Raw genomic sequence first — 72,089 nt, 5'->3', positions numbered from 1 at the left:
TAACAAATCACCCCAAAACTCAATGGCTTAAAATCAAGGATCAGCAACTACATCCTGTGAGCCAGATGACTGTTTTTGGAAACAGAGCTTTATTTGGACACAGCCATGTTCATTTATTTACCTACTATTTTTGGCACTACAACAGCGATAGGGGAGTTAGGACAGCTTCATGAACCTATAATATTTACTATCATGCCTTTTAGAAAGAGAGAATTGCCAGATTCTGTTTAAAACAATGAGTATATATTATTGATCTTGAGTTGGTGGGTCAGTTTTTCTGGTCTCTCCTGCCTCAGTCATGTTCAGTTTGCGTTCTGATGGAATGGGCTAGGTTCTCTCATATGTTGAGCTAGTCATCTTTTCATTGCTGTGACCAAAATGCCTGACAAGAGCAACTTAGAGAAGGAAATTTTTATTTTAGCTCATGGTTTTAGAGGATTCAGTCCATGGTCGACTGGTGTCATGGCTTTGGGCTTGAAGTGAAGCAAACGTCAAGGCAGACATTTGTGGAAGAAGAAAGCTGTTCAGATCATGGCATCTGAGAAGAAAGAAAGGAGAGAAAGGAGAAATGGAGAAAAGATAAACACTCCAGCCAGGTCTGCAGTGATCTACTTCCAACAACTAGGTTCCACCTCCCAGGAAGTAGTCCATTCAACTATCAATGGATTAACCCACTGATGAGGTCAGAGCCCTTATGATCTAGTCATTTCCTAAAAGCCTTTGAACACACGAGACTTTGGGGGACATTCCAGATCCAAACCATAACATATGTGGTAGTCAACTGGCTGTCAGCATCTACGATGGCTTTCTCTGGGGTAACTGGTATCTATTCTCCTTGTGTCTTTTTGTCCTTTATCAGTCTAGCCTAGTTCTAGAGTCTGAATGTTTACCTCCCAAATTCCTATATTAAACCTTAAGTCATCAATGAGATAGTATTAAGGGCCTTTAGGAGATGATTAAGGCTTGAGGATAAAGACCTGATGAATAGAATGATCTTATACAAGAGATGTGAGGGAGCTATTTGCTCTTTTTTTATGTTTCTATGTCTTTTGCCATGGGAGGATATAGATGCATCCCTTCTGGAGTAAGAAGTATTCAAGGCACCATGTTGGAAGAAGAGATCAAGCCCTCTGCTGGATCTTGGAATTCCCAGCATCCAGAACTATGACACATAAATTTTTATTACTCAGAAATTACCCAGTCTCAGATATTTTATTACAATATTAGGAATGGTCAAAGATACAACCAGGCTTGTCCATAAAATGCTAGTAAGTTTCCAATAAAGCAAGCAGATGCATACAAAGTCTCTTGAGACCTAGCTCAGAAGTGACGCCATCACTTCTGCCACTTCTGTTGGCTGAAGCAAATCACAAGATCAACCAGATTCTAGAGGTGGGGAATAATGTTACTCAAGATTAAAGCCATATTGTAAAGCCATATTGAAAAGGATGTAGATACAGGGAGACAAAAAATATTATAGCCACCTTTGCAGTTAATCTATCTCACAGAATATAGAAATCACACCAGCCTGAGATTCCAGAAGACTAAGACTGGATTCTGACCTAGCTGCAATCATACTGTGAACTTGGACCTTTGGGCCACAGACTCCTTAGCACTAAATTCTATATTAAAAAAAAAAATGACATACTCTGTTCTTGTTTGCATTCAACAAGTGTTTATTTTCTTGGAATATTTTTTAAACAAGACTTGAAAATACTCTCTGTTTTCTAATGTGGTATTACTTGGGGCCAGCATAAGGGAAAACATCTGCTTTTATTTCATTCCTTTGACAGGGATTCTAAACATTTGTAATTTACATGAAAAGATTACAACAGTCATACTGGATTTCTTTAAAATATGAAGAAGGAAAGGTCTTGCAAATAAGAAGGACAGAAGCCACCTTTCTAGTAAGAAGACAATCTATAGATGGTATTTACTCAGAATGATTCAAGAAAAAAAAAATCCCCAAGTCCTTACCTTCACCCAGAAGTACTGGTAAAGAGGTAATGTAAGAGAGATTTAGGTTACCGAACCCTCTAGAGAGTACTGTAGGAAGGGTCATGAAGACCAGGATTTCTGTATACTTGTTAAACCCTTTCCAAATGGAACTAGGAGGATGTTCCTGGACTGGCTCCTGGGGCAATCCTCAAGCAGCATCCTCTGTACCCAGTTTGCAAGAGAGCTCTCCAGGCATCCGCCTTCAACAAGGTTGAGGCTCAAAACAGCTGGGGCTGGCTTTCATGATGATTTTCGTTCTTGTAATCTGCTTCTCCATTCTTCTCCAGGATACCTCTGTAAATAGGGAGCCAAAGTAGCTCCAATCATGAAATACCCTATTCATCAGCTCTCCTGTTTCCAAATCACTTCAATCTGGTCCCTTCCTCCATTTCCTAGCTATTGCTTACTGTTCATCCTTGTTCTGATGTTCCCTTTCCCTTCTTTCTCACTTATTCAGAATCTAATCAGTCTTCAGAGCCAGGCTAAATTCTGACTTTCCCTGGAAGCTTCACTAATTCTAGGTCTCTCTGACGTCTCCCATACAGTCATAGTTTACTCAATAGGCAGCTTGAGTATATGCTTAGGGCACTTACAATTCAAGTGTCTTATCCCACACTCCTCTGCTCCTGTCACAACCTTACCAAGTCTATGTGCATGTACATGTACACACACACACACACACACACACACTATTAGCTTTAATAAATGGAAAAATTCAGAAATAATTAATTTTAACTTTAGTGCATGTAACTTTTATGACAGTTCAACAACACGTTTTCATTACATGAGGAAGAAGGTTATGTTATCACTGTTTTTCAATTCATAATCTTCAGATTCTTAGTTTTGTACTTCTGTTAGTTAACTTTCCATCACTATAACAAAATACCTAAAATAATTAATTTATAAAGAGAAAAAGGTTTATTTTGGCTCACAGTTTTGGAGGTTCCAGTTCATGATCCCTCAGCCCCATTGTTTTGGGCCTGTGGCAAAGCAGCACATCATAGCCGGTCTGTGTGGTAGAGAAAAACTGCTCATCTCATGACCAGGAAGCTAAAAAAAGGAAGAGGAGATGACCAGAGTACTATAGTCCCTTTTCGGGGAATACCCCCCAATTACCTAAAGACCTTACACTGGGCCTTGTAAGAATCTACCACCTTCCAACAGTGCCACCCTGGGAACCACGTCTTAAACACATAGGCCTTTGGGGGACTTTCAAGATCTTAGCTATAGAAGTACTGGTCTTCCCTCTGAAATTATATTGCACTTAATGAACTTTGCATAGGCACAGGAATTTAATTGTAAATTGTCATATATATATATATATATATATATATATATATATAGAGAGAGAGAGAGAGAGAGAGAGAGAGAGAGAGAGTCTATGGTTGAGTACATGAATTCTGAAGTTAGAGTGGTGTTGTTAGAATCTTAACTTTGACACTGACCAGCAAAGTATTTGTGATACAGTCTCCAATTAGGCCTGACATCAACTCTTTTGCTTCCTGTACACTCATGCTATTCCTCTGCTGGAAGGTGGCACTTCTTTCCCCTTCTCTTAAATCTTGGTGAGCCTGTGACTGCTTTGACCACTAGACTGGCAGAAGTGATGTTCTGAGACTTCTGAGTCAGGCCTTAAAAGAACAGGAAGATCCAATTTCTTTCTTCTTGGAATGCTCCTTCTTGGAACTGTGCTGTTATCCTGCCAAGGGAATATGGAGGAACATGGATGCACTCTTCAGTTAACCCCAGCTGTGTCCCATCGATAGCTAGCACCAGTTGCCAGGCATGTGATTGAACTATTTTGGATACTCCAGTCCAGATGAGCCTCCAGATAAATGCAGCCCCAGACAGCATCATGTGGACCAGAAGAACTGCCCCACAGAGCCTAGTCAACTTATAGAACTGTGAGATATAACAAAAAGCTGGTTGTTTCAATTCATTAAATTTTGGGATGATTTGTTATGCAACAATAGATGACAGAAACAGTATTTAACCTCACAGATTTGGATTTTTCCTCTGTAAAATGGGGTCAATAATAGTATATATCTCATAGGACTCTTTTGAGAATTATGCTATTTCTCTCATTACTTTTATTATATATGTTTTTATATATGCATATATGTATATATATTATATATATGCATATTGTATATATATATTTGAAGTACAGAAAATTGAACCAAGGGGGTGCTATACCACCAAGCTACATCCTCAGTATCCTCCCCCCTTTTTTGGATACAGGGTCTTGCTAAGTTGTTGAGGGGCTGACCTCAGACTTGTGATCATCCTGCCTCTCTCCCTAGTAGCTGGGTCATTCTTATTTTTAATCATGCAAGGAAAGGCTCTGTTACCAGTGAAAAGAATTTCAGAATTAGAGAGCAGATATGAGTGCAGAAGTTGTAGGAACAGGAGAGGAAATAAGTGCAGCTAACATTTATTGGATACCTACTGTGTGTCAAGACTTGGTCTAGGTTTTCACATATCTTACTTGTTTCTCACGGAGACCTTATTAGGCACATACTTTTATTCTGGTCACTGGATTGAGGTTCAGAGAGGCTAAGTAGTTTACTCAAGGTCTTACATTCAGGAAATAGTGTAAGTAAACTTTAAACCCCAGCCAGTCTGACTAAAAAGCCCATTTTTATTTATTTTTTCCTCACCTTCCTACATACTTTGGATAGAGGAGCTTCCTGAAATCTTCCAACATATAATTACTTTTTTTTTGCAGTGAGAAATGACATAATTGATCAGATTCTGTTCAACTCAACCAACATTCTGCCTCTGACAGAAATACTGAGGACAACTTAAGAACAAACCCTAAAGCATGTCACTTCCACTAAGAACAGTATTACAAATCTAGCACCATGGAATCTAGATAAATCTTTCATGGAACTAGTTATTTTTAGCCTATGTCACTTCTCTGGGAAACAATTTCCAGGCATGTAAAGCTGTACTGCCTTTTATTTTCTCTAAAATATACCCTTAGCCCTCCGGGAAGAGCTATCCCTCATGCCTGCATACACTGTTGCTTAATTTATAAATGGGAAGTTAACTTATTTTTCTCACAGAGTTAGTTTTCTGGGTAAGGTCAGTATAAATCTGATAAGAAAACTTTAACTAGGTCTCTCAAACCAGGCCTCCAAGATCCTGGCTGAAAGCTCAACACAGATCTGCGTCCAATAATAAAATCCTCCTCAAATCTGGGAGCACTCAGCTCATTCCTGCCTTCTCAATCTTTTAAGTGCCTCCTTCCCATGCTCCTTCTTTTCCTTTCCCCAGTCTCTTGCAAAATCTTGTTCCAAAATGTCAGTCAACCATCAGCTAATGGGATCAGAAGTTGCCTCACAATCACAAAAACCTCCTGGTCCTGGCCAAGGGCCCCCCATTACTCCAGTGTCCCAAGATGACCTCCCAGCCTCTGTGACGTAAGAAGGCATTTCAGAGCAGCTTTATAAATGGAGAAAACTCATTTGTTATTTTTTCAAAGAATCAAGAAAAGAAAACATTATGAACAAGGAAATTTTTGGTGGGTCATTGGCTGGGACGCTGAAATTTGAACATTGAACAATTAATTTGAGGATAATATAAACAGATTTCATTATACAGATTTTAGGAATATGATATGAATAGTTTGTTGTTTTTAATTCTAGAATGTTCTTCCCCCTCCCACATGCCACACCACTCTCCACCCACCCTCTTACCATGAGTTGGCATTGTTGCTCCTAGATTCTCTACTCTCTGTTGGTTGTTTTCTCCATCTATGTCTGCTGTTAGAGTACAAATGAATGCACTCTCTGATTGGCTTCATGTGGTTGCCTTGCCTACATTTACTCTGCTTTCCTATTGTGTTGCTGACACACATTTTTAAGAGTTCCATTGTATGACTTTTTTTTTTCCTCCCTACTCTCTTCAGAAAATTTTCAAAGAAATATTTTTTAAATTTTTTGTAATATAAATAAGGTTCTTTCTAGTTCTTTGTCCTCTTTTACAAATACAGCCATGTAATCCATAAGGAATCCTTTAATGTGTAGAGGCTTTGAAGCTGCTAGATTTGTGTGTGTGTGTTTGTGTGTGTGTGTGTTTGTACGTGCATATGTGTGTGGGGGTGTGTGTTTGTGTGCACGCGCGTGCTGGTTATTTTCTTTTTTCTCTCAGAATCTTCTCACTGCCAGCCGCTGATTTAGGAATGTTTAGGGGTATATGCCAACTCAATAATCAAAATCATTTTGGTACTGGGAACCCAAACCCAGTCTCTGTAGACCAGTGGAATTTATTGCTTGCTCCAATTTATTAAGTAATAGTACCAACAACATTTTGAATAAAGAGGAGTCTGATAAGATGTGATAGAATGTCAGTGTCATTCATTTTGATCATAAAACAATGCTTGTTTTGAATCTGAAATAGTAAAAGCACAAATAGCCTGATGGTCATGGTCTCCCTCCCTCGACCTGAAACAGGAATGTGATTCATAGCTCAGTTCATAAAATAGACTCAGTGCAAACTGCTGGTTTTCTACTACATGCACATCTCTGCTTTCATTCCACAAGAACGTATGTAGGACCTACTGTGGAGTCAAGTACTATGCTAGGCATTTTTACCACAGTGGTGAAGAAGATAAACACAATTCCTGCCACATGGCATTCACTGAAGGAAGATATCTCAGCAGTATAAATTACTTCTTGTTGAGACATTTAAGGCAGATGCTGTAAATGAAAGTAATGCTGAGGCTTGTGGACTCTAGATTCTGACTTAATTGTGTTCTGTGCCAGGTTGTACCACTCCAAACTATTTTATCTTGAATAATTTACATGGCCTTGCTAAGCTGCAGATTCCTAAATTGCAGTAGTACTTACTTCATAGTTATTTCAAAGACTAAATGAAAAAAAAAAATCTTTGCACAGCTTTGGGCAAAGTGCCTAGTTAATAGCCAATAATAGTCATAGTAGTAGATGAGCCATGGTTGATCTTCATCAGAAAAGACTGTTTCTTTATCCTTGGTATTCCAAAGTTCATGAGCAAACCATCACCAGGAGGTGGCAGATCCATCCCATCCTAAGAGTCTCTGCAATTTGAAGAAGAGGAAAAATAAATAACTAAACAAATAGCCTTTCCTAATGCTCAGAAACGCACCCTCTGCCTTCCAAAACTGTGGTGCCTCCTACTGTTCATAGAAGGTAGTACAGCTTCTTACTCCTCAGCAGCCCAACAGCCTTCGATGAAGATCCCTCTTACTACCTGAGCCCCAAAAGATGCAATGCCCTTCACTACTCCTGAGGCTTCTCACCATTTGCTAGAGGTGTGGAAGCCTGCCACCCTGATGTAGACTCTTTCTGCTCACTCTGTCTCTTGGGTATCAGCAAGTACTCCATCCTTTTCCATCTTGATCCCAGGAGCAGCAGCAGGTCTGGGACTTGCAGTGATGCTGGGGCCTCCAGAGATCACAAGAAACCCACCCTGGTAATAGATCCTGGACTGCTAGTCCACTGGGGATGGCGCTTTTTTCAAACACTTATCTCTAAAAGAGCATTCAATAGTTACTATGGCTGCCACATGACATTGTGTGAGGGCTGAGAAAACACAATTGCCATATTTAACCAGACTCCTCCCAAAATGGTTATGAGGGTTTCCTTGACCCATGGGGCTACTCTTCCTAAATTGTGATGAGGGTAGAAAGCTGTGCCCAGTTGATTTGTTCCATAGCTATACCTCTACAGGGCTGCCTCTGACCTAGCAAGAGAGAAAAGTTGGATTGGTTTCCAGTCTAGGGATCCAGGCACAAAAGGAAGCAATAGTAGCAATCCACTCCCTTCCTATAAAGAGTTCAGACACAGAAAATTCCATTTGAAGTTCCACAAAAAGTTCCACTCCAGTTGGCCCTTTGAAATCAGATGCAAATCTAGAAAAACTCAGGACTGGGCTGTCTTATACAAGACTGAAGGGTTGAAGGGAAGAAGGGTGCTGAAATTTGGACTACACTTCTCTCTTAGCCTGGTTATGTGAGTAAAGCTCCCAGTGGAAGGGCTGCCATACATTCAGTTCCCACAGACACTATCCACCCACACAGCCAGAGAGGCTACCTTTTCTACTTAGCCTGCCCAGAAGCTCTCCTCTTTATAACTGTCATAATGTATATGTTCAAGTGGGTGTCCGGCTTCCCTCAAAGCCTTCCAGAATTTGATGCTACAGGGTACCTAACTACTTATAATCTGAAGCATCCATCCCACATTTGAAAATAGCCACTTTGTACAGGCCTTATGCTAACTTTGGACTCTGGTTTTCTACCAAGGGGTAGAATGAGGGACTCTGTTCATTTAGGATTTATATATATATTTATATACATTTAAATATATATGTAAAATTTAAAAATTATTTAGAGATAATTCTAGATTTGCACATAGGTGTGAAAAATATATAGAGGGATCCTATACACTCTTTACCCAGTATTTATTTTAATAATCAGTATTTGTTGACACTGTTTTTATGCGAGATATCAGGAAAACAAAGACATATCAGATGAGACCCCTGTCTCTCAGAATCTTCTAGTCTCAAGACGAAGAGAGACACAAATGGGGCTTTTGATGAATCCTTTGTGCAAAATGCCAAGACAGAAGTAAACATTTTAGAGAAAGAGTCCTGGGCAGAATCTTAGGGGATGAGTAGAAGTTTTCCAAGGACAACTCTGTCAGAGAAAAGAGCATGGGCAAAGGTTCAGAAGGAGGAAGTAATCTGGTGTGTGCTGGGAGCCATTCAAGAAATTCAGCATAGATGGGAGCAAAAAAATTCAAGGAAGGGATTTCAGAAGCATCTTGGGAATGACAATGGAATGTTGTGTGATCTGGCCTCCTGCATTCTATGCTGGGAAAATAAAAAACACATGGGGAATATGCTCCCAAACATGGCACAAAGTTGACTCTCAGAGGGGGAAGAGAGAATCTCCTTCAGGTCTGAGGAGCCCACAAAGGCTTCACTTCCAACCGTTGGAATATGGCCCATTTCCTTCCGTGTCCTGTACCCAAGGCCAAGGGCAGGAAGTCTAGCTGACATTATTTTAGTGGAACAGAACCTTCTTCTCCTGTATAAGGGTAGCAATTGGAATGAAAAATGGTGCCCTAGCTGCCAGTCTAGGCTGCTGCACTGGGCATAGTTACTACTGACCATCTTTGGCTCCCAAGTGGCATGCAGGGCATCTAGAAATCATTGAGGGCCCAGAGAAGGCACAGAAGGTAGCTGATGGTGCTCCTGGCAAACTCTGCATACTAAAGTGGGGGCTCACAGGGCAGACCACCTGGGCTGGGAATATATTTTAGTCAGCTTTGACCAAAAGACCTAATAAGAACAGAGGACATAGTTTCAGAGATCTCAGTTTATAGTTGGCTGACTCCATAGCTCTGAGTCCAATATGAAGCAAAACATCATGGTGGAAGGGCATGCTGAAGGAAGACAGCTCAGGCCATGATCACCAGGAAAGAGAGAGGGCTTTGCTCACCAGGGACAAAATCTAAACCCCAACAGCACACCCCCAGTGACCTATTTCTTCCAGTTAATCTAGATCAGTGGATTAATGCACTAATGTGGCTACACCTCTCCTAACCCAACCATTTCAACTTTAAACTTTCTCATATTGTCTCACACAGGAGCTTTTTGGGGAACACCTAATATTTAAACCATAAAAGGATCAAATAGGAATACCATGTTCACTTTAAAGAAATATACAGTCTAGAAAGCTGAGATGAGACAAGTTAACCAGAAGGCCTCCAGACCCGGACTGAACTTAAAGACAGAAAACCTAGCATATTCTAGCCACTGGTGTCCACAGGAGGTGCTAGCGAGTGAGGAGTGACCAGATAGGCAGGGAAAGATGGGGAGGATCCAGGGAGCAGCATGAGATCAGCACACAGATGTGAGTTCCACCTCCCACCATAGAAACATAGTAAGCAGATCCATATGCTAAGAAGCCAGTGAGGTAGAAGAGAGGGAGCAGACACTGAGATTTCAAAATGTAAAAGTCCTCCTTACCAAGATGGAGCACATAGTAATTCATAAAAAAAATATCAAAACAACATTTTCTTTGTCTAAATGAGCATTTTTGTGTGTGAATGATCAGTCCTCTGTATGCGGTTTAAGAATACCCTTGGCTGAATTTTGGTGAAAACAACTTTGTTGTTATTGCTGTTTTGTTTTTAATTCAGATTAAGGATCCTATGCTAGTTAGTAACTTCTAAATCATGCCATAATCCCTGCCAATGCTAAAATTTTTCTCTAGAATATTAAGTAGAGGAAGAGATGAGCTCCCTTTAAAAAGCCAGTCCTCAGGTCCAAAGAAGTGATAAACACTAGTACATCTTCAGAAAATGGAGATGCGGCCTGCTACTCTCTAAGAGAACTTGAATAGCCCTTGGATCTGTGAACTGGTTTACTTCAGGATGAGATTGGGGTGGGGGGGGCAGGGAGAGAAAGGAGGTGGGTGGGAGATTGAGATTTGTGTGGGATAAAGAAACCATCAAATTTAGAATTTGATGGCTCATGGGTCACTGAGGGACATTTTTTTTTTTTGGTGTGTTTTTTAATGTTAAGAAAGGGATTTTCTTAGAAAATTCTTATTTTCATAAAGCTTTCTTATTTCATTCTCAGTTTTCTCAAAGTTACATAATCTTCTGATGAACTCCATCTTGTTAACAAGGATATTTCCACTGAGGGAACTCTGTCTCCTCCCTGTCTTCTGCTCTAGCTGGACGCTCAGCACATGTGTTTGCTTATTAACTACTGAGGTACTAGAAGGTGGAACTCAAGTTTGCTGTGTTTTAACAAGGCTCCCAATAATCTCAGTGCCTTCTAACTGTGGTTTATTTCACTATCATACATGGAGGTGAAGGTGAGATGGGGTTTCGCATCAGGTCATTCCAGATTCCAGGCTGAGGAAGCCCCTATGTAGGACTTGCCTGGAAAAGGGACAAGTGAACTGGCCAAAATGTCGTAACTCATTAAGTCCCAAGTGTTGGGTTCTGTGAATATTTCAATGACACAAGTGATTAAAATAGGTCAATACTTGTTGTCAATTTAAGTTTTTATAGATATTCACATCTTGGATGATGGTACAAAGTTAAGATTTATTCCTTCTGTTCCAACATGGTGAATATCCATAGTTATTCACATTTCATTGGTCAAACACGCCATATGACTCAGCCCAAGTCCAGTAAGGTGAAAACATAACCCTGACCCCCGCAGGTGACATAATAAATCACATGACCATGGGCAAGAATAAACAGTACTCATAGAGAGGAGCTTGAGAGTAATTGAAAAAAACATATAATCTGCTATGATAATAAAAACTTATAGAAAAATTGAAAAGTATAGAGAAGAAGGAAAACAAAAATTACCTGTAACCCGCTGTTAGCATTCTGATATATTCCCTTTCAGTATATGCATATACACATATTTGCTTGTTTAACAAATTTATTATTCTATAACATATACATATGCCTTAAAATCTGCTTATTTATATAGAATTATATATTGAACTCTTTCTCACATAAGTCATAATTTTTTAAAATATCATTTTAGAGACTGCATAGTTTTTGTATTAGTTCTATTAGTTTTTATAGCAATATCAAAAAACTGTTAGCTTGGTTGTGTGACTTCATAGAGCAAGAGTTTGTTCCTTGTACAGGTTACATGTCCAGCCCAGAATGGCTTAGACACCCTGTTCATCTTGCTCACTCCAGAACAGAACAGAGCCGCTGCCATCTCAAATGTATCTGGTTGTTGTGAAGGCAGGAGAGAGACTAAGGAAAGCATGTGTTGGCTCTTAGATCTTCTGTCCCAAGAGTTTTCATGTTCTGTTAACCAAAGTAAGTCATATGGTGTCACTGATTTTAATAACCACAATATTTTATAGATCTTCTAGTCAAGAGATTGAATCTATTTTCCAACCTTTGTCCCTTAGCTTGGCCATGTGACTTACTTTGGCTAATGGGACATTAGCAAATGTAATACTGAGGTTTGACACGTGCTATGTATTGGAACTTCGCGCTCAATGCTATTAGAACAGCCTGAAATTGAGCTAGAGGATGAAAGGCCACATAGAGAGGTTGGGCTGTCCCAGATGAGTATGTGAGGACATCCTCAATTATTCTGCTCCAGCTGAGCCAGTCCAGACCAAAAGAACCATCCAACCAATCCGCAGATTTTGAGAATGTTTTAAGGTATGAAAACTGGAGGGTTGTTATGCAGTAAGAGCTGGCTATGTATGTGATCATCTCTAATGTAATCTGGGGAGGGAGCCATGATGTTTTTGAAGAGTCTTTCTATCTATATCAATATTAAATCTTATAGATGTGCTATAATTTGTTTAACCATGTTCTTATTGTTAGAATCACACTGTGACCAAATGTGTGACACAACATTTATTACAACTAGAAATAACACTCCCATAAACGTCTGTGTGTATACATTTTTACCCAAGTTTCTGGTTATTTCATAATAATAGAAACTTCCATTATAAAAATAGATTGTGTGTATACATCTGTGTGTATGCATTTTTATCCAAGTTTCTGGTTATTTCATAATAATAGAAACTTCCATTATAAAAATAGATTGTCTGAATAAGAATTACAAGGTCAAGATTTAAGCCTCTTAGTATTTATCAAATTATGTGCCAAAAGGATTGTACCAATTTATATATATCATGAAAAAGTCTAAGTATAACCATGTTACTGCAGCCTTATTCACTATTATTGAGTGTAAACTTTTTAAAAGTATTTTTTTAGTTGTAGATGGACACAACACCTTTATTTATTTATTTGTTTGTTTATTTATTTTTATGTTCTGAGGATCAAACCCAGTGCCTCACATGTGCTGGGAAAGCGCACTACCACTGAGCTACAACCAGCCCCTTGAGTGTGAACTTTTAAAAACATCTTTGGCTGGGCATGGTGGTATATACTTGTAGTCCCAGTTACTCACAGGGCTGAGGTGGGAGGATTATTTGAGCCCAAGATTTCGAGACCAGTCTGGGAAATATAGCTAGATCGTATCTCAAAAAACAACACCAAAATAAAAAATAAAAAAAAGCAAAGGAAAGAAAAAAAAAACTTTGCTAAGCTAATGGGGAATTGTTTTTCATTTAAAAGTTAATTTCTTTGAAAATTGAGGTTGAAGTTTTTGCACTTTTTTGAATTTTATACAACATCCAAAGTTTATGTTATATTTCTTTACTTTTCTATATTAAATCAAATTCAACTTGAGTGCCCCACAGAACAAAATTGGCAGGAAGCCCAATACCCAGTTTCCTTTCCCTCCCTTAGTTGATGGGGACCTGGATTCCTGCAGAGGTGGTGTGGAAGTGGGGGGCTCTTGCCACACCCCATCTCTCTCCAAGCTAGGCTCTAGGAAAATTTCACCTTTTCCCATCCTTGAGGTAGTGTTCAGTTCTCACACTTGGACTCGCTTTATTGAGGTCTGTTTACCTCAGAGACACTAGAGTGGGTACAGGTCCCCTTTCTGCTCAAATCTGTCACCATTTGTCACCCATTATCACCCTCCACCAACACTTTAGGAAGATGGGGTGCAGATCTCTAGTTCCCTGTACTTGACAGGGTTAGTTATGGTTTGGGAAAACTGAAGTGTGGCATTGAGGAGATGGGGAGAGGAAGGGAGGAGGCTGGGATAATGGGTGCTTATGTGTATTCCAAAATGCTTTTACCAAAGGAATGAGCAGATATTGCAGAAGAAAGCCATTTTAAGTGGGAAGTCTGTTACAAAAAAAAAAAAATTGAGCTGGGGGTGTAGCTCAGTTGGTAGAGTGCTTGCCAAGTGTGCCCAAGGCCCTGTGTTCAGTCCTTAGCACTCAAGAAAAATTTCACAATATAATCATTGAGATCAAAATATAAAGTCAGACTATGAACACACTTCCTGAACATAACACCAAGACCCTCTGTATTCCCACCTGCTACTTCCACTATTTTTTTTTTTCATACACTTCTCTTTGAAAAAGCTTCACTTCCAATGTCAGAGGGTCCAGCTTTTGTCAGTCAATCATCCAACAGCTGCTCTCAGCCCTTGGGGTGATGGGAAGATGCAAATACCCAGTCATAGTTGCATGTCCCCATTTTTTCTTCCACTCTTCTTTCAGGAAAAGTTACTGAGAGATGCAGAAAAGTGCTTGTGGTGGCCCTCCTTCGTGCTACCTGCCCCTGTGTCAGAGTGGGCTGATGGTGCAGTCGCCAGGTTGCCCGCATCTCAGACGAATGAAGAACTGGTAGAACTGGTGAGAAACCACAGGAAGCCTGCTAATGCCAAACTCATGTTGAGGCCACATGTGCCCCTGCAATCTGTGTGTGCATTCTGTCTTCTATGAAGGACTGTCAACAAAGGAAGGGAACGGAAACTCTTCCCAGTGTGGGGCCACCTCCCTTCCCCACACACGCTCAAGCTGGGGCAGTGGATTTAAAAGTGGGCAGAGGAACAGGGCCTCTGAGACAGAAGTTCGAGTAAGGGCTCAGCTCTCTTGTTTTGAATTTGTCCCTGGAGAAGAGAGGGGTTTTTAGAGCTGTCTTACTCTTCCAGGCCCACTGGGATGGGGGGAAGTCTTTGATGTAGTTACTCCACCACGAAATCTCATCTTAAGGTTCAGCTTGAGCCACGCAGAAGGAATACGTCTTTTGAAAGAGCAGAAGAGCCCAGAAGCCTCTGGGTGCAGCAGGACACTGTCTAAGCTGACGACCTGCCGGGCAGCCTGATGGATGATGAAACTTCACAGACTGGGAGAGAATTCCCCATCCAGATTGTCTGCTCCCCAGAGCTCGCTGATTGCCCTCATCCCTGTTAACAAAAGCAGATGTGTGCTCATGAGCAAAGTAAACATTCAAGGTCAATATATGTTCCTCTCCGCCAATCTAGCTTGGCACTTCAATATGAGCAAATCGTCTATGAAGCAGAGTGGAACTTTTCTATAACACTGGTGTCGAGTGACAGGACTCACATCTGTGTCTTAGGTTAACTGCTATATTCAATGTCTACACAATAGACTTTTTCTGTTTCCCTGTTTTTCCAGGGAAACAGAAACTCTGTTTGAGCTACAGTAAATCTACTGACGTGGAATAGTTATTCCTTATTAGAGAAACAAGAGAGTAGAATACTTAAGAGCCAAAGTGTGAATCTTGGTCCTAATGCTTGTTATTGGTGGAACTTGGGCAAATAATTTAACCTCAATGTCTACTGCTATAAAATGGAACGTTTAAATTTTTATTTGTTTTGCTGCTTGAGATTCAGAGGTGATCACTCGTCTATTCTGAACGCTGCATGTGTTGGGAAATAGAGAAGGAGCCTGGAGCCCTGAGCACTGTGTGGAGTGGAGCCTCTGCTCTTCAATTATGGGCCTCTGCATTTTTGTATAAAAAAGAAAAACCATCAAGTTTAAGCTACTGTTATTTTTGTGTTCTATTACTTAAAGACAAAATGAATCTAACAGTGTTCAGAAGCCTGGATTCTGGAATTAAAATGCCTGGGTTCAAACACTTACTAGCTCACAGCTTTAGTTAATTTGTTTTACTTCTTTCCCTCAACTGTAAGGTGAGGATGCTAAAGACAGCATCTACCTTCTAAGATTCTTAGGAATGAGCTAAGATAAAATATATAAAGTTTAAAATATATAAAGCCTGGAGCATGGTAAACAATAAATATGAACTATTATTAAAATCAGCTATGAAATATATAAAGAATCAAGATGTTCCCAAATGGAACAAATCAAAGGGTATTCTTCTCTCAAATCAAAGGTAGGCTTTTTAGTGCTAAGGAATATAAATGGTGCTGATATTAATATCTTTAAAATTAGGGTGTAGCTCAGTGATAGAACACATGCTTAATATTTAAAAGGCCTTGGGTTCGATCCCCTGACCCAATAAATAAGTAGAACATACACGTGGCACTTTGTAAGAATCTTTCCATCACTCTGATGAGTTAATTATTATTATTTGCAATTCATGGAGAAGATAATCAAAGGTCAGAAAGGTTAAGCAACTTGCCAAAGATCACACAGCTGCTAAGGAGCTGTGGTGGTATTCAAATATAGGTCTTTTGCCCTTTCATTTTCTACAAATCTTCACTTTCTTTTAAATGCAATTTTTTTGTACTGCTATGCACTGCATATATTTATCATTTTTTTTAATATAAAAACCTTTTTGTAAAGGGCTGGATTTTTCTCATAGTAAAGAATCATAGTCCATATCCCCATGTAAGAAATTTTGTTTCTTCATCCCTGACAGAGCTCAGATACACACACACACACACACACACGCCCTTTATTTGATTCAGTAAAATGTTAACCCTAGAATATGCTTGAGAAAAGGAGATCCAACTAGGGCTCTGCTCAGGAATTGGGGTGGAAGAAAAGTCTGGGTCCATTTTGATTGCAATCTAGATAGTGGGGCTTGATTGTGACCCTCAGGCTCACCCTGCAAGGGACCCAAAGAAGAGTGGAGCATCTGGGGTGGGGCCGGGCTTGCGGACAGTGCATGTGTTTTGAATTGGCAATTCTTTTAACAGAAGCAGTTTGGAACTAAGACTGGGAAGCTGCTGCTCACTGGGAATGTTGCTGCCATTTTCCATGTTTCCTGAGGGCAGGGCCAGCAGCGGCTACCAGAGCATCTGGGGGATTTGAGTTAGATGCTAGGATGAACTTGCCCTCTCTGGTAGTTGTGAAGGGCAGACACATAGGGGGCTGTAGACTGTTACTATCCACGAAAACGTGAAGAAATAATCAGGGAGGCAGATGTTTTCACCCTTTGTGTACTTTAGAAAGTGCTTTTGAGTTTCCCATCATGCATAGAGGGTACTGCAGGTAGAGACTATGAATTTAGGAAACAGGAATGAGAACAAAAAGAAAGGACATAGTAATTCTCAGCAGTAGTTTCTTCATTCAACATAGTCCTGCGTTCAAATCTCAGCTTACTAATGCAACGATTTGGGCCAATATCCTTATCCACTCTGCTCAGTTTCCTCTTCTATAAAAAGGAAATCACAGTGTATCTACCACTTAGAGAGACTGAGGTTGAAGTAAAATATCTCTAATATGCATTTCATAATCTTCTTATGAAGCTTTTCCTTTTCTGTGACTCTATGATTCAGCACTTCCTGGAATTCAAAAGTACTAGAAACCTTCCAAGAGTTTGAACTTTCATTTCTAGCTTCTAAGCTCTTCCCAGCATTACTCTGAGAAGAGTGGTAGAGACATCAGAAATCAGGCACAGCAACTGGGCTTTGTCTGCTGGTTCAATAATGCCCCATCCCATTCCATCTTCTCCACTGTCCTCAAGGTCAGAAACAAGATGCTCCAGGAGGGTAGACTCAAGGTGGGATGTGGCTATTGCTTATGCCCCCTCACTGCCTGTATAGATGAGCTATACTGAAACCTCCTAGGGGCTTGGGACAGAGTCCATAATGGGGCAATCTTCAAAGGCACAACTTTGGGGACAACTGGGCAGAAAAAATCAGGCACCAGAGGGGTGCTACCCCTGCTCACTTGGGGACCCTGATTCTCACATGTATTCAGTGAGAGGATAAAATCAGGTAAATGCCACAGATCCTCCAGAGCCAAAGCATCTCTGAGCCAGTGAGGTACAGAGCTCCTCCGGGCGTAAACTCCACTATCTTCTGTTGGTTTCCGTGAGCCACACTCCTGAGTCTTGTTTACACTTCCTTTTGAGGAAATGATTTTAAAAGTCTGTGTAAAGTTCCTAAGTGGGGCTCTGGGCAGGGGCAGGATTGGCAGGCAGAGGCAGAGGCAGTCATGACAAGGGAGGATGCAGGGGAAATGTAACCTGCCCGAGCTTTAGCTGCTGACAGTATCACCTCAGAACAAGCCACCCCATAAATCCTCATGCTTCTCCTGACTGCCGTGTTCTACTCCACGGGAAACTGACAAGGATGTGGGAAAGTTAGGTATGTAAGTTCTGTCCCCAAGCCTCTCATATCCTCCCACATCACTAAAAAGAGTCTAAGTCTAGAAAAAACATTCAAATTAAAAAAAAAAAAAACCTTGGATCCTAAAGAAGTTTGTTGTTTTCCTCATCTGTATTTTTAAAGTGAGAACTGACAAAGGAAAGAATTCCCTTTTTAACTAATAGGCTCCATAGGACTTCCCCTGTTGAATGTAGCTGCCCCAAAGTGAGGACAAACAGCTGAGAACAGTTGTTTTATGTGATTTTGTGTCTCCAAAGGTAAAGGGCAAAAAGATGTTCCCTAATCTGATTCTATCCCTTTTTTGTTTCCTTTTTTTTTTTTTTTTTGGTCAAAGGAGATAGAAACAAACCCAAAAAGAAAAGGAGTTTGTTCTCAGTAGCTTTCCATTCAGCTGGAAAAGAATTGCTCAAGTCTCTCTGGCTGCTACAACTTGTGTTTGCCTTTTCTTGCCATTTTGTGGAGGGAACGGCCATAAATGCGGTTCGCTAGCGCCCCCTATCGTCCATTTCAGGAAACTAACCATGCTCCATAAACTGCTATACTTGATTCCATCTTAAACTCTTTAATAAATCTCAACAATTCAAAATTGTGATTCTGCATTTTATTCCCTGACAGGCAATTCATGGTAAAGTTACATTGCTATTTCCTATACTTATAGAATGTTAGGAAGGGTCCTTTGAAAATATTTAGCCAATTTATTTTATTTTTTACCAAGTGTGGCATTAGTTATGGCTATAACCCCCAAAAAAGGGTCAGGAAATGCCAGCATTAAATAGGCATTGATAAACATTAAATGTTTATTAATGGAGAGTCTTTTCTTCCAGCCTTCTCAGAGCATTTAATTTGGACTGGGTAGCTTCCAAGAGGAAATGCGATTTCTCAATCACACTTGACAACAGAACCACTTTTTATATGCATTTCTCTTAGGGCCAATATTCAAAAGGACACACTTGGGATGTGCTGAGTCTAAATGAATCGTTATACAAATTTGGAAACTGAGTCCCAGTGACTCGGGGACAGTAAGGTCCCTGCAGGCAACTCCCAGCAACTTCTTTGTGAGGATGCCCCTGTTAAAGTTGACCTTTTGTACTTCTGTACCCACAAAGTATGTTTACGTATTGAATGGGGCAGGGCATTGCATGCAGCCAAGGACATTGGGAAAGTCAAGAAGACCCCTTTTAAAGAGTACATTCCAACTATGAGGAGAATTTGTTTCTGATATTTTCAGTTCCATTTCTCTCTGACTCTTCTAAAAACTTCATTAATTTATAAAAAGTCTCTATTGAACAAATACTTATTTAGCACCTGTTGTGCACACATACTAAGGAAGGTGAAGTGGTGATGGTACCACATCAGATTACAGTAAAGATCTATGGGATCAAGTGCTGGGTCTGCCAGATTCTGGTTGTGTATATTTGGACAAATTGCTTATAATTCTATCTATAGAATGGAGATAATAATGCATCCATCATAGGATTGGGTTTAGGATTGAAATAGACAATACACAATAATACACATAAAATGGTCAGCACTGTGCCGACACGTAGAAGTACTCAATAAATATTGGCCTCAGCTATTACTGTTGTTGTTGTGATTATTGAAGCTTGTTTCCTGCTCCCAAGAACTTAATAATTCAGTTGGAGTAAAAAGACAGCACACTCAGAAACTTCAAATAACAATGAAAGGGAATGGACGAGAAGCATCCAGGTTTCACATCTACTTGCAGACTCCAGCCAGCCTTCAGTAGCTGCCTCAAGTGTCACTTAAATTCTTTTTTTTTTTTAATTTTTTATTGTTGGCTGTTCAAAACATTACAGTTCTTGATATATCATATTTCACAATTTGATTCAAGTGGGTTATGAGCTCCCATTTTTACCCCATATACAGATTGCAGAATCACATCAGTTACACATCCATTGATTTACATATTGCCATACTAGTGTCTGTTGTATTCTGCTGCCTTTCCTATCCTCTACTACCCCCTTCCCCTCCCCTCCCCTCCCCTCCCCTCCCCTCCCCTCTTCTCTCTCTGCTCCCTCTACTGACATTCGTTTGTCCCCCTTATGTTATTTTTCCCCTTCCCCTCACTTCCTCTTATATGTAATTTTGTATAACCCTGAGGGTCTCCTTCCATTTCCATGCAATTTCCCTTCTCTCTCCCTTTCCCTCCCACCTCTCATCCCTGTTTAATGTTAATCTTCTTCTCATGCTCTTCGACCCTACTCTGTTCTTAGTTACTCTCCTTATATCAAAGAAGACATTTGGCATTTGTTTTTTAGGGATTGGCTAGCTTCACTTAGCATAATCTGCTCTAATGCCATCCATTTCCCTGTAAATTCTATGATTTTGTCATTTTTTAATGCAGAGTAATACTCCATTGTGTATAAATGCCACATTTTTTTTATCCATTCATCCATTGAAGGGCATCTAGGTTGGTTCCACAGTCTAGCTATTGTGAATTGTGCTGCTATGAACATCGATGTAGCAGTGTCCCTGTAGCATGCTCTTTTTAGGTCTTTAGGGAATAGACCAAGAAGGGGAATAGCTGGGTCAAATGGTGGCTCCATTCCCAGCTTTCCAAGAAATCTCCATACTGCTTTCCAAATTGGCTGCACCAATTTGCAGTCCCACCAGCAATGTACAAGTGTACCCTTTTCCCCACATCCTCGCCAGCACTTGTTGTTGTTTGACTTCCTAATGGCTGCCAATCTTACTGGAGTGAGATGGTATCTTAGGGTGGTTTTGATTTGCATTTCTCTGACTGCTAGAGATGGTGAGCATTTTTTCATGTACTTGTTGATTGATTGTATGTCCTCCTCTGAGAAGTGTCTGTTCAGGTCCTTGGCCCATTTGTTGATTGGGTTGTTTGTTATCTTATTGTCTAATTTTTTGAGTTCTTTGTATACTCTGGATATTAGGGCTCTATCTGAAGTGTGAGGAGTAAAGATTTGTTCCCAGGATGTAGGCTCTCTATTTACCTCTCTTATTGTATCTTTTGCTGAGAAAAAACTTTTTAGTTTGAGTAAGTCCCATTTGTTGATTCTAGTTATTAACTTTTGTGCTATGGGTGTCCTATTGAGGAATTTGGAGCCCGACCCCACAGTATGTAGATCGTAGCCAACTTTTTCTTCTATCAGACGGCGTGTCTCTGATTTGATATCAAGCTCCTTGATCCATTTTGAATTAACTTTTGTGCATGGCGAGAGAAAGGGATTCAATTTCATTTTGTTGCATATGGATTTCCAGTTTTCCCAGCACCATTTGTTGAAGATGCTATCCTTCCTCCATTGCATGCTTTTAGCCCCTTTATCAAATATAAGGTAGTTGTAGTTTTGTGTCACTTAAATTCTTATGGTAAGAAGAATCCCAAGGTTTTTTTGCCAGCTACAGAGAGAAAGAGCCCCAGTACCGATTATGACGTTGGTCAAGGGAATATGGAATATTGATATGCAGTTATGTGGCATATGTTTGCCAATCCTAGAATGAATGATGAAATAATTAGACAGGACCATTATTTCTGGAGGAGATGGGATAAGCTGGCCCTGGACGATGGTAGCTTATGAATGGAAAACACTGAAATAAGGAAGGGAAGTATTCTGTGAGAGGAGCACTAAGGATAAAACCAACATGTCCTATTTGGGTGGCACTAAGTGAACCCTGTCTGGGGGAGGGTTTGATCAGCTCTATAAATATGGTAACCAGAGATGCTGAGCTGGCCACCCAACATCAAATAAACTATCCCACTATCCCCATTAGCTCCCTCATGTGCACTGGGCTATGTGCCTGGATTTGAGAGCCAGACAATGTGGACACCATTCCATCTCTAGTACCAATATTCTCTACCATGGAGCTATTCAAAGGCTCTTTCCCATAGCCCTTGCTCACCAGGACAATCCTTTGGCATTAAGTCCATGGCTGCTGTTCAAAGACCATTACCCTTTGTGCACTTTAGAAAGTGCACATCATGCACAGATGGTACTGCAGTCCCAAGCATCTGAGCTTCCCTACAAACACACATGCAGGGAAAAAAAATAGCTGAAGATGGAAAATGAAGAATCGACCTACCAGAAACTGGAGTGTCCAGGCATACTATGTGTCTCTTCTACATCCAGTACTACACTAGCTCTGGGAGGAATATCAAAGAGGTACTTATTAAAACCACAAATAAGGATGGGAGGTTTTGCAAAATTTCCTGTTTGCAAAACTTCATAACTTGGTATAATGAGATATTATTCATCTACTCTTTTTTATTGAATGTCTCCCACTAACACTTCTGTGTTAGTCAGGACATGTGTGGTTACAAGTGACAGAGACCTAATTCAAACTCATTTCATCCAAAGGAGGTGGGTATTATAAGGGATAATATGATGGCCATGAAATCTAAAGACAGAAATGTGCCCGAGGCTTGGGAACAACGGGAACCAGGAATCCAAACACTACTGTCACAGTTCTCTCTTACTCTTCTTGTCTCTATGATTCCACTCACTCCTCGTTAGCTTAATTCTTTGCTCTAGCTAGAGATCAGCTTTCTCCGTGGTGAAAGACCTGGGGGCCAAAAGCTCCTAAGTTTACTAGTATCCCTATATAATTTTTGTCCCTGCAAAAAAAGACTAAATGTTCCTTCTAGTTCCAAGCCAAAAAGTCCCAGAAAATAACTCACTGAAGCAGTTTGAACCAGGTCAACTCTAGAGAGTAATGAGACAACATGGCAGTTTCTGTGGGGGCCACAAAGATGGAACCCAGGGAGAAAACTTTTGAAAGAAGAGAGGTGATGTGCTGGGCAAACAGTGGAAGAGATGCCCGTTACATTCTTCTCTTATTTATTTTTAAAATGCCAATTCAGTTAGCACTCAACCAACAATTCCATTCACTTAAACACTTATTCACTTACTGAATGTCAATACGAGGTAAACTGCACTAGATTTTAGGGATGCCAATAGGAACATGATGTTCTCTTTAAATCATGTGCCTCTTAAAGGGCTGGCTGGGCATTTGGAGATACAAAGAAATATACTTAGTTTAGTACCTTTAGTAACATCATATAATGGGAGAAAGAAAACTATACACTTAGAGAATAATCAAGGGGCAAGTTGTGTGCTTGCTATGAGGGTAGGAGAAGGTTCTAGGTGAGTGAGTTCAGTGGAATCCGGAGCACTCAGGAGAAGTATCTTGGAGAAGGCAGTATTTTTGCTGGGTCTTTGGAGGATGAGGAAGTTTTGTTTCTGACTACATGTGTTTAAAGCACTGTATTTTCACAACATCACACCAAGTGCGGCCTCTGCCTCTGGAGGCGTTCTGGAAGGCAGCCGCCAGCCAGTGGCCTGTTCCTTTCTCAGAGACAGGACTACCACCCACAACTCTTCTGATAGCCTTGTTTTTAATTGCCATGGGCTGTTGGATCAAAGCCGCTGAGTTTGAGGCAAGTTCAAGATAATTTCCTTCAAGGATTAACTCATCTTTCTGGGCTTGGGGAGCCTCACAAGCAACATCTGGTACCGCCTGCTGAGGGGGATTTCACCCCAGGAGTTTCAAATTTCAACATGTGAGCCGTCCTGTTGAAAAACATCATCGCTGGGAAACTTTGCTCAGAGAAGTTATCTTGTAACGAGAGCTGCTTGTGACACCCCACAGACATGTTTTGCACATGACTATAATAACTGTAACAGGTTCCTTTATCACTTTATGTCTTGCCAAAGTGACTGAATTCCAATTGTCAGGGTTGAAAGCCCCCTGTGGGTTTCCTCTGGGGCCATTCCACAGCCCATCCCAGTACCATGAACTTTTGCATAATCTAAAACCCTCCCTCTGCCTGGACCAGCCCCTAAAGTCACATTTAACATAGGTTCAGGGAATCTGTTGGCAGTTCCTATTGCCAGATCCCATATGTCACCTCCTTGTCTGCCCAGGCTTCCTGCAAAGTCCTTGGGATGATCTCCTTGCCTCGTGGTAAAACTATGACTTTATTCCTTCATGCTGTGTCTTTGGTATTCCCAGGTCTACCCTCTGCATCCCATGGCCTAGTCCAGCCACCCCTGGGGCTCTCTTTGAGGTCACAATTTTACCACGTTCTTAAATGTGAAACATTATAAAGTGAGTAGTGGAGTGTTCTATGGGGGGTGTATGATTCATAGGAGAACTATTACCCTCACCCATGGCTCACCAGGGAGATGAGGCTCAGAGTTTGAGTAAACTGCTCAAGTACAAGATATAAACCCCTGTCTGTCTCACACCCCTGCCTGCTCTTTTTAAGGGATAAACAGGGGGATGCAAGGAAATGGTCATGGGAATCCCTACTTCCAAGTGGAAGAGGGAGAAGGAAAGAGAAATGAGGAAAAGCCAAAAGGAAGTTGGCTCTGAGTGTAGAGCAGAGTGTTGAGGCGTGGTCAACTGGGTGGACAGCCAGAATAGGTTCAAACTGTTGAAGGTATTGGCCAATGTCAGTAGTGGATCTGCAAGAGTTTTCTAGGAAGCAGTTAGAGCAACACAGACCATAAACAAAAGGAAAGAGCAGGAGCTATTTTGTATCTACTAAACTAGAAATTCTAGGGTGGGGCCCAGGACCTGAGGTCTGATAAGCCGTCCAGGTGATTCTGGCGCACCCCCAAGTTTGTGAGCCACTGCTAATGAACAGCGTTTTTCATTCCTGAGTGGAATCACCTGGGCCATTTCCTGAAATTCTGATTTGATTTATCCAGGCAATGTTTTTGTTAGTTTGGTTTTGGTACCAGGGATTGAACCCAGCGGCACTTAACCACTGGGCCACATCCCCAGGCCTTTTATATTTTATTTAGAGACAGAGTCTCACTAAGTTGCTTTGGGCCTCGCTAAGTTGCTGGCTGGCTTTGAACTCACAATCCTCCTGTCTCGGCCTCCAGAACCGCTGGGATTACAGGCTTGGGTTACTGCGCCTGCCCGGCTCAGCAATGTAGTTTCACAAAGCTCTCCACATGACTAATGTGAAATAGGGGGTTGAAAACCAGTGCTGCAGAGGGAGGAAGCTGGGGGAGAGGAGTCAAAGAGGAGTGGAAGGGGCAATGGCGTAACTGCAACGCAGGACTCTGGCTGTGCCAGACCTTGTGCTAAGGCAGGGCTTTGCAAGCTTTAATGGGCAGAAGGATCATTCATTCCCAAGTGCTTTCCAGCAATGCTCCAATGAGTCCACAGGACAAGTCTGTGTGCCACCAATAGTCCCATTTTACAGATAAGAACACTGAGGCTTCAACAAGGGGATTAGAGTAAGGAAGGGCTAGAGCTGGAATTGGAAATCAGGTCTCTTTTCATTCCAAAGTGCTTCTTCTTCTTTTTAATTATGGTAAAATTATATAACATTCACCACTTTAACCATTTTTAAGTGTACAGTTCGGTAGCACTCAAAATGTGTGGAGAAATCACTGCTTCCAGAACTTTTTTGTGGTTGTTGGTACCAGGGATTGAACTCAGGGGCACTCGACCACTGAGCCCCATTCCCAGCCCTATTTTGTATTTTATTGACAGGGTCTCACTGAGTTGCTTAGTTCTTTGCTTTTTGCTGAAGCTGGCTTTGAACCTATGATCCTCCTGCCTCAGCCTCCTGAGCCACTGGGGTTACAGGCATGATCACCACACCCAGCTTCAGAACTTTTGCATAATCTAAAACAGAAAATGTTATCCATTAAACAATAATTCTCCATGTCCCCCTCCTCCCCATCCCTGGTAATCTCTCTTCTACTCTTTGTCGCTATGAAACAAAGTTTTTGTTGTTGTTGTTGTTGTTGTTTTTTTGGTAATGGAGATTGAATCCAGGGCCGGGTGCTCCCAGCCATTTCTAATTTTTATTTATTTTTTTCTCCTCCTCCTCCTTCTTCTTCATTTTTTTAAGTTGTAGATGGACACAATACCTTTGTTTATTTATCTTTATATGGTGCTAAGGATAGAACCCATGTCTCTTACATGCTAGGCAAGTGCTCTACCACTGAGTCACAACCCCAGCCCCTAATTTTTATTTTGACATAAGGTCTTGCTGAATTGTCCAAGCTGGCCTTGAACTTGTGATCCTTCTTCCTCAGCCTCTTGAGTAGCTGGGATTATAGGTGTGAGCCACTGCACTGGGCAAAGTACTTATTCTCAATCACTATATATTTCAAGATAGGATCAAGAGGATGTGGAGGTGCTGAATTTGATACTGATGGTATCTGTGAGGTAGGTAAAGCCACTACCTGTAACCTATGTCCCCACAATATGGAATAGCTTATAACCACCCCCTCAAAAACAGCAAATTCTTTTTGTCTCTGTGCCCAGCACTTGCTAATCCTTCCATGAGCTATGCCTTTTCCCATTTCACCTTCATTTACCCAACTGTCTCCTTTGAGTCTCCTGCCAGGCATGACCATCCTAGGGAGCTGAATCAAGTGCTTTGACTAGTGGGGTCTCACAGACCAAGGCTTGAAAAACATTCAATCCAATCTCCCAGACATCTTGGGAAAATGCACATGCAGATTTAGTAAACCTGGTTCAGAGCCCTAAGACTCTGCATTTCTACCAAGCTCCTAGGTGATAGGGCTGGTCCCCAGGCCACACCTTGTAATGAGGTCACAGAATGCAGTGCTTCGCCATGACACATTTTACTGCCATGTTTCCTTGGCTGCTTCACCACCCCAATGAAATATCTTGAGGGCAAAATCCTGTCTTATTTGTTATTATATTCCTAGACTCAAAAACTGGCTGGCCCAGAGTAACACTCAATAAATGCTGAATGAATGAATATACGAATGAGCTCACAGTCTGGAAGGATTAAAAAGGAACCAGATCTTTGATACTAAGGAACCTAGCATTTATCATAAAGTCATGGGCAGGTACTGGGGGATTTTAAGTAAGAAGGTGATAATATCAGGGGTGTGTGTGTGTGTGTATGTGTGTGTGTGCTGTATGCAAGACATGTTGGAAAGGACCAGGACTGAAGTCAAGGAAATAACAGTAGCAAGATACTGCACTGGTCTAAGTAAATAATTATGAAGGCCTGAACTAAGACAGTAATTATGGCAACAGAGAGAAGGAAAATGACTGAAGATCAGATGAGTAGGTTGATCATAAATCCTCATTTGCTTCAGATGGTTTATCCCAGGAATAACCCTTCTTTGGATGATAATTATCTGTTCACTCTATGCACAGGAGATTGAGTTAGTAGATCATGGGGGGCTGGAGGAAGCAGCAAGAGAAATCTAGAAGGCTTCTCAAATATTTGCCCTGAATGACCCAGTGGATGGTAATACTTCCAACCATGCTCTGTAGTTCAGGAGATAAAACAATAGAAGCATCTCTTGAAATAAAAATATTTAAGATGTTATTGCAGAGTACTCAGTAAATTGCAGTACATAAAATGGCAAGGAATTGTATTGGAGGCAAACAAATGGCTGAAGTTTGGAATCCTAATGGAAGCATCACCCCACGAGACACCCTCCCTCCCTGAAGCTTGCAATTGAATTAGTCCCAAAACGACTTATTCCATTAGGAAAGGGGCTTTCGCGGCTATTCAGACCAACTGCAGGTGGGATGTCAAAAAGGGCAATTAATTCTTGGATTTGTTTGTCATTTCCCATTTTCTTTCAGGTCACTGCTGTGATCGCTCCAAACAATTGGTGACTTTTGAGTGTCTTCACGATGAACTGGATTCAGTTGTCCATGTTCATTTAGACACTCAGTATGATGGGTCGGTCACACCACATCCTGGTTGAGTCAGTAAAATATATCCTCTGGTTTGACAGTCTTAATTCAGGGGACACCAAAATGTTCTATGCCATTTCCAAGTCTCATGACCCAAGATCCTTACTCATTTATTCATTATCAACAATACCTCCATCTCCCCTCCCCCACAACATGTCAACAGCTGGATAATTATTTAATAAGCCTCAGGAAATACCTTTGCTTCTTTTCTCTTGGCCTGAGACCTGGGATTTTCCCAGTTTCAGTTTTCAAGGTGGCTCTTAGTTAAGAGTTCCAAATGCGGTCAACAGCAGAATAAATTCACCCACTAGAGATTTTTGAGGGAACTTTGAAACAAAACTGTGGCTTTTTAAGTATTGAGAGGAAATGAAAGACTGAACTAAGCTCAGTCTTCATTTTAATACATGTGTTACAGGTCATGTTAGCAGCTGTCAAAGTGCTGGCCAATTCTGAAGACATCACTCTTCGCCCTAAATCAGATGTCTTGGGTGGTATCTGGAACTCACTCTGTGGGCTGACCCTGACAGAAGGATAGTTAATGAAGGTGAAATTTGTGTTTTAGACTTTCCTGACATTTGTTCTAATATTAGCCTAGTGAGAAAGTGAGAGTAGGAGAGCTGGAACCCAGAACCTCAAGTCCTGCCACTACTTTGGGATAAGAGAGGATATGAAATGCTGGAGGTCTGATGTCAAATCTATAGGTCTGACAAAAGTGAATGCTGAGAACAAGTGATCCAATCCAAAAATAGGCAAAGGACTTGAATAGACTTCTCCCCAAAGGGGGGGATATATATATATATATATATATATATATATATATATATATATCCAATTCACACAAGAAGAAAATGCTCTATATCACTAGTCATTAGAGAAAATGCAAATAAAAACTAAAATGAGATACCATCTCATACCTATTAAGATGGCTACCAAAAAAGATAGAAAAAAAATCAAATGATAGTTAGCACATGGAAAAACTGAAAACTTGTGTTGGTGGGAATGTAAAATGGCACAGCCATTGTAGAGAACAGTATGCTATACACACACAGACACACACACACACACACACACACAATTCTGCTTCTGGGTATATGCCCCAAAGAATTGAAAGCAGGGTCTCCAAGAGATACTTAAGTACTTGTGTTCGTAGCAACATTGTGCACAATAGTTGAAATGTGGAAATAACTAAAGTATCCCATCAACAGATGAACGGATAAGCAGAATGAGATACATATGTGCAATGGACTACTATTTAGCCTTAAAAAGGAAGGAATCCTGTTATATACTACGGCGTGGATGAACCTGGAGCACATTATGCTAAGTAAAATAAGCCAATCAAAAAAGACAAATCCTGTAGGGTTCCTCATACAGGTAATTAGAATAAGCCACATCATAGATAGGAGGTAGAATGATGGTTCCCCGGGGCTGGGAGGAGGGGAGAAGAATGGAGAATTATTATTTAAAGGATACAGAGTTTCAGTTTTACAAGCTGAAGAGAGTTACCAGGGTGGATATTGGTAATGGTTGTGCAACGTTATAAATTTACTTAATGCCACTAAAGTGTACTCTTCAAACGACTAAGATGAGAAACTTCATGTTTATGTGTTTTGCTACAATTTTTAAAAGTTTAAAATGTTTTTTGAAATGAATTCTCAGGATTTCTCGCCAGCCTGATGGCAGCCTAAATGGTCTTTCCCCTGTGCCTGCCATGACTTCTCCCTGAAGAAGTCCAGAACAACACTATTGATGTAGTTCAGAGGTAGAATGCTTACCTAGCATGCATGAGGCCCCGGGTTCCATCCCCAGTAGCACAAAGAAAGAAAGAAAGAAAGAAAGAAAGAAAGAAAGAAAGAAAGAAAGAAAAGACGTTTCTTTCCAAGCATAAGACAACTTCCATTTCACTGCACCAACCAAGAGCAAAGATACTTCTGGACAGTCCTCAGAAACCACAACCTCCAGAGCCCTAATAACCTGAAAGTACCACCTTCTCTCCCACTCTCCAGTGGGATTTCATTCCTCAGGGCCTTATATGACCTAGAAATTCTGAAAAAATTCATACTCAGAATAATGGTTGATAATCCACTTGTCAATGGGGAAAAGATTGACTGAAGGAGTCACAACCTTGGGTTTCATCCTAACCCTGTCACTTGGCATCTGTTGACAACCTCATTAACCTCATTACACTTTTTTTTTTTTGTCTTTTCTTTTTTGGACATGGGGACCGAACCAAGGGCTTGGCGAATGAAGGCAAGTCAAGTGTCTTGCTGCTGAGCACCATCCAGTCCCTCACAACCCCTTAATTTCCCCAATAATAAAGTGGAGCTGATTATGAGGAAATTCCACTCTCACAGTCTGCAATATGGTAGATGCTCAGTCAATTCTCATGGCACCTAAGTCCCTGAACACCTGGTACCTGATGTATATATATATATCAGGATACTTTTCTAAAGGTTATCTCAAGTAAGACTATTTTTTTTTCAAAATTATATAAAAGATGCATTGAGGCAAAAGTAAAGCTGATAATTCTCAAGTCAGACTTTACGTCTCTGGAAGCTGGAGTTTCTTGCTCTCTGTGGCTTCATGCCCACTGCATTGCTGGCACTCCCCACTCCATGGGTCATTCTGCACCATGCCAAGCTGGGTCAGGAAGGATCACAAGGCCTGGGGATTCCCTCCAGTGTTCTGCCACCAGTCCCTTGCTAGAGGGGACTGGAAAGGTTGGAATTGATTGTTGATATCTACAAAGCACAATTCTCTCAAAAGATTAGGAAGATATGTTAAGAGAAGTAGCAGTCAAAAAGGGAAGTGGGAACACATACCCCAGTCGTGTTTGTCACCTCCAATGACTCATACCTTGTTCTTCCTTTATCTTTTTTCCTTTCCCTCCTCTTTTGATGAATGGAGAAAGACAATGGTATAGATACACAATGGAGTGTGTGTGTGTGTGTGTGTGTGTATATAATGTGTGTGTATAATATATATATATATATATATATATATATATATATATATATATTTTTTTTTTAAGATATTCTGGTCAGAAACTTCCTGATCTTCACCCCCCAGGCTATTTTCTCACTTTAACCAATTAAAGTGCTAGAAGCATAATTCATTCTTTACCTATAAACTGAAAACCCTATTCTGAGTCTTCTTTCCTATTTACAAAAAATATGCATATATCCGCATAAATACACACACATGAATGACAAAAAAGGTGGTGGTGGTGGAAATAAGTAGAAAAAAGATTAGAAGATGCAGGGACAGAAGTGCAAGATCACAATGAAAAGTCTTAAGCAAGCTGGAGACACTCTTGACCAGGCAGGAGCAGAGGGGAGGAGGCAGAAGGCAGCACAGTCCTGCTGTCAGCTGAAAGGGGAGGGGAGGAAAGACCTGAATTCCCTGCCATAGGGGTTTAAATAAAAGAAGTAACAAACAAAGGAAGTGTCTACAGAAGGTTGGTGACCAAGTTAGGAGGCTCCTGTCCCACCCCAGTTACCACAGAATGCTCATCTGTGCATGGTCTCCAGTCCTGGCTGCTCTGAGTGACGATTTAGTCACCCCAGAAAGGTGAACTTACATTCAGCATCCTCCTTTAGAAGGAAGTGTGCATACGTGTTGGAAATATTTCTAAAGGCAAGATGACAGTATTTGTGCAATTATAGATGAAGTTCCCATTTGTCCCCGAATTCTACTCGTGGAACTTCCTCCCAGAGACTTTTTCTTGCACGTGTATGAAAGGATGTGCACACAAGGTCATTTATTTACAATTGCCTTGTTAAAGAAAGGATAGGATAGTTTCATGTTGGAATAAGATACAGGGATAAAACAAAGCAAACCCGCTGGAAAAAACAAAGAAGTTTTATTATAGTTAGATTATGAGGTGTCCCCCCCAAAAACCCCTGTGTTAATGCAGGCATGTTCAGAGGTGAAATAATTATGAGAGCTGTGACCTGATCAGTGGATTAATCCATTAGATGGTTTAATAATTGGAAAGGATTACTCTACCAGCTGGTAACTGTAGACAGGGCATGGCTGGAGGAGGTGGCTCACGGTGGTAGGGGGTGTGTCCCCTGCAGGGGTTTATCATCCCTGCAGCCCCCTCCTCTCTTTCTCTTTCCCTCTCCCTGCCTCTTCCTCTCCCTCTCTCCTCCCCTCTCTCCTCTCCTTCCTGGCCTCCAAGAGTTCATCCATGATACTCCACCTCATCTTGGTCCAGAGCAATGAAAACTGTTGAGCATGGGGCTGGGGTTGTGGCTCAGTAGTAGAGCACTTGCCTGGCATGAGTGAGAGACATTGGGTTCAATTTCCAGTACCACATTAAAAAAATAAATAAATAAAGGTATTGTGTCCATCTACAACTAAAAGAATATTCAAACAAACAAACAACAACAACAACAAAAAAAACAGCTGACCATGAACTAAACTTCTGAAACCACAAGCCAAAATAAACTGTCCTCCTCTATTTGTTCTTCTCAAATACTTCTCAGGTATCTGGTCACAGTATCACAAAGCTAACTAGCACAGTCTGTAGGTGTAGATAAAGGAAACATCTCCAAGATTCATTGCTAAGACAGAAAAGGAGGCCTCAAACTGTTTGTACAGTATGCTACCCTTGGCATAAAAATTAGAAGGAAAATACTTAGAAATGTCTGTTTTTGCTTGTTTCTTTTCTTTTTTTTTTTTTTTTTTTTTTGTTGTTGTTGTTGCTGGGGATCAAACCCAGGGCGGGCCTTGTGCATGCAAGGCAAGCACACTCTCCCAACTGAGCTATAGCCCCAGCCTGGTTTTGCTTGTCTTGTCATAAAAACCAGATACACAGAGAATATCTGCAAGAAGAGTGAACTGAGTAAATGTGAGTAAAGGAAAACAAGATGGCTTTTCACAGTCTATCTTTGCGTGATGCTTTGATTTTGGAATCAAATCATGTTCACTCAAAAAATATTAAATTAGAACAAAAGATCCACAAAGTAAGGGTTGTAAATGGGGCAGCTGAATCCCATTTATCTAGAAATTATCTTTCCATCCCACATGGTGTGTTAGTCAGCTTTTGCATTGCTGTGACCAAGAGCCCTGACAAGAATAATGTAGAGAAGGAAAAGTTTATTTTGGCTCATGGTTCAGAGGTTCAGTCCATGTCCACCCACTCCATAGCTCTGGGCCCAGGTAAGGCAGAACACCATGATGGAAGGGTGGGGTGGAGGGAAGCTGCTTAGGACATGATAAGCAGAAAGCAGTGCTGTATTCAGTAGTGACGAAATATAAACCCCAAAGACATCCCTACCCCAGTGACCTACTTCCTTTAGCCACACCCTACCCACCTAGGGTCACTGCCCAGTTAATCCATTTTAGTATATTCATTCACTCATTAGGTTACACCTCTCACAATCCAATCACTTTACCCCTGAACATTCTTGCATGAGCTTTTGGGGGACACCTCATATCTAAAGCGTAACAATGGAGATTGTCATAGTATTTTCATATTGGAGAACCCTTAGTCATCCAACTCAGGTTTTTTGGAATTAGAGGCTGTCTACTCACACAATTGAAAAATAAGAGGTGGAACTGGCTTTGGGGATGGTACAGCACAGAGCACAGCTTTCTGTGACAGGCTGCCCAACCAACGGGCTTCCCAGGCACCTCGTGGCACCCTGGCTTCAACCACCCAGCACAGTGTTGGAGGTCGCTGCCACCCCCAATGTGAGTTAGGGATCCGGCTGCTCTTCATTTTAGAAAATGAATCTGCTGGGGGTGACCAAGCAGAGCCAGAAGCTTCTCCTCCAGGATTTGAGGCTGTGGTTGCTCTCTTGTGCAACAGACACGACACAGATGCATGACATTCTGGACTTGAGAATGCGGGGCATTCAGAGCCAGACCAAGAGTATGTGTGTGGGGAGACGGCTGGGCTTCCCGGCTTGCCAGACTCAGGGAGTGGGAGAGAAGGGGAGACCACTTATCTCCTCCCACTCCCCTTGCCTCATTCCAGGCCCAAACACCAGACCAGTATGTCTCCAGCTGAGTAAAAAATGGGAACATGGGACAATGCCACATGTAAGAGATGTTAGGAAACCCAAACACAGCACAACGTTGATGTACTTAATTTGGTTTATGAAATGCAATTTGCAATTTCTGTGGAATCCTCTGTGTTAGTGTTAAATAAAGGCAAGGGGGGTAGGGTGGGGGGACACTGAGGGACTTGATGAGGAATCAGAAAAACAGACTTCCAGACTGAATCTGTTGCCATCTGGCTATAGAAGCACTTGCAGGTCACTGAACCTCTCTTTGTGATAGTTTCCTCATCTGCAAAATGTGATAATTAACTGCCTGTTCAACCTCACAGAGGTTAAGTAAGAACACAAGAGCCTTGAAGAATATAAACATAACTTAGAAATTAACAGAAGGCATCTGCATTACCTCAATCGCTTATTTACTTTTTTTTTTTTTTTTTGGTTCTAAAAAGGTTATTAGCATGTATACTTTGATTTACTAAAGCAAGTTAGGATGGGTTGTGGGGGTCAAGGGAGACCTAGATTCCTCAGTGAAATAGGCTGCTTTTTGTATTTCCAAGGTCCTTTTCCCACACCTGAGAAACCACTTTCACTGACCAATCAGCCCTCTTCAGAGGACATGTGACTTAGTTCTGACCAATCAGAATACCACTCTCCCCTGGGCATGTGACTCAAGCCAGCCAATCAGGAACAATCAGCCAATCAGGAATGGGTTTTTGTTGGAACCACTTGGAATTCCTTGGTTTCTACTGGATAGGTTGGAGGCCCCAAGGTTCTAGAAGCCTTCTCCCTCCCAGGGAGAGGGGGAGCTACCTGAAAACCATGTCCATAGAGAGGAAAGCACTGATGAGAGGAGGGAGGAGATGGATTCCTGGGAACACTTCTTGATCCCCCTATCCCTGACGCCAGCTGCACTCTTGAACTTCCCAGCTTCCCAGGTTAGTAGATACCCATTTTTCCTTCACAAGGCTAGATTTCTGATGTCTTCAGCTCTAAGAGTCTTGACTGATATGATCTCCTGAGACTGTTTGAGAATCTCTACAAAGATAAACCGATAGTGACTACATGCAAAGCTACATGAATTAAGAAAACACAAGGTTTAAGCCATACCTTTGTGAAGTCCAAGAGGGTGTGGAATCATCTCCCAGATAAATATGCATCATAGTAGTACCAGGTGACATTTTATAATTAAACAGGGACACAAATTACTAAAATAAAGAAATATTTCATTTTATTTTCTTTTTAAGTCATGAGGGACAAGGAAAGGTGAGTTCATAAAAGTTAAAACATAATACCAAAATATGAATAAAACCAGCTTTAGAGGTTGCACGGAATCAGCAGAATGTGATTATCTGTAGTGATTTTGGGCCTTCTCAGTTTGCCCAGACAGGTGTAGCGTTTGGTCTAGCCCATGTAACAATTTCTGTGGTAACTGTCCAGAAGAGAGTTGTCATAGAATCATGGAGCCCAAACAACTGAAATGTTGACAGTACACAAAGCAAAACAGTCAACATCAACGGGGTGACACAATTGGTTTACATTAAAGTAACTAGTAAACTTGAATCAATAAATCCCATTATGCAGCACCTCAAATACCCTGAGTCATTCCTTCATTTGCTCATTCATTCGTTCATGCATGCACATTCAGTAACAACTGTTTAAGAAGCACCTATGGTGTTTCCAGGAGGTACTGTGTTGAATGCTGGGGTTACAAAGGTAAAGATTAAAGCACATTCTCTGCCCTTAAGGAGCGCTCAATCTAATTGTGCAAAGAGATGGAGATGAAGAATGACGGTACATCTTTCAGAAGTGCTGATAACAAGAGTCTGCTTCACAGAGAGACACTCCATGCGTTCACTCTACCATAGGGTCCACGGAAGAAGCATGCGGGCTCCTTTTCCTCTTCAGAATCAATGTCACTCTTTAGTTCCAGTGTTACAATAAGGATCCACAGCATTACAACAAGTTAAGTGGACCCAGAAGTGGTTATCAGCTTCCCATCACAGAGCACTTGGGGGAGTGGCAGTTGGTCACAGCAGAGGTGGCAGACTGCTTAGCAGAGTTAATAGGGAGCCGCAATGGGCTCCCCACTCCCCAGATGCCCTCCAAGGCTGTCCAGATGGGCTACTAAGCCCTTGTTATGTACCCTCAAGGTCTGCTCCCACATGGCCATACCCAAGGTTGTAGTCTGAGGGTCTTTGAAAGAGGGAATACCTTCTTGTCAACATTCCAAGAGCTGCTTCTTTCTCTAGAAGGGCTTTCTTTTCAGTTGCCATTGGTGATTTGGGTAAAAAGGCAGAGTCTACAGGTCCTGCTTAACCCCAAGGGCCTGACTCATATTTTCTATAGTGTTGTGGAACATTTGAGCACATACATTAAAAGGAGGAGAAAATAAACAGCACCTCCAATGCCCAGATCTTTCATCTGACCCTTCTCCTTTCTCCCTGTCTCTCTCTTGGACCTGAGTTCTCCTTGGTGTTTACAGGCATAAATGAATTTGAAAGATGTGAGTTTCAGCTTCTAAATCAGACTGTTATTCAGGTTACACCGTTATAGTAAAAGAGAGTTGTACAATTTCTAATCTGCCTCGCTGAACCCATCCCATGGGAATTCCCACTACTAGTGACTGCCAATCAGCAGCAGGGGACAGTTGCAGCCTTGTGGACAGGGAGAAACTGAAGAGGCAGAATTTCAAAACCCAGGGCTTCTGTATTCCGCTAATGCCACAGTGAATAATAGTAAGGCCTCCCCATAGAAGAATTTTTCATATTTCATCTAAAACCCAGAGTATCTTAGTGTAAATTTATTAACTGAATATTTGACATTTGGGCATATGATCATTATTTTAAGTTGAATTTTATAAATGCTCCTGAGATAACAGATGTATATAGTTAATTCTCTAAAAATGAAATTTTAAAATGAATATCCACGGATTTTGCTTTTTAATAAATGTACTAAACTTCAATTCCTCATTTAGTGTATTTCTATAGAACACTTGCACACAAAGACAACAAGCAACAGAATCTGTACAAAATAGGAGCTCTCCATTTTCTGTAATACCTTATCTTTTCTGTATAAGAGTTTATATAAAAAAGTGTCTACTTAGAAAAGTATAAAAATATTGCTACAATGTTATAAATGCTCTACATTCTCTAGGAAAACATACCTTTGTAAATAGTACAACTATAGGAATCTTGGTGAAATTCAAGTCCTGGATGTACCGCAAATGCATCCCAATCAGGGCGGCATCAAAACCTGTCCATCTCTGTGCCACTTCTAGAAACCATCTGTGACATTCACTGAGACAGAATCCTCTTTTCTTCAAATGTCACCATTGATTTCTGTGGATATCCTTAAGGTAACACTCTATTAAAAAGAAGAAGAAGAAAAAGAATAAAAGAAAAAAGATTTCAAAGAAATTGAACAATTCCAGGGCTAACCATGGAACTTCCAGCAGCGTTGCCCCACCTGAGTGGTGACCTCACTATGGTTTGTGCTATGTTTGATTTGGGTATTATAGAATTTTTCTTGGCTTTCTGTATTCTTTTAACTAATAAAATTCACTTGTTTCAAAATGTAAGACTTTCACTGCAGCCAAGTCTGCTAAGGTCCCAACCTTCTCTCTGCCTTGAGAACATTTTTGAACAACACACTTTTCCTTTTTAAAAAGACATATTTTCTGTTTTTTGGAATGAGTGAATCCTCTAAAACAATCAAGGTACATGACTTGTAGCATCTCAAGTGGCAGAAGGCATAGGAAAATTTCATTAATTGAGTGAACTATAGGGATGCTTCTCTTTGGAGAGAGAACTTACAGAATGGTAGAAAAAAAATCTCTAGCTACTCTTCTGATAGATGACTAATATCCAGAATATATAAATAACTCAAAAAACTCCAGTAAAACCCCCATTAGTAAATAAATAGGCAAATGAGCTAAATAGACACTTCCCAAAAGAACAAATACAAATGACCAATAAATATATGAAAAAAATGTTAAACATCATTAGCAATTAGGGAAATGCAAATCAAAACTCCACTGAGATTTTACCTCACACTAGTCCAAATGGCAGCCATCAAACAATAATAATTGCTGGAGAGGATGTGGAGTAAAAGGAACCCTTTCACATTGTTGGTGGGATTGTAGATTAGTACAACTACTATGGAAATCAGTATGGAAGTGCCACAAAAGACTAAGCAGGGAACCACCATATGACCCAAATATACCACTCTCCTTGGTATTTATCCTCAAGAATTAAAAGTCAGCATGCTATAGGGATTCCTGTATACCTATGTTTATTAGCAGCACAATTCACAATAACCAAACTACAGAACCAGCCTAGGTGTCCATCAATGGATGAATGAAAAGGTGGTATATATACACAATGGAGTTTTATTTTAGCCATAAAGAAGAATGAAAGTACATATTGCAGGAAAATGGATGAACTTGAGAATATTATGTTAAATGAACTAAGTCAAACTCAAGTCAAGGATCATATGTGTTTTCTATTATGTGGAAGCTAGAGAGGGAGAAAAGGAAAAGAAAGGTACTAGGGGGAATCTTGAGAAAATTGAAAGGAGACCAGTAAAGTAGAGGAAAGGGATCAGGGAAGGAGAAGGGAAGGGAAAGGGAAAATACTGGGGAACAATATTGACCCACTTACATTGTTATATCATGTACATGTACAAATATGTAACAGCAAATCTCGCCATTACGTATAATAGTAAAATATGTGTATTAATTATTATATTTATTAATTATGCATAATTATTATACATATTAAATATAGAAAAAAAGATGCTTCCCCTTTGGGAATAAGTTAGTAAACTAAGTTGCACAATATATATTTTTCAAACACATCAAGAATAAAAACAAACTGTTCTTTTTAAATTCAATAATTTTTTTCTAAATTATTTTTACTAATCCCCAATTGTCAGCAATTTGTAACATCTGAACTGATAAATACCTACCTGAAAATCTTGGATGAATGTTAGGAAGTAGAAAATAAAACCAAAGGCCACGGTCCATTCACAGATTGCGCTCACTACATGGTACACATAATCCTAAAAGCGATAATAAGGAAAGAGAATTTAGCCTAAAAAATACCCACTTAGCACACAACCTGAAATAATAATGAGACAGACCAGAGGTGCGAGAAGCTGTCCAGAAAGCCTAAACCAGAACCTTGAGGAAACAATATAAGCAAGACCACATAGATAAACTTTAGGGACTGGCCCAATAAGAACAGGAATGGAGTGATCCTGAATATTCTCTCTGGCACTCACACACTCCGGTTTTAAGACAGTCTGCATAACTTCAAAAGGCAAAATATGGACCACAAAACAGTTAAGACTGGGAAGGAAATTTAGACTCAACAGAAGAAAGAACTTTCCATTTAAGGCATGCCTTGGTCTCCCGCAGTTGGGAATCCCGTAGCTGAAGGGCACGTTTAACAAGCATCTAGTCTGCGCTCCTGCGGTTATTCCAAAGAATGACTGTGTGCATCTAGACAAGACAAAACATAAAGCCCCCACTGGGTTTTAAGTTTCCCTGTAACTGGAGAAATCGCTCATTCAGCAGTCAGTTCTGCTTATGTCAAAAGGTAAATAAAGCTGCAAAGCAAATGCTAGTAATGAGACTTCCACAGGACACCTGCATATCTTCTCCAAGACAAGGAGAAGAATGAGAGCCAAGAATCAAAGTGGCTTTCATGGGGGTTTCCAAGCTCAGTTGCTTATGGAGGCCAGGAAATTAATAAAAATAAATGAAACTGATGGTTGTTAAGCGAAAGACAGAAAAAGGAGCCCATTTCTCATCAACTCAATTCCACATTCACAAAATGGGAAAATAATACCCCAGTGCTTCTTTGAAAGAAGTTAAAAAAAAAAAAAGTCTATTTGTGTGCATGCATGTGTATGTGCACATGTGTATGTGATCTCCTGTTTTGTTTTGTTTTTTTTTTATGCTGGAAACTCATTTCAAAGCATTTTAAAATTCCATCTAAGTAAGGAAAAAAACGCATGTCTGCATTTTAACTTTAGCTCACATGCCAAACTAGGCCTGCAGACTCTTAGTTTACCCCCTCTGATTTCAAATAAGGTTAATTGTTTTTCCTACTTCACTTTCTGCTCTGCTATAGGTTACATGTGTGAGTAAAAACGTGTGCTGGGTTGCTAGTCAGTTCCATGGCGACAGCTCTTTTCCTTGACCCTGTTTTCATCCCATAAAGATTTAACAGATTTATCAAACTCGAGCAGACATCACTTTTGGCTGTCTCCAGGGACACATCCATCCATTGTTCTCATTCCAGGGCACACTGGGGAAAACCTGGCCAGCCTGCATTAGGAGTGGAGAACAGAGGCTTCCTCTTTTTGATGCCAGCAGCAGGGGACATGTCCTATCCCATATCATCCCTGGACAATGAAGATGGCTTATTAAAAGGAGGCATAAAAAGGGGTGGGAGAGGACATTGACGTGAAGGAAAACATATTAAAATCTTGACTTTGAAAAGAAAAAACAAACAGAGACACAATGGCAGAGGGTACGGGGGATGTCTTCAGCATCATATTAATACAAGTTCCGTGGAGTGGCTTCATCCAAATGTGAACACAGGCCAAGCTCTGAACTCCTCGCTCGGTGGGATGAAACAAGGACCTATTTCTCACCCTCCCTACCGAGTAAGCCCATGCACATAGGTATGCAGTGAAAGCTCTAAAATACTATACAGAAATCTGGGGCAGTACCTAAAATGATTATTCTTTTCAGGTAATTAATGTAAAGAGGTTTATGTTGTTGTTTGTTTTCTGATTTTGCAGCCATTGATACTGGAAACAGAAGGAAACACCAAAGTGGCACAGAAATTTATAGACTGAATAGAAAATCAGGTACTTTTCACACTTTTAGATAGCAAATGGAAGGTGACAGATTTTCAGAGACCTGGGGATATGCTTTGTGGAGCCCTTGACTTGTGGTGGAAGGTCGCCCCCCGGTGGTCTAATAGTAAAGTACACCTGGGCCTGCTCTGCTGTTTGGTGTCTTGTCAGGAGGACGTTCCCCAGTGGAAAGAGGAGCCTAAGACCCTTTGGATAGGAACTTATTTCCCCCATTCAGAAAAAAAAGTTGCCTTTTTCTAGGTCTAACCTCTTGGATAATCTGGATATCGTCCTGTCATATTCAAAGGAAGTGTTTTTTGAATTCTTGTCTGGATTATTCTCTTTCTTACCACCATCTTCAGTCCCATCAGCAACCTCGATGGAGAGCTAGTATCCTCTGTCTTGGGGAACCCTTCCTCTGACCCAGCTATCCCCTCTAGCCAACCACCGCATTTTTCCCCAGCAAACATATGTTGATAGCTGAATGAGTGAACCACCCTTCGTTGCCCAAATTCAGGGATCTTGTTCCATTCCTAAAGGCTGTTCAGCTCCATCTACCATGATTAATCATTTCCCTTTCTTTTGAAAAAATGCCCTCCTCTTGCTCTCTGGGGTAATATATCTTCTTCTCATTTCATAGTGAGAATTCATGTTTCAAAGAACCAAATTTGGCAGTGGACAACTGGTTGTTTGCCCCCACTAAACTATAGGCTTCCTTGGGGACCTGCCACCCTATAGCTGACCATCCCCACCCCAGCATCCCTCAGCACAATCTTGCTTGCAATAGGGACTTGGTCAGTGAAGTCAGCCCAGTATTGCCCAGTTCTGATTCATGACTGATTCACTTCTTGATTCATGACTCTTCTTTTTACTTCTTTTTTTCTGGGTACAGTCCTTCACCTGCCCTTTGGAAAACAATCTACTGCTGTTCTCTCACTAAATCCCTTCTCTCCTGGGGCATCATTCATTCAATCTCCTATACCACATCTGGATGAAGCACTATCATAATAGTTTCATGGCATGGGGTGATCTCAATTTCACATACTTGGGTACAGGCGTTCTGCTATTTGGTTTGGAAATTATTGGTCACTCTATTCTATGCCATGAGGGCTCTTGACCCTACCAGAGATCTAGCTTCACATTTTTAACTGGACATTCAGCCTTGATTTTTCCCTGTAGCCTCAGACACCAGTGGCTGCAAAACCAAACACATCCACTTCTGCCTGTGAAATCATTTATCCCTGATAAAGACTGTATCTCTGTGGTCATGGAAATAAATTATTTGGTTCATCCAAAATAAAGTCTTGGAAATCATTTTTGATTCATCATGTCTCTTCATTCTCAAGTTAGCCATGTGCAAGTGCTCATCCAATATTTTTATCCTATCATTTCCAACTGAGGTTCATCTTGATTTGAATCTCAACTAGTAGAACTGTCTGCTTCTGGTCCTGCTAATGCCAAACTCTCTCTCAAATCTGCCCCAGATGTTGCTTCTACCTAATATTTGTCCAATAATACTCACTCAATTTCCTTTCCTGATCAGAAGGTCTTCAAAAAGCTTAGTCTGGCCAACTTAGTCAAGTTGAACCTCTGTCAGCCTCCAAAAGTCACTGCTTCCTTGCAAAGTTACCCCTGATTATATTAATTGTCACTGTGTCCTGAAGTGAACTGTCCACTACCCTGAATCTTGTCTTGTCCTCTCTGATGAACATTCTGCACTTTATCCGACCTCCATAAACCTTCATTCACATTGTCCCCTACCCTTTAAGTTCCAATCTCTTACTAAGCCCTAAAGGTTGAAGTGTGTAAGAAAGAAATAAGGAATTCTAAATTTTGAAAATAATTTCAGGAACCATTTGGGATTATCCCAATAACTAATGTTAAGCAAAAGTTATGGGAGGCCTAAGCTCCTACACTAGGCCCCTAACAGATCAGACCAAACCAAAATGGAGTCACTTATGCTAAGTGCCACGTAATCCACCTGAAACTTCAAGAGAGCAGATAGAGCCCCAAACTGAGAATTTTTTTCCTGAAGACAGGAGATTTCCATTTACCTGAGCCTGTGTAATAAAGAAGTCTCTTCTGCTTAAAAAATAATGTGAAGTAGCCCCATGTGAGCCAATCAAACTTTCCCCATTGTTCTGTTTCCTTGTTCCCACTTTACAAAACCTACTGTGCCGCTGCTTCATGGAGCTTTCATTCTATTTTATAGAATGGACCCTGCCTCAGATTCAGGAATTTCAAATAAAAGCCAGTTAGATGTATAACTAAATTTGTTGTAATTTTGTCTTTTGAAGCTATTTACAACACACACATTGTCAAGTAATTGAGCAGTAAGTTGATTACATGACACATTTACCCCACATTTTGCAACCTGTTCTAAGAAATGACAGTGATCCTTCCTAGGATTCAGCCAGCCACAATCTCTCATAAACAGGATCAACATCATCTTGAGAACAACTTAAATGTTACCTTTTCTTTTGGATTCCACTCCAGTTTGGTCATAGAAATTAGTGAAGCACAGGCAATCACTTTTTAAAAAGAGAACATTGTTAAGGAAACTACAGAAGAAAAAAAAATGGTTCTATAATACTAAGACAATTCTAGTAGAATCATTACATGGTGTTAAGATATTAATAACAACATTGCTACAATCAAACCAGTTTCTATTGATTTCTGGTAATCTCAGACCTTCTAATATGATAGTAGCTAAATTACAACAGAAATGCAGTCATACCTTAGTGATACTTTTTCAGTTACATGTAGCAGAATTTTAATTTGCAGTTTGACCCCCAGTGTTTGTTGGTGTTCCCACTTAAATTGGCTGTTGAAAGCTGGTCAAAATGGCTGACAGGACAGTCCAAGATGGGTCCTTGTTGAGTACTTACTAAGTAAATAAAAATACATCTTCCCTAAAAATATTATTCTCAAGGTAACAGCTGTAAGGAAAATTTAACATTTTATATGCAAAAATAAGCTACAAAAATTCAAACTGCTACCTGTTAAAAACAGACGTCTGTTGCATAACTGGGTATAAGTGCAGCCCTTTCTCTTGACACAGTTTCCACATCAAAGACATTCAGCCTACTTCAGACTTTCAGGCCAAGCCTTATAAGGCCAGGGGCCCAGGCTCCTGCCCTCCCTCCACACTACTATCTGTACAAAAGGTGGTGATCAAATTTAGAGGGTAAAATAGAGCTGGGCATGGTGGTGGTACACCTGTGATCCCAGGTGCTCAGGAGGCTGAGGCAGGAGGATTGCAAGTTCAAAGTCAGTCTCAGCAAGTTAGTGAGGCCCTGTCTCAAAAAATAAATATAAAAAAAAGGAGGCTGGGGATGTGGTTCAATGGTAGAACACCCCTAGGTTCAATCTCCAATGCCAAAAATAAAGGCAAAAAAAAAAAAAAAAAAGCTAAAGGAACAGAAAGCTCTATGGAATCTACCAAAAATTAGGACTTCAAAGCACTGAGTCAATGCAAATTTACGGCCTTCTCTGAATTCAGAGTCAGCACATCCTCTCTATGTCTCGTCTTCATATTTTGCAATACTTAACACTTCCCAGTTTCTCAAAATAAAAAATTGAGAGCATCAAAGATTTATCATTTCATTACCATACCTCTGTGTGCAATTGTTTAACAGCTACTAATTATTTTGTTTATTTGTTCTTTAGTTTCATCTTCAGTACACCAGGTACTGCACTGGCTTGGGAGCGAGGGGAAAGAAACCCCAGCAAAACAGAAAAGGTGAAAAAGGATAATCCAGTGCAGGAGAAGAGCGTGGGCAAAAAGAGAACAAGAAACAGCCAGGCTTAGGGGACAAAGTGTAACATGAAGTTGGAGAAATAGTAGCTCATGATCAGATCATGTGCTTCCTGCAAAGGAATCTGGACTTTATTCTGCTAGTGATCGTGAAGGCTTTCAAAAGCATTAGAGGTCAGTGCAAGATGAACAATTCAGCAGGAAAAGTCCAGAAGTGTGACTCTAAATGAGTGTTCTCATTCAGAGCCTCAGTTTCATTTCACAAGAATGACCCAGGAAGAAGAAAGCGGGCATTTTGAAGATGCTTTGAATCCTTTGTAAAGAAATATTATTACCATGCTGAAGTTGAAGACATAGACTTTTTCATATGATAAAAATTCATTTTAGTTAATTTGCTCCAGGGACATAACCACTTCTGTTTGGGGCTGCAAGAGCCTTCTAGAATGAAATCTATTACTTTAGAAAACTCTTGAGGTCTGAAATGTTTATTTTGCTAAAAATTCTATGATTTTAATATCTGGGGATCTGTGTCTAAAAGTTGGAAGCAAGGAAAGATTTTATACCAAGAATCTGCTTTTAGCACTATGTATACCTATAGTGCACACACTATAAACACTATACATTTTACAACACAAGCTGCCAGTTTCAAGGAGATATATTTAATGAGAAAGCATGAGCATCTTCGACCCATAAAAAGACTAGGAAATTGAGAAGGCATTATCTTAGGAACAAAACAACTGGTAAATTTCTCAGGATTAGAGAGGAGGTCCTGTGCTTCGAAATTTTGTAATTAAAAATTTCCTTCCATAGCTGGGTGTGATGGCACATACCTGTAATCTGGGTGACTTGGGAAGCTGAGGCAGGAGGACTGTAAGTTCAAAGCCAGCCTCAGCAACTTTAGTGATACCTATCTCAAAATAAAAAATAAAAAAAAGGGCTGGGAATGTGCCTCAGAGGTGTATTCCCTCTGGATTCAATCCCCAGTACCAAAAAAAAAAAAAAAAAGAAAAAAGAAAAGAAAGAAAGAGAGAGAGAAAGAAAAAGATTTCCTTAAGATTTAAAAAAAAATAGACTTCTTATTTTGTATAACTTCTATTTTAAAAGAAAAATACAAATCTCAATGTGTAGAAACACACATGATGTATTCAAAATGCGTTCTCAAGCTTACCTACTTTATACCATAACCCAAACCAAACTAATGAAATTGCCACTTATTAAATAGTTTCAATTTTTCTACAATTTGACATTAATCATCACTTTTAAGAACACTGTAGCATTCTTTAATATGACCACAGTTGGTATTTTTAAAGATGCTTCACACCTTAAAGACCACAGTTTTTTTATTTTCTTGGTTAAAAACTTCATTAAAGAAGAGAGAAAAAGAAAAAAAAAGGACAAAGTTTCATTTCCTCTAAATCAGAATATATAATCATGACAAATTCATATAATTTTTTTCACATTGCTGAATTAGAAAATGAATTTTATTTTGAACTACAAAAAGACTAACTACCTTTTAATTGACTTAATCAGTGATGGTTTTTTCAACATCTCAGTGTGAACACTTGGGACTTCACAGGATTATTGCTTTAAGTTCAATATCAATATTTGGTATCTTCAGCCAAGCACTACAAAGAAAACTAAATATTTTCAAATGGCTCATGAAACTAGACTGTGGAAAGGAAAGTAAATAGAGACTGAAGTGTTCCTACATTGTTCCATTCCCCTTTCACACCATTTCCCCCCCAAAGATTCGTTTGATCTAACCAGACCAAGTTGAGATGTTTTCTTAATGATTTACAGTTTTCTCCTGTTTGTTGTTCTGAAGAATGTGGAAACTTGGTTTTATCCTTTGATTTTTTTTTTTTCATGCCTTTGGAGAGGGTGTCAAACTTGCTAGGACACTATAACAAAGATTCTTTTCTTGGCCAAACTTTGAACTCCTGAAACTTCTCCCAAGTCCATCTGGACACTTCATTCTAAAATCCAGTTTTATCCCAGCACAATGACACACGCCTGTAATTCCAGTGACTCGAAAGGCTGAGGCAGGAGCATCACAAGTTCAAGTCCAGCCTGAGCAACATAGTGAGACCCTGTCTCAAAATAAAATAAAAAGGGCTGGGGATGTAGCTCAGTGGTACAGCATCCTTGAGATCAATCCCCAGTACTGAAAATAAATTTTTTTAAAAAGAGAAGAATTAGTTAAGCCAGCATCCCCCACTGCTACCTCTGACCCTGCCCCGCTTCTTTGGCTAAAAATTCCCACTTGCCAAAGCTGTATTGGGAGTTCAGCCCAGTCTCTCTCCCCTGCAAGATGTGCAGTGGTCTCCACCTATCACTATGGCCTAAAACGAAGTCCTCCTTACCATACTTTAATAAATGCCATTAATTTTTTTTTTTTTTTTTTGCTTTAGCAACTGACAAATGTGAAAAGGATACTGGGGACAACAGCTGCACAGGAAACAGCAGAGATGGCCATGCGTATGTGGCATGTCAAGAGGCTGTTCCACTGTGGACACGATTTGTAAGAGATGATGGATTGCAGGAGCGTGTACACCACACCGCAGACAAAAGCCAGAAGGGCGCCCCCGTCGTGGACCACGGGCACAGCTAACTCCTGGAGAGAAAATCACAGATGTGTAACAACTTGTATGAGACTGCCAGCATTAAGCTTTGAATTCTCAGTCACTCCCGATGCTCCAAGCCACTGTTTGTCACAGATGCACTCGTCCTTGGAAAATGTGGCTGCTTCCAGAAGAGTACCAATTGCAAAATAAATGCCAACAACTGGGTTGTTCCCTAGCAAACCTGGGCATGTGGAACAAGGAAGGAACAATGTTTACCTTGGAGGTAATGGACTTTGACCCTTACAACCTCAATCTCTGTATCTATAAAATGGGCATAATCATTCCTGCCTCACAGGTTTGTGGAGAAGACTATATGACACATCTCATACAAAAATATCATTTAGAGCAGGGGATGTCGCTCAGTGGAAGAGCACTTGCCTAGCATGTACAAGGCCCGAGGATTCAATCCCCAGGACTGCAAGCTGGGCGCGGTGACACATGCCTGTAATCCCAGTGGTGTAGGAGGCTGAGACAGGAGGATCTCAAGTTCAAAGCCAGCCTCAGCAACCTGGAGGGGCAAGCAACTCGGTGAGACCCTGTCTCTAAATAAAATACAAAATGGGGCTGGGGACGTGACTCGGTGGTCGAGTGCCCCTGAGTTCAATCCCTGGTACCAAAACAAAACAAAAGGAAAAAACCCAGACTGCATTAATACTTTGTCATATATTAATTATTCATTTACTAAATATGGATTTTGAGTACCTAGAACACTTAGCATGAGAATACAGATTCAGGAATGTTACACACAAAAAATAAAATACACTTTATGCCTTTTAAAATGAGTATAAACTTTTAAGTATATAAAGAATTCAGGGAAATACCAAAAAATATGCCAAAAAAAGGTTAAGATGGTAAATTTTGTGTATATTTTAAATACAATTAAAAATAATTTTAATAAAAAAGAATCAAAATAAATTACTTTCTTCCCCTGAATGTTAGGCACATTTGGTTGACAAGAAATAAAAGGCAAAGCATCTGCAGCTAATGAGTCAGTTTCAGGAATAATCTGAGAATTCTGGTACTTTCCATTCTTACTTTCCTTTTCATGCAAAGTAAATCAACATCTTGAATTGGTATCCTTTATTTCCTTTCATAAATACTGTCAGGGAATTTCCTTCCTTAGCCCCAGCCAATTCAACATGTCCATTACAATCTTAATCCACAAATTGCATAACTCTATATTAACACTGATGTTATCAGACCCAAAGGCCCTAGACTCAGCAGGAACTGTCTCTATAGTGATGTCTTTTAGAAGGGAAAGGATTCTTAGGTCATATATGAATTCTGGGTAAAGGATGAGATAAAAACGTAGCATCTTTTTTAGACAACTTTTTAGAAACTCTTGCAAATTTAAAAGATAGCAAAACATAGAGCCAGGTACCATGGTGCACTTCTGTAATCTCAGTTGAACAGGAAGGTCTCAAATTTGAGGCTAGCCTGGGCAACTTAGTGACCCCTTGTCTCAAAGTGAAAATTAAAAATTTAGCAATTTAGCAAGACCCTGTCTCAAAATAAAAATTAAAAAGGGTTGGGGAGATGCTGTGGTTGCAGTTCAGTGGTCTAGCACTTGCCTAGCACGTTTGAGGAACTGGGTTCAATCCTCAGCACCACATATAAATAAATAAACAAATAAACAAACAAATAAATGTATCCATCTATAACTAAAAAAAAAAAAATTTTAAAGGGGGTTGGGGAAGTAGCTCTGTGGTGAAGTGCCCATGGATTCAATTCCCAATTCCTGGAGGGGGAAAAAAAAAAAAGAAAAAAGAAAAGATAGTAAAACATAGAGAATACTAGACCCAACAGGGCTATACCTTGAAAATGTTCTTTTCTAAAAAGAACAATTCTTTTTTTAATTTTATTTTTAATCTACAAGTAATAATTATATATATTTATAGGATTTTGTACATTTTTATATATTTACAATGTGGAATGATTGAATCAAGCAGATTAACATATTCATGACTTCACAGTTATTTTTATAATCAGAACTTATAAAATCTGGTGCTTTAACAATTTTGAAATATTCATAATTATTAATGTTAGCCATCATGCTATATACAATAAATCTCATTCATCCTGTCTGAAACTTTGTACCATTTAACCTCACTGTTCCCAGCCCCTGGTACTGTTCTACTCTCTGCTTCGACTGTTAGATTCCACCTATAAGTGAGATCTTCTGTTATCTGTCTTTTATGTGTCTTGCTTATTTCATATTTAACACAATGCCCCATTCCGTCTCAAATGACAGAATTTCAAAAGGAAACTTCTGAAGGGAGAATAAAGTATTGACAGAAATTAGTGAGGATACCCTCAAAAGCAGGCATTCCACCCACCCACTCACAGAAAGAGTTATCTGTGAGCTTCTCATAAATGTGATTATTACGACTCAAGAAAAACCACGAGAGCCAGTCACGCTCTCTCTTGGCCTCTCAACTCAAATTCTTCTCGAGGTAGCAGCTCAAGTCGGCCTGCTGACGGCATGCTAGAAATGAATTACAGGATATCAAACAAGGAAGTCGTAAAGATGCACTTATGGGAACACTGCCAAGGCAAATACTTTGTTCCCAGGGACTGTTAAAAAAAATTCTATTTTCGGTCTCTATAAACATTTGATAACTTCATGGAAGCCTTAAAAATAATCAAAAATTCGATTATCTAACCATCTAAGTTTTCTTTCTAAAGCCTGCCCTTTATGGTTTAAAAAATGACATCTGTATGCCTTATGTGGTGCTGAGTTATTCAAAAGATGAAATAATGTAAGTACATGGTACCCCTCCCAAATAATTCAGACCCACACTGGATTCCACAGTTTATATCATTCCAAGCCACCCCTTTTTGACTTTTTCTTTTTTAATCATGTTTTCTGATGGTAGAGATATGTGCTATAAACAGTCACCCCTCAGGATCCACAGGAGATTGGTTCCAGGAACCCTATCAAACAACATAATCCACAGATGCTCAAGTCTCATGTAAATTTGCATAGTATTTGCATATAGCCTCTGTACATCCTCCTGTATACTTGATTTAGTCATCCTTTAGATTGCCCATAATACCTAATACAATGTAAATGCTGTGTAAATAGTTGTTATACTGTTTTTTAGGAAGTAATAATGAGAAAAAAGTTTAAGTTCAGAACAAATGCGATATTTTTTTTCTGATTATTTTCAAGCTGAGCTTGGTTAGATTTAGGGATGGAGATCTGATTATACTTAGTTTTTCCTCACAGATAATTTCTTCATTTGAAATAACTCTTCATTGAGAATAACTCTTTTCCACAGTTCTGGACAGATTGCTTCAATTCGAAGGTCACCTCTGCCACACATTGCTCATAGGATATTGGGCAAGTATTAGCCTGTCTGGGCCTCTATTTCATCATCTGTAAATAGGGAAAGGAAGAGTGCCCACTTATAAGGCTTTTATTGGAATTGCATGATTTACAGTGTGGGATATTTTCATACATATGTCTGTCATGCAGAAGAATCCCAATAAATGTTTGTTGTTATGAAAAACAGAATACATGCTCTATCATATAAAACATAAGAAAATGCCATAAAAAGCCCAAGTCACATGACAAATGATCCACACCACCACTGCAGCTCTCTGTGCTGCTCTGAGAAGCAAATTTAAGTGCACAATATGCCCCCCTGTGAAACCTAATACACTTGCTTCAGGGGAACTATAGATTTGGCTCTCACTTTTCTAGCCTCACCATTAACAACACGGAGACACTAATAATCACATGATTTATAACATCCAAAAACTAAAATGAGTTGAGACCTGAGAGATTATCCATGGCCTGTGTCATATTGAAGATACAATATAAGGAAAGGGACTGGTCTGTGTCATATTGAAGATATAATATAAGGAAGGGGGCCTTTCCCCATAAACCTTTGGTAAGTACAGGAGTGAATTTCCTGGGGCACAGTATTATAATGACCTCCCCCACCATGAGAAGTGCAGAGAAAGGGATTTTATGAGGCCCACCGGGGGCCTTTTACACTGAGGACTCTGTTTTTGATGATCCGACTTCATGCAGGAGAGGACACTAGAGACTGAATGGACAGCGGATCATACAGGTGGAGGACTGTGGTTATTTAGTGTACAGACACATGCTCTAGCAGTCTGCTGGAAGTGAAGGCTGCCATCTTTATTTGTGAAAATAACATTGTACAAGGTCACCCCTGATGGGAAGACAGTTAAAGAAGTACCCCAGGCAGAAGCCAAGGTCCTCCTGGAGTAACGCCATTCTGCTCTCACAGAGACAACAGGTGAAGGAGAGCACAGGTCCATCTTAATGGTAACCTGTGATGATGAACCAATAATGACCACAATAGCCACCAGGTATAGACTGCTGGCTGTGGTAGATTATCTGATGGAATCCTTGCAACAATCCCTAGAGGTGGGCATAAGTAGCAGTAGTGGTAGTAACTTGAAATTTAACCAGTATTTTTAAAATATTAAATATTGTCTCCATAGACAAATAATATGAGCAGAAATCCATAGAGTAGAATAATGATGTTTTTTTCCATATACCTCACACATTGAGAATATATCAAGTAGACTCTGCATAGAAGTTAATTTTCTCTGGGGGCCATATTTTGATTCTGAGACTCATTAGCTAAATAATCCCAGCAAATGACTTAACCTCCACTAACCAAACCTTGACTGCAAAAGGAAGAGATCAGATGCTGCTCTTTGAATGCCAGATGGAGTCTACTGAATGGTGGAATTGGTAAGCACACATAAATATCTTCATACTCAGTAAAATCAATATGATGACTAAGTAGCTCTCCCTGTATCAAACCACACCAATATGAAATGGATCAATGCAAAGGCCATAGCATTTGTTGGAAGCGCACACTCCTAATTGTACAAACATGTACCCCTTCTCTCCCAAGGATCAGATAAGACCAATGTCCCAATGTCAAAGATTTATTCCTAAAAATTAATCTCATCCAATTTTGGGAAACTCATCAACCATTTCACAGCTCTCCTGGCACAAGCGTGCTGCTTGGGTTCCTGCTTCTCTCCTCACACATTGTCCCCAGTACTGAGAAAGCCACAGACCATACCTGAAAATTTGCTACAATGCCCATTCCGATACATCCCACCAATCCAAGAACTAAGGACACCAAGTTAAAAACAGGAGTGCCGAAATAGCTGGTTTGATTTTGCTTCTCTACTATTTTATATCTCGTGTACATCGTGGCTGCACCTGAAAAAGAAAGGCACTTTGATGAAATTTTCATGATTTGATTTTTTTTTTTTTTGGAATGAAAAACTTAGAAGCAGTTTTTAACCATTTGTTAAAATGGTCCTGATTATGGCTATAACTGTAGGTAAGCGCTAGAGTACTTGCCTAGCATGCATGAGACCCTCAGTTCAATCCCCAGTACCCACCTCAAAATAAGTCCTGATTGCAATGCCTCCCTATTTGCCCATCCCTGTCCTTTCCCCCACCCCATTTTAGTTTCTCCCCAGTGTGATGGAATAAATAGACAGAAACATACACACCCCATTGTGGTTGTTATTTTTTCACATAAAAGCCATTATAGTATATGTATTATTCCGTCTTGCTCTTCTCACTTAACAATGTACCCTGGAGATTTTTCCAAGTCAGTACAAACAAATCTACTTCGTCATTTATGAAGGGTCTTATAGTATGAGATACCATATTTATTTCATTATTCTTTTACAAATGGATTTCTATATTGCTTCTCTGTTTTTTCAGTTATAAACAGTGTTCAATAAACATCTTTGGATATAAATCTTTGGGCACTCTATCAGGTATTTCTGAAAGGCCAGTTCTTAGAAGTAGTTATTACTGGGTCAAGAAAAAAAAACCCACACACAATTAAAATGCTCAGAAGCACTTCCAGATTGCTCTAAGACAGTAACAATTTATACACCCATCAGCAGAACTGGAGAGCAATTTTGTATACACTTGCCTTTTTAATTATTGTCAATCTAATGAATAAAAAATGGCAACCAGTTGGTTTAATTGGCATCTTCCTAGTTATTACTGTGATTTAGCAATTTTCATTGTATCTACCAGTCATTTTCATTTCTTCTTCTGAGAATTGCATGTTTTAATTTTTTTTCCTCATTTTCCTCTTGGTTTTGTTTATTCATTTGTAATTTGTGGTTGCTTTTTACACATTATGTCCACTAGTCTAAATCTGCTATAAATATTACAAATTTTCCTCTGATCTGTTGTCTTTTAACTTCATTTCTGATACCTTTCATTGTTTAGAAGTTTTCATTTTTTTACCTACTCAAATCTGTTAACTCGTATCTATGCTTTGTGTATGCTCAGATAAGTTTTTTCATCCCAAGACTTTTTTGGAAACACTAAACTTCTCTTGCACTTTTGTTTTTTATATTAGTTCTTTAATTGCAACTGGTTTGTGTGAGATGCTTAGAATGTGAACGTTGGAGGCAGGGTGCAATAGTGTACACCTATAATCCCAGCTACTCTGCAGGCTGAGGCAGGAGGAACACAAATTGAGGCCAGTCTGGGCAAATCAGCAAAACACTGTCTCAAATTTGAAAAAATAAAGAAAACAAGAAGAAAGGAAGAAGAGAGAGAATTTGTGGGATAAATACATAGCTAACATAATTTTAGATATGTATTCCCTTTAACTCAGCAAGCTTACAGAAATAGTCACCTCAATACACAAAGATATGATTAAAAGGACATTCACTTCTACACTGTAATTACAAAATATGAGAAAGAGCCTAAGTGTTTACCAATAGGAGACACACTGAATAAATTAAAATACCATACATCCACATGATAGATATTAGTCATGTGTTAAAAGGATAAGGTAACCGGGTACAGTGGTGCATGCCTGTAATCCCAGAGGCTCTGAGGCTAAGACAGGAGGATCATGAGTTCAAAGCCAGCTTCAACAAAAGAAAAAAATAAAATAAAACTAAGCAACTCAGTGAGACCCTGTCTCTAAATAAAATACAAAATAGGGCTGGGGATGTGGCTCAGTGGTCGAGTGCTCCTGAGTTTAATCCCTGGTATCTGTGCTCCATCCCCCCAAAAAGGATAAGGTAAATTTGCATGTATTGACATAATGATGATTATAATATTTTGCTATACTTTAAAAAGCAGGCTAAAAATTAATAATTCATCATAACTTTTATTTTTATTGATTATAATTATACATAATAGTGGGATTCATCCTGACATCTTCATATAAGCACAGAGCATGATTTGGTCAATCTCATTCACCAGTAACTACCTTTTCTCTCCCCCAATACTCTTCCTATACTCTACCATTTTTAAAAATTTGTGTATTATAATTATACATAAAGGTAAAAATCATTGTATATATATTATATATTCATAGACTATTTTAAATAAATATATTCATGCCAGCTTCTGCATGGCCTAGAAGCAAAAGCCATATTTATCATTTGCTGTTTCAAAATAATTTCAGTCTTCTAAGTCTGAACTCTTGGCAAGGGATGGTGTAAGAGGGACTGAGATTGAGACTGACAGACCCCCCCCCCCCCATTTCCACTTCTCTTTGTTTACTTCCAATTCCATGGGAGAAGATCCCAAATGGGTGACAAGACGAAACATACTCCCTACCAAGTGGCATGAACAAAGATACCCAGTTACCAAGCAGAGTTTCCAGTACCTCTGTCCCTTCTTACCTGCACCAATGGAGAGGGACAGAAAGTGCTGGTTAACCACAGTTCCTTGGCAACCTGATTGTTCCACAGGGTAGGGGATTATGAAAGGATTAAGAGAAAAATCTCTACATCTTACATCTACCTACTCAGATCCCCCTATAGTACACTGAGTTTTACATCAAAAAGTAGTTGTGATATTACATTAATTGACTCACAACAGGATTGTATCCCATCAATTGCACCTCAGGTGGTTTTGAGGAACTGAAAAGAAAAATCATACTTGTGTTGGAGACAAACTATTCCTTGTTTCACCTTTCTCATTTCTTTAACAGGTCAGTGGTTCTCAAACTTTAGTGAGCATCCAAGTCCCCTACAGTGTTTTTTAGAGGGGAGGGCCGGGGGTACTGGGGATGAAACCCAGGGCCTCGTGCCTGGCTGGCAAGTGCTTTACCACTGAGTCACACCTCCAGCCCTGAGTGCTCATTCACATCACATATTCTTGGGCCCATTCTAAAGGGTTCTGAATGAGTGCATCTGTAGTACAACCAGGGAATAGCGCTGTAAACCAGCACCCAGATGGTTTTCATGTGAGTTGCCTTTCACGTGAGCACACTTTGAGAAACAGTCTTTTCTGCATTGGCTTACACAAGTATACATCACAGTTTTTAAAAACTAAATTGCATTTCAAAGCCACCTCAGAAGTTTGGGGTTTAAAACTACCCACAGCAAACCCTGTGTCAAACTGCTAAATAAAGTGAAGAATAATTCTATAACAAGGTTATAATCTTGGATTTCTACATGTTTTAATTTCTCAATGTAGGGCAACATTCTAGTTGCAAAGGTTGTAATTTTAAAAAAAATATACAAATTGGGGAGGGAAAGGGAAGATATTGGGGAATGAGATTGGTCAAATTGTTATGTGCATTTATAAATATAGCATAATGAATCCCACTGCAATGTAATGCACCAGAAATACAAAAATTGCAAAATTTTTTAAACATTTATTTCTTAGTTATAGGTGGACACAATATCTTTATTTTATTTTTATGTGGTGCTGAGGAGCAAACCCAGTGCCTCACATATGCTAGGCAAACGCTCTACCTCTGAACCACAACCCCAGCCAAGATTGTAAATTTTTAACTTATTCATAATAATTGGATACTTACCAAGAAATGCAGAGAAGTTTATCATGAATCCAAAAATACCACTCTCTGGAGGTGTTGTTCCTGTATCACTAGGAAAGAAATATGCAAATTATCAAAAAGAAGCTTGGTTCAGCCCTCTGGGTATGTAACAGGCAAATTTTGTATTGTGTTTCCAAGAAAAAAAATCAAGAACCAATAAATGGGATGGATTCCAACTAAAAAGATTCTTCTTAGTAAACAACCAATAACATGAAGAGAGCGACTACAGAATTGGGAGAAAATCTGTACCACCTGCACATCAAATAAAGCACTAATCTCCGGGATATATAAAGAACTCAAAAAACTTAACACCAAAAAAAAAAAAAAAATCCACAAATAACTCAATCAATAAATGAACTGAACAAACACTTCACAGAAAAGACATATAATCAATCAACAAATATATGAAAAATGTACATCTCTAGCAATTAGAGAAATGCAAATCAAAACAATTCTAAGATTTCATCTCACTCCAGTCAGAATGGCAATTATCAAAATACAAGCAACAATAAGTGTTGGCTAGGATGTGGGGAGAAAAGTACACACATACATTGCTGGTGGAAATGCAAATTGGTGCAACTACTCTGGAAAACAGCATGGAGATTCCCAAATGGAACCACCATTTGACCCAGCTATTCCACTCCTCAGTTTATACCCAAAGGACTTAAAATCAGCATTCTACAGTGATACAGCCACATCAATGTTTATAACAGCTCAATTCACAATAGCTGAACTATGGAACCTAAATGCCCTTCAACAGATGAATGGATAAAGAAAATGTGGTATATATACACAACGAAATATTACTCAGCCTTAAAGAAGAATGAAATTATGGCATTGGCAAATAAATGGATGGAGTTGGAGAATATCATGCTAAGTGAAGTAAGCTAATCCCAAAAAACCAAAAGCCAAGTGTTTTCTCTGATATGTGAATGCTGATCCATAATGGGGAGTGGGGAGGATAAGGAAGAATGGAAAAACTTTGGATTAGGCGGAGGGGAGTGAGAAGAGGGGAGAGGTGTAAGAATAGGAAGGACAATGGAATGAGACAAACATTATTACCCTTTGTACATGTATGATTGCATGAGCGGTGTGACTTTGTACTATGTACAGCCAGAGGAATGAGAAGTTGTGCTCCATTTGTGTAGAATGATTTGAAATGCATTCTGCTGTCATGTATAACTAATTAGAACAAATTAAAAAATTTTATATTGTGTTTCTTTTGGATGTTCAACAACATTGAATTCTGAGGGTGTGGACTGATTTTGTTCTAATGTATTTTCATTTGAGCACTGAAAAACCTAAAATTTATTTTTTCACCATTGAGAGATTACATTTTTTCCATAGCAAAAAAGCTAGGGGAAATGCTTAAAGTGAGTGGTGTTGCAGTTTCTCAAATGATGGAAACTCATACACTTGATATGCATTCATTCTTTGTAAAGAATTGAATTTTATATTGAAAATAAAAACTGAATATTTTACTATTGAGATATTAAATACAAAAACACCTTGATCTTTTAATGACTGGGTTTATGCACAAATTTTATGCTTCTGAAGACATAGTGATGAAAAGTTTGGCAATATTAGTGATCTCAACTAGTGCTTTATTGAAACAATGGGGTATATTAAGAATATATTGTGGTAAGTTATTTGAACAAAAAAGTCTCTATAAAATATTTTTTCAGGTACAGTCTTTTGATTAATTAGATAACTTGGGAAATAGCATTTGACATGTTCTATTTTCTATTCCTTATTGCCAAATTTAAAATTTTTATATTTTTAGGTTCCTCATAAGGAACTTTTCCAATGGAAAACTGAAGATAAAAGAGCTCTCAATTTGAAACAACTTGTACCCATTTTGAGTGTTTCCACATATAAAAATAGCTCCAAAATTTATGTGTTGAAAAACCAATCACATTGAAAAGACACACTTCAAAGTAGCTGAAGAATTCCAAGAGAAGCCTGTGTGTGCAGAACACTTAACATTCAAAGAGGAGCATAAAGAGGTCAATAGCCACCGCCCTTACATCAAATACTTTTATTCATAATTATTTCAATCTCAATGCCACCTGTCCCTGTAAGAATCTGAACATTCCCACTTTTCCTCATTTTTCACAATACAGGAAGTTTGAAGGAGAAAGTTCCACATGGGTGAGATGCCCTTCTGAGCATGGTACCAAGCGGGCACCCAGGAAGCGAGATGCAGTGCAGGGCTATGACCTTGGGCTGCACTTTTGCTAGATGATTAACTCTGGGAAGTCAAGCTTTTCTCTCTTGGCCTCAAGACATATAAAAACAGCAGCTACCAGGTTGAGTCATCCTGGAGTTCTTGTTACACATCTGTCACACCTCAGAGAGTCATGTGCCAGGGACAGAAGAGAGACAGCAATGTGCTGGGAAGAAGACTCTGAGTTTGTTTGTGAAGGAAGAAAAATGGAAGAATGATGGGATACTTAGGAAGATAGGTAGGTGAGTGAGGCCCTGAGTCTATCCCCAGTACCAAAAATAAATGAAGGAATGAATAAATCCATGTAGGACACAAAGCACATTGTAAATAGCCTTTCTATACATATTGTTTGAATGAATATTAGTACTGGAAAAACTGACCTAATGTATACCACTTACTGAACAATAAGTGTGTATCAGACACTGTTACGTGCTTATCATACACGATATAATTTTATCTTCATATCCCTGATAGGGATCCTATAACAACTACATTTTACTAAGGAATAAAATGGGTATTGGAAAGGTTATGTAACTTGTTCAAGGTCACGAGCTACTTAGAGGAATCTATATCCCAATTCGAATGTCTAACTCCTGACTCCCCAGCCTCTATTCCTGACTCCCTTGCCTCCAATGGCAGAGTGAGTGGTGGCACGGAACAAACACTGATGTGCTGGTGGATGTTTATCAGCTAGCTCTGAAGGGTGTCTGATTTGTTAGCATTTTCCAATTGCATGGTGAAAATACACCCAACATGTCAAAATGTGGGTTCCCAAAATGCAGGTCACTGAACATGTAGAAATAGATGCGCACCATTGTCTCCCTGGAGTAAATATCAGCTGACTCCAGAACACCTTGGGAATGAACCATTGTAGTAATGAAAAGGGGTCATTATGTCTTTGCTGTATAGCTACAAGACATAAACCAGGCAAGAATTTACACCTTCTCAAGTACTATAATGTAATTGTAAGTCCTCTTTTACAAACATTAGCATGGTAAATCTGTTTTTTTTTTCCAGCATCACTAAGTCTATAATGTCCACTATCAATGCATGAGTACCAAGGGGCTCACATTCTTATACCTTTGCACACAACATAGGCAGTGTCAATATAACAAGAACTGGGGGAAATACTCATGCACTGAATTCATAAATAGCTGTATGGTTAAACAGCCATCTTTTCAAAAGTTTTGACTTGGCTGTGCAAATCCCTATAAAATGAATTCATTTGTCAACAAATCATGTTAGATACCATCATCATTCATCAACAAAATATTGTTAGGCAAATCTGAATCACAAATTCCCAAATCTATCAGGTAAGAATGGTGAAAGTTTGGGGTTTATTTCCACTAAGTAACAAAACGGTACCTAATTACATTAGCTGAAATTTTGCTCCAGAATATTTCATTGAAACTTTCCAAGCAACAATGAAATGTGGAGACTTTTAAGAACTTTTTTTTTTTTGGTGGGGGAGTTGCTGGGATATAAACCCAGGGATACTTAACCACTGAGCCACATCCCTAGCCTTCATTTTTTTAAATTTTGAGTTAAGTTGCTCAGGCTGGCTTTGAACTTAGGATCCTTCTGCTTCAGCCTCCTGAGCAGCTGGAATGACAGGCGTGCACCACCGCGCCTAAGTATCTAAGAACACTTAAGAACAGTATTAGTTGTCCATTGCCATTAATAAAAATGGTAGGGCTCTTAACTCTTACTGAAAAATGTTCTTATAAGTTGGTTTCTGATCTTATGTATTACATAATTAGTAAACACTGAGTCACATCTTCTGCTAATGTTGGAATCCAAATAAGCATAACACCAAGCAGGTAACCAAGAGATCCTGTGGGTTGCCTCATTTTTACTTTTTAAAGCTCAAGCTAAATGATGCCATCATGTGAAGGCCGAACTGTAGTACAGTCAGCCCATCATATCTGCGGGTTCTGTTTATCTGTGGATTTGACCAACCCAAAATATTTTTAATTGCATTTGTACTGGACATGTACAAACTTTTTTCCTTGTTGTTATTTCCTGAAAGCTACAGCATAACAACTATTTACACAGCATATACAATGTTCTAGGGGTAATGAGTAAACCAGAGATGATTTAAAGTGTACTAGAGGATTGTGCAGGTTGTGTGTAAATAACCCATCATTTTATACAAGGGACTTGAGCGTCCACAGATTACGGTACTCTCCAAATTTGGTATCCAGAGTGAGTCCTGGACCCAATCCCCAATAGATACCAAGGAACTACTGTATTGGGTTGCTTAGCTGTACCTGGGTGCTTGATTTAGGAAATTGGAGAAAAAGTGAAAGGCGAAACCAGTTGCTTCCCAATCTGGCAGAAGTAGTCACTCCACCCAGCTCCCACACACTGTTCTGTATCCCATGGTTGCAGCAGTGTGGTTGGCCCTGCCCCAGTCCCACCAACCACCTGGCTGGCTGCCTTTTTAAGGAGGGGCTTCTGAAACTGAACCAGGGATGAGGAGAGCAATTATTCCTTTGCCTGTACTTTTTAGAAGCTGTTGAGGCTGGTATGTGTACACAGTTGTTTCAGGATATGTTGTGCCTGGGAAATCAATTTATGTCTACATTTCCCGTATTTACATTTCCACAAGGTAAGCCAACTGTGGAAAATTACAAGTAATTCATGTAAGATCCTTCTCCAAACTAATTTATGATGTCAAAGCAGTAGTACATTATTACTTAATGCTCAAAGGAATGAGCACAATAGAACAAAGAAAAATACCTGATAGTATAGAACTTTCCCAAGCTTGGACAACTGCTAGGGTGTTTGGTTTGGTTTGGTTTGGTTTGGTACTAGGGATTTAACCCAGGGGTGCTTTATTGCTGAGCCGCATCCCCAACAGTTTTTATTTTTTATTTTGAGACAGGGTCTTGCTAGGTTGCTTAGGGCCTTGCTAAATTGCTGAGGCTGGCCTTGAACTTTTGATCCCCCTACCTCAGTCTCCCAAGTTATTAGGATTACAGATGTGTTGCCACCTCACCCAGCCACAACTGCTATTCTTTTAAACATTAGATACATGTGATTCTATTACTGCAAAATCTGGAGAAATTGAAATGTGGGATTATTGGGAGGATTTAGATACTGACAAATTGCAAAATTCTTTGTATCTTCAGACTGAAGTTTATTAGAATGTTCTAAAATCCTAGGTCCACTGCTTGAAAGATTGAGCAAGATTTAGAACCTAAAAAATTAAATGCATCAGTAATTAAATGCAATCAGTAAAACATCATTAATTTTTTTATCTTCTCAATATTTAAATATATAAAAGGAATGAGTATGGGAATAAAAAGTCATATTACATTTTATGAGACACCGATGATTACTAGTGATATATTTATGACAGCTTTAGTTGGTAATGACTAGCTTAGAAAGGGAGATACCCTGCAGCTATATCAACTATTTTTAAACTCAGAAAGAATTTCCTACTCACAAATACAAACAACTTGCTCTTTTCTTGAACTATGGAGTTTGGCTTCTCTCCTTGTTTTCACTCATACAATAAAACTTAAAAAAAAAAAAAAATCATCCAGCTTCTCTTACATGTCCAGAACTGTGCTAGGTGACATAGATATCAAGATGAAAACAAAGTTTACTACCTTCAGAAAGCTTGGTACTTAACAAAAAAAAAATTCACAGGTTCATTGATTCAACATGTAATTACAGAATGTCTTCTGTATGACAGGTAATTTTGTAGACACGGTGAATACAGAGGTAAGTGAAACAGAAAAACTCTTCCTTGGTGTAATTTATATTATTGTGGGGAGAACACCAGCAATAAAAACCAATGATCTAGCCCAGGCACAGTGGTGCTTGCCCCAGTTCCAGCTATTTTGAAAGCTAAGGCAGGAGGATTGTTTGAGCTAGGGAGTTTGAGGCTAGCCTGGGCAACACAGAGACACCCATTTCAAACAAGCAAACCCTATGATGTAGGGGTGTTGAGTGCTGTGAAGAGGGAAGAATAGATACTAGAACAGAGACTGATAAGTGATCTGCCTTTTGAGACAGGGTAATTCCCAAAAATGACCTTCATGGAGACCTGAATGAAGAGTGTGAGCATTAGAATATTGGAGCCAGGAAATTTGCAGACCACAGGCAACAACTAAGTGTACAGGCAATGTGTTAAGGGAACTGCAAGGAAGTGGGTGTGGCTGGAGGGGAGTGATCAAGGAGGAAGGTTGTATCTGAGGGCATATAGAGGAAAGGTCACAGTAAGGACTCCCGATGCTCTTCTGAGCATGATGGGAAGCTGTTAGGGACTGAAAGCATCTAAGTGACGTAAAGTTGATTGACATTTTTAAAGGATATTGTGAAAAGAATATAGATTGGCAAGCTGGGCCAGGAAGACCGTTAAGAAACTAGTTTCAGTAGTTTGTCAAGAGATGACAGTGGCTTAGACTAGTGTGGCTAACTAATAAAGACGGAAGTAGAAAGTGGTCAGGTTTTAGAAGCCTTTTGAAAGGAATCTCTAGAAACTAGTCCTCCCTTGCACTATACAGGTCCAGAGTACCACCAAATGAAAAAATAGAAACAGACCTTATTTCAGCACTTACACTCTGCCAGGCACATCTTAGCTAATCTTCACAACATCATAAAATACTTAGCATTGCCACCTTAAAGATTAAGAAATCAGTGTTAGAAAAATAACTTGCCCAAGGTCACAAAGATAGTGGATGGAAGCCAGGATGTGCATGGACAAGTAATGTCAGTGGACACAACTTAGGAATTCTTTTCTGCTTTACTATATATATTGCACTTCTTTAAGCATATTGTCATTTCTATGTGTGTTTACAGTATTGTGTATCTACAATTAGGTTCATAGCAGCTTGTTAATCCTGGAGCCATTATTAAGGGGTCCTTGGCTTACAGTAACTCTTTAGTGCATGCTCTTGATGGACTGAGATGCAATTATTCAGTTATTGTGAAGTAAAGAGGACTTTAATGGATCTCTCTCTCTCTCTCTCTCAGTTGAGATGAAGTGCTTCTGTTTGAAAGCTGTCAGTCCTGGATTAGTCAAAATTTTTAAGCAATAATATATTCCTTTTGAAAATATGAATAACATTTTAAAATTCTCACAATTTAATTGAATTCAGTGGGAAGGAGAATTTGATGCACTCAAATGAGCGGAAAATTTAAATCCAACAGAAGAAGTTATACGTTCATGATTGGCTCAGAGGCAACACTACTACTTCCACCACAATTAATTTTCAGGCTGAAAAAACTGGGGATCCTCAATTTTCTTTCTTTTTATTTTTAAATTTATTACTGGAGATTGAACCCAGGGCCTCTCGCATGCTAAGCATATGCTGTACCACTGAGCTATGCCCTTGCCCCTAATTTTCTTGTTTTCATTATAATTAACTAATTTGGGTAATGATTTTTTAAAATTTATCATAAGGCTATGATTTAAAGAAAAAAAAAATTGCAGACACTAGAGCACATCAACAAAGTCCAGCATTAAAGTCACATTACTTCTTAGGGGCTATGATTAAGAATCTGATTAGATACCAAAATAAAACTTGATACAAATGCTTAATTATTTAGGCCAAAGAACCTCTATAGAAGTATCTGTTCTCCAAGGCATTCCAGTTTGAAACTTAGTTTTAGATAAGGCATGACAAATATTAATGAAAGACATACAAGATGATAAAAAGGGGAACACTACAATTCCCCACATATTCTGAAACAATAAAACAAATCTAAATTATTTTATTATTTTTCTTTAAACAACTGCCAAGATTGGAATCAAAGATAAATACAAGGCACAACAGTTTTGCTCTGGTTGTTATTTAGATTTGGGGGATTTTTTTTATCTTCTGTTTTTTTTTTTTTTCTTTTTTCCCTTTTTTAATTTTTGAAAAAATTATAAATTGTGATTTCAAGGATGATACTTTTCTAACTAAAAGTTTCAAATGACATGTCCACATTTTTGTCCTTATGACTGCATGGTGTAGATATACTATGAAGTAATAGTCACAGTAACTGTAAAGATTGAAGATGTCATTAACACATGTCAGAATAGTGATTTTAGGCACAGTGACCTCACTATCTGAATATTTATTCTCCATTATGACAGTTAAAGAGGAAAGCAAAAATCACCACTCCCAGAAATTCGGTGTAATCTCAGTCATCAAAAAAGTTGTTTTTAAGCAGAAGTCATCAAAAATTATATGGATACTTATACAGCAAATGTTTTAACTTAAAGCATGTAAATGTACATTCATTTTTTTCACTAGTTGATGTGGTCCAAGGCCATTACAAGAGCACAGGTATATAAATTAGTATTTTGTTAACAATCACATAATGTATAATCACAATTATGCACTAATTCTAATTTTTAATAACCAAATCCTCTGTAACCAAATCCCTTAGGCTATCTGGTATCAACTTAGCAATTTCCTGCCGGTAGACCACTCTGCTGACTTCTTTGCCCTGTGTCTCTTTCATCCTCAATGTTCAGTGACCCTTACTCTTAAAGTTTTGCCACTTGTACTTGCAGAAGAAAGAAGACAAGTACTAATAAAAAGCAAAGCTGTCAAAAAAAAAAAAAAAAGCTGTCTTCCTGGTATATAAACCACCTCTCTTCTTGGAATCATCTCATTTCCAGATTTGTTTTCTTTAAAGTGGAGGGAAGTATTAAAGATACTCTTGCAGCAACTTAAATGAAGGATCCTCCTAGTTTGTTTTAATCAATTTTTCTGAATCTTTGCTTTTGTCAGATCCACTCCTAAATAGACCAACTATAATTTGAAGACAACTTGTTTCTTTTGAGTCTTCCCTAAGTATTATTCCACTGAACTTTTTCATAAATTACAATTCTCTTTCTGCATTGAGGGATCAATAGTTGCTGTGGAATTAAATCACACAGTTACAATCAAAGTGATAATACTAATAGAAAATACTTATAGAGAATTTATTATGTTAATGAGTTTTAAGTTCATACATGAATTTGTTATTAGGTACTGTTATTAATCTATAGAGAAGTCAAGTAATTTCTCCTGTTGGAGAAGTTAAGTCACTTGTCTAACTTTCTGCAGCTGGAGCACCAGCTGGAGCTATATTCTAACCAATTTGTCTGCTTCAAAGCTCTTGCTCCTAACCTCTACATTACGTTCCCTCTGGGAGTGAATATCAATTTTGTAAATATTCAATGATACGAAAAGACTGCAAAATGAGATTGAAAATCTCATAAAACATGAAAAATTTCAGAAGTCAGCAAAGTGATGTGGGAGGAGGACTGGAATCACAACCAAATTAACAGAATCAGCTAACAATTGAAGAGGAGGAAACTGACCAGGTTAATAAAGCAGGCCTATTTTGATCAACATTCAACCAATATTCACTATGTAGCTACCATATGTCAGAAATTACATATGTCAACATGGGAGACCCAAGAGTGAACAAACTCCAAATTTCTACCCTCTTGAACCATATATTCTTCATGACAAACAATATGCAATATCCTTAAGAACTAGATTAAGGATGGCTATTGAAAAAAATTGAAGTCTTCAAATATTTTTGCAAAAAAATGAACAAGTTCTTATCCCCCCTTCAAAAGCCAAATGCCAAAAAAGGACTTTATATCATGCAGTCCTCAAACAATAATGAAAAATTTGTTCATCATTCCCTTAAAAAAAACAGTATCTGAATCATTTCTTAATTATTAGAATTAGTGCATAATTGTAATGATACATTATGTGATCATTAACAAAATAATAATTTTGCTTTCCTCATTTTTAGTCTCTTTTTTGAAGTCAAAGGCCTGACCTCTTTTCCTTCATCTACTATGTAATTTTGGTCCTCCTTTAAAGTGGCTTAATTTTAAGTGGCCCAGTTTTCTTCTATCAATTACTGAGCAAAGATTGTGGTCATGAGGAAGAACAACACCAACAGACCACAATCATCCAGCAAAACCATACTTGCAGAAGAAGGGAGACAAGTACTAATAAAAAGCAAAGCTAGGATCTAGAAGTGGCAAAACTTTAAGAAAAAAGGGTCACAGAAAGAGAAACAGGGCAAAGAAGACACAGAGTGATCTACCAGCAGGAAATTGGTAAGCTGATACCAGATAGCCCAAGGGATTTGTTTACAGAGGATTTGGTTATTAAAAATTAAGCATTGGGCTGGGGATGTGGCTCAAGTGGTAGCGGGCAAGCCTGGCATGCGTGCGGCCCAGGTTCGATCCTCAGTACCACATACAAACAAAGATGTTGTGTCCGCCGAAAACTAATAAATATTAAAAAATTCTCTCTCTCTCTCTCTCTCTCTCTCTCTCTCTCTAAAAAAAAATAAATAAAAATTAAGCATGATTGTGCTTCAGAATGTAGGTGTGGCCTTGTAAAAATCTAAACTAATCTTTTAAGGTTGACTTTTATTTGCCCTTGATTTTGACATCCTAGCATTAGTAATTTCATAATGCACACAGAAATATCACTTTTTGCTATTCTAATTTGTTAAATTTAGTGGGTATCTGAATCCCGTGTTTTTAATTTTCTGATAGGAAACCCATCCATTTGACTTAAAAATGAATATATACCCAAAGAGATGGTGGGAAAAGCTTTATAATCACCCTTACAATATCTTTCTGATCTTTTCTACCTTCCATCACACACAAGTAAACCACTTTTATTAGTCTCTTTTATTTTTTAATTTTTGGTACTAGGGATTGAACCCGGGCCTGGTACATGATAAGCATGCACTCTACTGCTGAGCTACAACCCCAATCCTTATCAGTCTCTTTATACAAGCTAACACACACACACACCACATATTATTTTTCTTTCCCTTTTTCCTGACTAATGGTAGAATATTTTGTTCTGCATCTGACTTCTTTCTATTTAATGATTATTATTCTTGGAGATTTTTTTTTCATATCAGCACATAAATTTAAAGTGAATCTGCTAAATAGCAAGAGATTTCACTTGAGGTATTGTAATTTTTGGATAATCTGTATTTATTTAGTCAGTTCTCTATTATGGACATTTGCATGGCTTCCAGTCTGTCATTATTAAAAGCAGTGTTGGACTGAGTGTGTAGCCCAGTGGCAGAGCACTTGCCTAGCATGCATGAGGCTCTAGGTTCAATCCCCAGCCCTGTAAAAATAAATTAAAAAATAAATAAATGTAATCAGTGTTGTGAACAACCTTGTAGATATGCCATTCTTCAGATGCGCAGGTATCCCTGCAGGGTAAATTTCCAAAAGAGGGGCTGTTGCATCAAAGGATGTGTATGTGTATATCATTTCCATAGATTTTTGCTAAAGTCCCTCTACAGAGATTAAAATCAATTTACATTCCCACAAGCAATATAAGAGATAGTCTGTCTTCCCAAAGTCTCACCAGTAGTGTTATCAGACATTTGCATTTTCTACCAGTCCAGTTGGTGAAAAAAAGGCACCAATGAGTTTCAATTTGAATTTTTGTTTCTTTTCATGAAATTGAACATCTTTCTGTGTCAAAAAGTCATTTGCTGATTTATCCAATGTACTGAAGAATAACAATGTTATTCGGAGACAAATATCTGATAAGGAAGCTGACTTTGAATGTCACTCTGGAAAGAGATCTTCTTGTGCTTTTTAAAAAAATATTATTTTTAGTTGTCAATGGATCTTTATTATTTATATGTGGGGCTGAGAATCAAACTCAGTGCCACACACATGCTGGGCAAGCGCTCTACCACTGAGTTACTTCCCCAGCCCCTCTTCTGGTGGTTTTTACTCTTATTTAAAGTTTTAGAGTATGCTAAAAACATCAGAGCATGGGTTTGGCTGAACAAATTTAGCATGGGAAAGGGGACTCCCCCTGAGAACCTCTAATCTCTGATCAACCACCAAACTGAATGGCTTTATTGAGCTTCCCAGGGATCTGCCCTGACCAAAGATGAGTAAAGAGCTCAAGAAATATAACTTCACACATACTGAGGATCTTTTCAAGGATCTTACATCTTAGTGAGAAAGACAGATAATAAACACAATGAATAAGTTAAAGCACATAATTTCTTAGCAGGTGATAGGGGCTATGGAGAAAAATACGACCATATGGGGGATCAGGAATGTAGGGTGCAATTTTAAACAGGGTGATCAGAACAGATCTCACTAAGATGATAATATGTGAACAAAGGAGGAGGTAAAGGACAATGCCTGCCACTACCTGGAGTAAGAACATTCTGGCAGTCAGCCAGTGCAAAGCATGGATGGATGGAAGTATAAGGAGTGGGGGTAGAGGAAAGGAGGAGGAAGAGGCCATAAGATCAGTGATAACAGATAAGGAAGGTTGGGAGAGAGCTGAGGGGGTCGTGGGGTTTAGGGAGAAGAGATAAGGTAAAAAAAAAAAATTCTGGGTTGGTGAATAAATATGTTACACCATTTCTTGATGTCTGGTTCCTATCTTGTTTCAGTTAAGTTTTCCAGAAGGGGCAGGGCAAGCCAGTGCTCCAGCTGCTCACATAAGCAGACAGCAAACAACCCAAACTCCCCAGACAGACATGGGCACAGTTGGTACACTTTGTTGTTGGCTGATGGCTCCTGGCAGTAAGGGGACCATCTCTTGCCTTTTTCTCCTAAAATTCTGCTTTTCCTGTAGGCCTATTTTCCTTGTTAAATTTTAAACCCCTTAACTGGAATGAGCATCTCACAAATATTTCACTTTGTCACCTTATTTCCTCATTTCTGATTGTCCCCGAGTTTACCTTGAGGGGATGTTAGTCATAACTACACACGGCCAGGCCCATGTGCATATCATATTATTCATATTCAGACTCAGGACAAACACGGCTGTTTTAACAGCTCTTCATTTTTATGCAAGTTGAAGGGAATCTATTCTGTCTCAGAAATGAGAGGAGGGAGATGGTAACACTTGGAACTGAGAGGTGCCATGAAAAACCCAGCCCAGGTTTCTTCCAGGGCACAAGACCAGCTTGGGGTGGGGGGGTCTCCTAAATCTTTAGAACATTTCTTCTTGCAAGGCAATACCATGGCCAACCCTAGAGATTTGCTGGTGTGCTCCGTTGTACCTGTCTGTACATTCCTTGCATCTTTCTTTAGACCCTAGTCCTCTCTTGTCTCACCTGTTTCCCCTTCCTCTCCATAAAACAAAAACAAAACAAAAAATCAAACAAAAAAACACATAGAATATTGTTTACCAGACAGAAAAGATACAAAGAAGGAGAGGCCCTCTCTATCCTAAAGTAATAATAAGTTCTTGGCTGTCCCCAAATTTATTTTCCCTTCACTAACCAATGCAGATCCAGTGGGGTCACACCACTTAAATAAGGATGAATCATACTAATAGTTAAGGAATGCCTACTCTTTGGGGTACAGAGCTCCAAGCCATATAAAGAGAACCAAGCCACTGTCCCTAGCACTGATCCTCAGGAAAGGTGGAAGCCAAAATACAGGAAAAATAAAATGGCAAAATAATGCAAGCGATGTTAAGAGATGACTATCTACGGGCTCTAACTTTGGTGGTCCAGTGTCCAGATGAGTCTTAAACCAGACTTAGGCTTAAATTCCCAAGGGAATTTAAACCAGACTCCCAGGGATCTGGAGTCAGCATCTTGTGGCTGTGGCCAGGGCACGGATCTGGATGTGAATTGTTTCTTCTATCATTTATTAGCACGGATTGACATCAGTGTCATATTGATGTTTCATTATCTATTTAAACCTCCAGTTTTTAGGGGGAGGGGCATGGAAAAGGAGGCTAGATATCCATTTCGAGAGATGTCCGCAAGCAGAAGTGAAATACGTGTGCTGCTTAGCAGATACCTGGATCTACCTTTTAAAATAAAGGTCATCAGTCAAGACCTATCTTTCTTTCAGTCTCACCAGAGAAGCCTTTTATCACAATTCAGTTCCATACCCCGACTGAAAGTTCTATGGTCTGTTCGGTCCTAAACCCCCATCCTGATGCCACTGTGTTGAGTGCTCAGGGTACAGACAGACCGCTCAGCGCAGCACCCCTGCTTCCCTAGGCATTGCCAGAGTTGCCACCTTCTGGTTCAGTTCGACCTCAAGATGCCCCCAGCTGGGAGTGGACTGGCCGTCTTCCCTCCCCACCAGCAGCGCTGCCCTGGGATCCCTGTCTGCTCCCTGGCCGCTGTCGTCCACCCTGCTCCTCACCTGATGTAGGGGAGAAAGGGGTTGACGTGCCCGGAGAGCACAGCGACCACGTAGGAGATGATGAAGGCGGCGGACGACCAGGTCACCAGGAGGAAGGGGACGAAGGCCATCCCCTTCAGAAAGCACAGCATCGCGCCGCGGCCGCCGAGAGGGCGCTGCGCTCAGCGGGGCGGGACGCCGGGTTGCTCCGGGCTGCGTGGAGGCGGCGGCCGCGCACTTGCCAGTCAGCTAGACGGCGGCCACGTCTCGGACTGCGACTCGTGGCGGGACCCGAGGCTCCGGGAAGGCCTGGGCAGGCCCGGGAGGGAGAGAAGCGCGAAGAGCCAAGAGAGGTGGCAGGCTGCAAGGCGGCCGGGCCGGGGTGGGTGGGGCGCGGGTGGCCCGGGCTTGTTGCGAAACGCGTGAAGTCACAAAGCGGCTGCTGGGCCCCGGCGATTAGGAGACACGCAGCCACCTCCCCCGACGCCTTTCCAGGGTCGATCAGGCTCCTTTCACTTTTGATTCGGACGCCGCAGGGTGGGTGTGAGCGCGGGACGCCGGCTGGAAAGCCCGCCCGGGTGGTCCCACCCCCGGCCGCCCGCCCGGGCTCTTGCGCAACTCTGGAGAAAAGGATTAATTCCTCCCCGCCCCTCCTTGCCTCGGGGTTTCCGGGACTCTGGACTTCGCACCGGTACCCCGAGGGCTTCCCCTCCGAGGTTCCGCCGCGGTTTTGTCCCGGGGAAAAGGGTGGCCATGGCTTGGTGACGCCCACTCCAACTGGTCGCGCTGCTGCTACTGCTGCTTCTGCTGCTGCTATAGGGATCACGTCAGAGGTGTTTGGTGACGTTCCCCAGGCCACCCGGCGCTGGTGTGACACCCACGTGGATGGTGTGCACCTGAAAACCAAGGCCACGTATAGGGTGGGTAGCAGTGGCAGGGAGCATGGGATCCTGCTGTGGCTCAGCCTGGCGGCCTGGAGTGTTGTCTACAGGTCCACATCTCACCAGAGCGACTTGGAGTATTTGTTTCCTTCGATTTTTTTCCTTTCTCCTCTCATGGATCTGGATTAGTCCAGGTTTGGAACCTTAACCCAAGATGAATAATGTTGACCTGATACTCCTCAGACTCTGCAAAACGTATTCATACTCTGGAGGCACTTGTTAGCATGCTGATTTTAAGGGTTTCTGAGCCCCCATGTAAGTGGCAGAAGTCATTGGCTCAGAGGTAACCAAATGTGGGCTCATTTCAGCTACATAAACATTTCTTGGGTGCCATGCTGTGCTAGGGAATAGGCTAAGAAGACCAAATAGCACTATGGGGATAGGAGACAGATCTATCGACTAACATGAAATTATATAGAATAGGATAAAAAATAAAATAGAGGTATGCATAGAACTGGGGACAGAGACCAGCACTCAGATGAAGGATCTGATGGTAGTTCCTGGAGATGACATCAGAGAAATACCAACCTACAGTGAGAGGAGCATTCCATGCCAAAGAAACAACAGGAGAAAATAGACTAAAAGTTACTTGTTCTGTGGGACTAAGAAAGCACCTAAATATGTGTAAGCAGGAAATGGGCAAAAGAGGCCAGCTCACAGAAACTTGGCTTTTTGGTTTTGTTTTGTTTTGTTTTTTGAGGGAGATAGCAAGGAAATTATAGGAACATGAATGCATTAGTATTTCAGAAGATCAGGTGACAATGGGGTTGAGAGACCACCACACTGAATAAAGCAGAATCTTTAAATTAAGACTTTTTAAAAATTGCAAAAACTGTCATCCATGGTGTTCTGTGTACATCTCTGCCCAGGTCTCTGTGTTCTGAAAACAATTCTATTCTCTCATCATCTTCTCTATTCAACCCTCCCTTTTCTTCTTTCCTGCTTTACTGTTGATTCACCCAAACAACACTCTTCCTTGGCAAAGGAATTATGACATCATAAGGGATTCACCTGATCATCTTGCCCTTCTGTTACATAAGTAATTCATTTAGGAAATAGTTT

At 39.8% G+C, this 72,089-nt stretch overlaps 1 protein-coding gene across 1 annotated transcript; it reads right to left on the bottom strand.

Annotated features, from left to right (window-relative positions):
- Nucleotides 1-34,864: 34,864 nt before the first annotated feature.
- On the bottom strand, nucleotides 34,865-70,436 carry Dram1 (DNA damage regulated autophagy modulator 1). Its single transcript, XM_046429614.2, has 7 exons — nucleotides 70,108-70,436; nucleotides 55,730-55,797; nucleotides 51,986-52,128; nucleotides 46,723-46,900; nucleotides 43,002-43,060; nucleotides 38,628-38,720; nucleotides 34,865-37,025 (listed from the first exon to the last, which is right to left on the bottom strand). Exons 1-7 carry the CDS (start codon nucleotides 70,236-70,238, stop codon nucleotides 36,981-36,983), a joined length of 717 nt encoding a protein of 238 aa, XP_046285570.1. The 5' UTR covers nucleotides 70,239-70,436; the 3' UTR covers nucleotides 34,865-36,980.
- Nucleotides 70,437-72,089: the final 1,653 nt, after the last annotated feature.

Source organism: Marmota monax, unplaced genomic scaffold (assembly GCF_021218885.2).
Source record: "Marmota monax isolate L192 unplaced genomic scaffold, Marmota_monax_Labrador192_F-V1.1 WCK01_AAM20220418_F8-fsc00051, whole genome shotgun sequence".
Classification (NCBI taxonomy): domain Eukaryota; kingdom Metazoa; phylum Chordata; class Mammalia; order Rodentia; family Sciuridae; genus Marmota; species Marmota monax.
This window is presented reverse-complemented; position numbering and strand designations above follow the sequence as displayed.

Excerpts from the sequence above, each read along its gene's own strand:
- Dram1 (XM_046429614.2), bottom strand. The coding sequence starts at position 70,238 with ATGCTGTGCTTTCTGAAGGGGATGGCCTTCGTCCCCTTCCTCCTGGTG. Across the intron at positions 52,129-55,729 it reads AAACTTCTCTGCATTTCTTG|GTGCAGCCACGATGTACACG; the intron begins GTAAGTATCCAA and ends TTTCTTTTTCAG. Across the intron at positions 43,061-46,722 it reads CTGTGCAGCTGTTGTCCCCA|TGATTGCCTGTGCTTCACTA; the intron begins GTATCCTTTTCA and ends CTTTTTAAAAAG.